At 43.6% G+C, this 72,089-nt stretch overlaps 1 protein-coding gene across 2 annotated transcripts; it reads right to left on the bottom strand.

Annotated features, from left to right (window-relative positions):
• Positions 1-19,929: 19,929 nt before the first annotated feature.
• LOC147148091 (uncharacterized) lies at positions 19,930-53,674 on the bottom strand. Of its 2 annotated transcripts, none has more exons than XM_086027499.1 (3): positions 53,476-53,674; positions 21,302-21,357; positions 19,930-21,217 (listed from the first exon to the last, which is right to left on the bottom strand). In XM_086027499.1, the coding sequence occupies exon 3, from the start codon at positions 21,164-21,166 to the stop codon at positions 20,582-20,584; it is 585 nt and encodes a 194-aa protein (XP_085883625.1). In that variant the 5' UTR covers positions 21,167-21,217; positions 21,302-21,357; positions 53,476-53,674; the 3' UTR covers positions 19,930-20,581. The 2 variants fall into 2 exon arrangements, with proteins under 2 accessions (XP_085883625.1, XP_085883624.1); XM_086027498.1 differs by lacking the exon at positions 53,476-53,674 and adding an exon at positions 23,348-23,816.
• Between the last annotated feature and the right edge of the window lie 18,415 nt (positions 53,675-72,089).

Below are 72,089 nucleotides of genomic sequence, written 5' to 3'. Positions count from 1 at the left end.
TGCTGAGCTCCAGCCCGATGTACCACAGCAAAGTGGAACGCCTGCAGCTCCTCCAGCCACCGTGCCACTTGGCCTTCTGGTTCCCTGAACGACATCAACCACTGCAGCGCAGCATGATCCGTCCTGATGGTGAACGGAACGCCACATAGGTAGTACTTGAAATGACGCGCAGCCAAAACAACTGCCAGCAGTTCACGTCTGGTGACACAGTATCGTCGTTCACTCTTATTGAAGATGCGGCTGAAGTAGGCCACCACTCGTTCACCTTCCGGCCCCACCTGTGACAACACCGCCCCCATGCCGACATTGCTAGCGTCCGTATCCAGCACAAAAGACAAGGCTGGATCAGGTGGAGTGAGAACAGGAGCATTGATGAGGGCATTTTTCAGGCTGGAAAATGCCTCCTGACAGTCCGGCGTCCACAAAAAGGGTTGGTTGCCCTGAAGAAGCCGGAACAAGGGCGCCCCGATGCAAGAAAATCCTCTCACGAACCGTCTGTAATACGAGGAAAGCCCCAAAAAACTCTTAAGCTGCTTCTGATCTTTTGGGGCTGGCCAGTCTTTGATGGCGCTGACCTTCTCCTCCAGTGTGCTGATGCCGTCTCCATTCACTCGGTGACCCAGGAACTCCACCTCTCGCCGCATAAAGTGGCACTTTTCTGGGTGCAGTTTCAGTCCAGCCGCAGCAATTCTACCCAGCACCAGCCTTAGAGACTCCAACGCAGTCTGGAAGGACTCACCGTGGACGAGGACATCGTCCAAATACACCAAGCATTCTTGCCGCGGAATGTTCGAGAGCACTGTGTCCATCAAGCGCTCGAACGTTCCTGGTGCATTGCAGAGTCCAAAACTCATTACTTTAAAATGCCAGTGTCCTCTGGGGGTGCAGAACGCTGTCTTAGGTCTGGACTCGGCGGTGAGGGGGACCTGCCAGTAGCACTGCGCAGGTCGAGCGATGAGAACCACGCAGACCCAGAGACCAGATCCAACGTCTCATCTATCCGCGGGAGCGGGTAGCAGTCCTTTCTTGTCACTTTATTGAGCGGCCTGTAGTCCACACAGAACCGCGGTCTGGTACTTTTCTTTCTGGGAACCATGACCACGCCAGACGCCCACGGGCTGTCGGAAGGCTCTATAATTCCCGCCTCGAGCATAGCACGGACCTCCTGATCCGCAGCCTCCTGCTGGGCCAAAGGCAGGCGTCGGGGCCGCACCTTAACTGGTCGCGCGTCCCCGGTGTCGATGTGGTGCTCAACCAAGTGAGTGAGGCCCACCTCATTCTCACTGAGGGCAAAAATGCTCTCAAAGTCCCACAGCACCTGCCACAGCTGCTCCCGCTGCTCGACATCCAAGCCATCACAGTTCTTTTCCCAGATGAACCGTATCGCCTCTGCCCGGTTCTCTGCTAGGCGACCCGGGGTTACATTCCCTGGCATGGCTGGGCTGGCCGACACTGCCCCCCCCCAAGGGTCGTCCGTCACGGGGCGAGCGAACTCTACCCGATCTACTGTCGGTCGCTGTGAGGTCGACTCCGGTAGCCCCAACTGGGAACAAGTCCAGGTGGGGTGAGCGAACTCTACCCGATCTACCGTCGACTGCCTAGGAGCTGGTGCTGCAGCTACCTTGGTCGGGCTGGGTAGCATCATCCCCACCTGCAGCTTGTCTGCTGCAGGGTCAGCAGTGTTGATGATTACCCCCGAAGTACCCCGTTGAGACGCCGGAACTAGCCCCACACGCTGACCATTCGGCAGGTTGAGCACCCCAGCTCCCAAATCCACCACAACTTTTGCAGCTTTCAAAAAGTCCCGACCCAGAATACATGGGTCACTCACGTCCGCCACCCAAGCTGAGTGAGTTGTCGACAAACCCCCCAAAACAAACACAAATGTCCCTCTGCCTCTCATGGGGGCCGTTTCACCGGTTACTGTCCTCAGTTTTGTAAAGGTCGATTCTAAGACGGTTCCCACTGGAACGACGTCAGGCCTCACAATCGTGGCTGAGGACCCAGTGTCCACCAGGGCTGTACAAGAAGTGTCCCCAATCTGCACGCGAACATGACTGGGGTCCCCCACGTCTGTCCATCCCACCGTTACAACGGTCTCATCCTGGACATGAGGGTCCCTGCTCATAGCGCCAGCACATGCAGGTTGCACCTCCCGGTTAACGACTGGAGGGGTCCGCGTCATCCGGGCTACACGGACCCTTTTTCGTTTCCCTGCTGATTTAGCATCTTTGGGCAGCGCCGCAGAAGGTGACCTGGCTGTCCACACCCCCAGCAGACAACAGGGCGTGCACGCCGGCCACTTCCATCCTCATGCTGTGCTGAGCGAGTATTAATGGCACACACCAGCTCCTCCACCCATGCCGGTCTGCGCTCCTCCCCTTCCGGGAACGACGTTGCCGAAACGGGACAGTTTGGTGTCTGCAGCGCCCCCTTGGCTGCAATCTCCCTCTCCGTGGCGAGAGCAAGCGCGTCTCCCAGGGCTGCTGGGTGAGCAAGCTGGACATGCAGCCGCAGCTCATCTGGTCTGAGGGCTTGGATGAACTGATCACGTATCAGTTCATTTTGTATCTCATTTGGCATTCCAGCATACGCGCGCCGACCCAGGCTCTCGATCTCATGCGCGAGATAACGGAGCGGCTCCCCCGGATGTCGATCACGGTGCTTGAACTCACAGCGCAGGGAGTCTCTCAAATTAAACTCCCCAAAGCGCCTCTGCAAAGCCCCCACCAGCGCGCTGTAATCGAGTCTCTCTTCGGGGCTCAGCAGCAGCAGACAGGATGTGGCATCCTCCGTCAGCGAAAGCGCCAACTGCACCGCTTTCGTCTTCTTCGGCCAATGCGCGGCATCAGCCACCAACTCGAACTGTGCTCTATAAGCCTCCCAACTTCCCTTTCCGGAGAATTTAAGTGCCTTCATAGCGGGCCACGCGAGGTCCAGAGCACCGCCATGCACGTTCACATCCTCGTCCGCGGCGGCAGCTGTCGCTCCGTCATAGCGTAACCCCGTTTTTGCGGGCTCACGCTCATCTTGGCGCGGAACAGCAGCGTTATGCCGGCCGCACTCGGTGCAACTTGACTCAGGCATATCAATCACGCACGGCACGGCTTCTTCTTTCACCTTTCGTCGAATAAGGGGATCGCCGAACATCCTCAAAGCCGAGCGTGCGACGAGTGAATCCGAAACTTCTGACACCAAATGTAATGCCCCTCGAAGTGGTCAAAGATGCACACAGTCGCGGATGCAGTCTGATCGTCGTTTTTAATCACAGATCGTCACGGAGAACAGTACACATTCACACAAGAGCTGCTGGTGGCCACAACTCACGCCCATGCGCTCCATCATCCACACGCTCTCTCCCTCAACTTCCCTCCTAAACTCCTTGTCCCCTCGCTATGACGTCACTCACTACCCATAGGCCCAGCCAGCACATGCACAAAACAAGGAACAGATATTACAATATATTATCACAAATTGTAACTCATTTATATTTTAACATGAGCTAATGTCTTTATTTATTGACCTTTTAAACCAAATTAAAACTATGAAATAAATATAGGAAATAAATGAGAGTTGCCTTTAACGGCAGCTACACACTTAATGTTAAGGTTATCGTGTGCAATATAAATTTATTTTTTAAATTTAAATTTACATTTATTTAATGTAAAACAAAAGGCAAACAAGGTGCTGGGATAATACTAAACTAACAAAAATGTTGAAGACCCAAATAAACAACAAGGAACAAAACAACTAAACAAACACTAGGACTAGACTGACCTTGACTTTGAACAGTGACCAGAGGGCTTAGACGAGACAGGACAGAACAGACGAACCAACCAGGGCTGAAAGAAAGCTGGCAAATACAGCCAAGTTAACGATACAACGAGGAACACCTGGACAAGACAGAGGGTAGGAGGAAGCTGGTTGGTTAACACAAGGGACTGGGATGACAAGCACACTCAATAACTTAATGAGACAAAGGGACACAAGGAAAAGCTTGAAACTAAACTCAAAACACAGACCATAACAGTACCCCCCACTCAAAGGACGGATCCTAGACGTCCCAGAAACAAAACAAAAAAACCCAAAAGACAGGGCGGGCGGACGGGGTTCAGGAGGCGGGACCACAGCCCAGGAAACAAAGACCGTCGGGGGTGTGCGTACCGCAGGCCTGAAGAGCGGAACTTGAGGACAGAACAGACGAACCAACCAAGGCTGAAAGAAAGCTGGGAACTAAATACAGACAAGTTAACGATACAACAAGGAACACCTGGACAAGACACAGAGGGTAGGAGGAAGCTGGTTGGTTAACACAAGGGACAAGATGAAGGAGCACTCGGGCGTGTCCACCTCTGCCTGGGCCGAGTGGTGGGAAAAAAATGTTTGGCAAATACAAGAATGTGGTCTTCTCTATCCTGGTTTCTATAACTGTTGTTGCAGATATTATTATGTTGTGTGGGTGTTGTTGTATTCCCTGCATTCGCGCAATGATTCTCTGACTCGTCTCGTCTGCTATTGCCTCTACAAATTCTAAAATTCATGAAATTTACCCTCTGCTCTATCGCACGATGCTGACGGTAGTGACGCTGATCGTACTGATGACGAGGAAGGTGATTATGTAACGGCCATGGGTAATCTTTTCCTTGAGCCTCCACGTGTCTACAGGAATAATTATGATTTCTAAATAGCCTTCATGTGCCTATGGGCACGTTTACGATTGCGGTTATGATTACGGTTACGGCTACGACTATGTGGTCCTGCTTTTGTTGCCATATTTAGGATTCAATAGACTAAAGCCTTTGGGAGGTTCTTTTCGATTATATTTTATGGCGCAAATGTAGGATTTTCAGGGGGGAAATGTGGGAGTAATTATTCATATAATAATTTCTATCATTTGATAATCATACATTTGCTGCTCATGATGCTTTCATAAACTAATCGCAAGGAGGTCAGGAGAAGTCAAGCTAACATTTGCTGATATGAAGGTGATTGCTGAAATTTCCTGCCACATTGTTGATTTCTCTACTCATGTCTTACCACACTTGTATTGAGTAATTTCCCAACTCCATGCAGACACATAGACAGACAAGTACAAGACGTTTCAACTGCCCTTTTGCTCACGTCATCCCTTAGAGTTGGAACGCCCATGTATGTAGGGATGTGAGAATAAAAAGAAGGGAAACGGGGAGACTTTTTTAGAACGCCTGTAAGAATTGTATTGTACAGTTCTTCACCGTTCTCCTTGCAAGCTTTAAAATTCAAAGAGAGTGTCTTCAAGTCCTTATTTTGTGTGGATTTCATAAATGTCTATCTGATGAACCTGACGGACTGCAGTCTGTCTTTTTTCGAGGATGTGACGCGGGGGCAGGCGGAGAAGAAAAAAGGCGTTTCTCCCGGAGAAGAAGCTCCTACGGGAGCGCAACATACGACAGAGGCTGGTGTATCCTGCAACGCTCATCTTTACGTGGAAAGGAGAGAGGAAAACCCTCCGAGACGGCGCAGATGCTGAAAAGTTTGTAAAAGAACTTAAGTAGAGGGTGAGTTACTTATGAAAAAAAACAGAATTAAGTGTATGTAAATGCCATTTTGTGTTGTTGTTTTGACGGATTTGTCGGGGACGGAGGGGCGTTGTTGCCTAGATAATTGCTGACGTTCTCACGGACCGAGTAAAGTTAAAAGTTTTAGTCGGGTGGGGATTGCATAGCAGCATAATGTTCTTTGTTGCTATGCTTTGGGTGTTTTTTTTTATTCTTATTTTCGGATTTGTATTTCACATTAAGACGGTATTTTTGAAAAGGCCTAATGATATTGTTACTAAGATGTAGCATTTTGTTTTTGTTGAAACCTATCACATGATGGTTAAACCACAGTTTGAATCACAATACATTTTCCGTTTTAAAAGATGTGGAAAATAAGTAGGGCGGCACGGTGGTCGACTGGTTAGCACGTCCGCCTCACAGTTCAGAGGTCGTGGGTTCGATCCTGGCTCCCGCGTCCCTCTGTGGAGTTTGCATGTTCTCCCCGTGCCTGCGTGGTTTTTTTCCGGGTACTCCTGTTTCCTCCCACATTCCAAAAACATGCATAGTAAGTTGATTGGACACTATAAATTGCCCCTAGGTGTGATTGTGAGTGCGGATGTTTGTCTCTGTGTGCCCTGCGATTGATTGGCTGGCAACCAATTCAGGGTGTACCCCGCCTACTGCCCGAAGACAGCTGGGATAGGCTCCAGCACGCCCCGCGACCCTTGTGAGGAGAAGCGGTATCGATAATGGATGGATGGATGGAAAATAAGTACATTAACATTGTATCGTGGAACATAAATGGTTGTGGGAATCAAGCCAAAAGGAGAAAGGTTTTGGCATACTTGAAATCCCAAAATGTGGACATAGCATTTATTCAGGAGTCTCATATAAAGGACAGTGTAGATGCTGAGAAGTTTAAGAGGAGCTGGGTTGGAAAAATGTTTCATAGTTCATATTCTTGTAAAAGAAATGGAGTGATGATTCTTATCAACAAAAACTTGAGCTTTGTAGCATTGAAACAACATAGTGATCAGGAAGGCAGACTGATTTGCATGGAAGCTTTGATTAATGGGATCAGAATAGTTGTATGCAATGTATGCACCAAACAAAGAGGAACCTGACTTTCACAAAATTAACCAAGTGGTGGGGAATTTAGAAGGGCAGGTGATAATGGCAGGAGACTTTAATCAGGTGATGGACGGAATAATTGATAAGAGCAAGCCTAGTGGTAGCTCAACAACCAAAGACAGGGCTGCAATTCCGATCTCTAAGGACTTGAGTCTAGTTGACATGGGGACTCGTAAACCCTCGTGAGAGGGAATACATCTTTTATTCACATAGCCATAAATCACATTTGAGGATAGATTTTTTTGGGGTATCTGATACTTTAGTGGACTTACTAGTGGACTATAAAATACGGGCCATTTCCCTCAGTGACCATGGTACGGTAGAGCTTCATATCAATTTGAATACAGAATTGATTAAGAGGGGTCGCTGGAGGCTCAATGTTATGTTATTACAAGATAAATTGTTTAGTGATATGTTGGCGGAAGATTTAAAATTATTTTTCAAAATTAATATTGGCTCTACTGAGAAAATAGCTTCAATATGGGAAGCATCGAAAGCAAGAGGGAAGATCATTGCCCACTCATCAAAATTGAAGAAGGAAAGTATACGAAAAGAAAAACATTTGGAAAGAGCGATTTGTGAACTAGAAAAAGATTTGGCTACGCAGTATTCAGATATTTTATACCTAAATATTTGTAACTTAAAATATCAGTTACATGACATATATAACAAGAGCGCTGAATATGCATTGTTTAGACTAAAAACAAATATTTATGAGGGAGGCGACCTTTATCCTTCTAACAATACAGCAAGTACAGAGGAGGTTGAGTCTTTTTTTCACATCTTATATTCCCAAATATTTCCGAAGAACAAAAAAGTCAGATGGATGCTCAGATAACGGAGGAAGAAGTCAGAGCTACAATTGTAGCTATGAAAGGTGGGCGTTCAGCAGGTTTGAATGGCTTTCCATCTGAGTATTATAGGACGTATGTTGGTATTTTGGCTCCCATCTTACACAGGGTATAGTTGGAAGCATATGAATCAGGCTCCCTCCCTGGCACATTAAATGATGCTCTGACTTACTTTAATTTTGAAAAAGGGTAAATGTAGTTCCAATCCTGCCAATTTTAGACCCATAAGTCTCCTTGGGGTTGATTTTAAAATGTTGTCAAAAATATTGGCCACACGTTTGGAGAAAATATTACCGACTATCATACACAATGATCAAGATGGATTCATCAAGAACCGGTTGGCAATGGATAACATGCAACGACCTATACATCTTGCCCATATGAATAATTCCAACCAGGTTCCTGTAGCAGCTCTTTCACTGGATGCCGAGAAGGCTTTTGATCGTGTGTGTGAAGTTGCTTAAGAATGTTCTATATATATTTTGTGCATTTCTCAGAAACATTCTTCATTATTCACTGTCTATACATCTTTTGCTGTATCAGTCTAAGGCCCTCCCACCTATGACGCGTACAGGTACTAGATAAAAGCCAGCCGCGGCTGGGAGGGGGGGGGGAGAGCAACAGTGGAGCCGAGAGCACACTCATACTGTGTTCCTCCCTTCTCTCTCCCCCCGCTGCAGCGGTATAAAATTGTACATTGTCTCTGCCTGAATTTCTTTTTACATCTGATGACCGGCCACTCGAGGTCTACCCACATCTGGACCTCACATTAATTGGTGCCGAAACCCGGGACCCACATCTGGACGGTCCGCCGACGCTGGATTGAGGACACGGAGAATCTGTCGACAGCGCTTCCCTTTGTTCGAGGCGGGTCTCCTCCTCCGGCTTCACGGCGGTTCGCCCGGACACTGGGTCCCACGAACCAGGCCGGCATCAGATAATCAGGTAGGGCAATCTACTACACGTTTTTGAATTGGAAAAAAAAAAAAAAAAGAAAAAAAAACAGCACAGTATCAGGTTGAATTACAAAGCAAGGAGGTGGGGGTTGGCGGCGCGCAACAGGGGGTTGGCCCTCGGAAAAGAAAAAGCCCAGCTGGCAACTTTATCATCCAGATAACCCAAGAAACCATAAAAAAGGAATTAGAGTTGGTTTATATTTAAGTGTAAAATAACGACTAACATTAGTTGGTGGTAATAACACTTAACGGGATCGGGTATCTGGGTAGTGGAAATTAAACGTTGGTGTCTACGTAACAGTGACACAAAGAGAAAGACCAAACCCACCTACAAATCACCGACAAATCACCTACAAATTACCTACAAATCACCTACAAATTTCTCAAAGAGTATAAAATAATGACTGAGTGCTGTAAGGAAGCGTGTTTAATCATAATTTTGTGAGTGATTATAAGTAAAATCAGAGCTCTGTTATATATAGATAAAATAAAGTGCACTCTGTCTGTGTCTGTGTGTGTGCGTGTCTGTGTGTGTGCGTGTGTGTGGGGGTGTGTGTGTATGTGTGTGTGTGTGTGTGTGTTAGATCAAAGCTTTGTTCGACTGTTTAGGGCATTGCCCAATTGTTTGGTTTGCCGAATTAAAGATGGGCAAACCCAGAGAAAAGCTTTGTTGGAAAATAGAGATGTGAAGTATATGGGAACGGTGAGTGAGGAGTATGTGAAGTATGTTGTAGGTTGGGTGAGAAAATTTGAATTTTCTCCCGTTTTGGCTGATGTTCCTAACAAAGAGGAAGTGAAAAGAAAGTTAGTGAAGAAAAGAAAGGAAAAAGCAAGTAAAGGAAAAGAGACAGCGGGAGTTGAAGCCCAACTCCGTGCCATTGATGCATGGATTGCTCAGGGAAAGAAAAGACAAGGAGAAGTAGAGCAGAAGAAGCTTAGAAAGGAAGCTTTGCGTATGAAGATAGTTGAAACAGAGGAAACAGGAGTCAGAGTCAGACAGAGGGCTTCAGGAAATCAGCAGGGGGCAGCTCCACACGTGACTGAGGACAAAGAGGATGCATATGAAGTCCCACCAGGAGAGACGGGCCAACAGAGCACAGGCTCCCCCATTGAGAGAGTCACAACTAGAGGGAAAAGTAAAGAGCCCCCTGGCAATAAATCAAAGAAGAACAAACAAGCCCCCCAGTCTGATGTAGTTGCATATCAAAGAGCTCTATATCCCCCATTGCCTGAGCTGGAGCCTATACCAACGTATCCCATGGTAGCCGTAGCTAACCCAGCATTTGGAACCATTGATGATACCACAGGCCAACCATATCAACCTACTATCTTAGTGTATAGGCCATGGACCGAAGAAGAGAAAAAAGCAGTGTGTGCTGGTATCCCCCTCATTGAAGAGAATGCTCAAAAGTGGGCTGATGCTATTATGGATGTGCAAAGATCATATCATCTTAATGGGCGTGAACTGCTGAGTGTTTTGAAAATAACATCAGGACACAGATTGGGAAGATACCAGGGCATTTTCAACCCAGACCAAGCCCCTGGCATTCCTACAAACCCTGATGCTGAACTCCTCCAAGAGTTAGACACAATGTTACAAAGAGCAGTTAACATGTACAAGAAACCACCAGACCTGGATAGAGTGAGACAGTGTAAACAAGAATCCACTGAAAATGCCCAACAATTCCTTGATCGTCTGATTGATACAATGAGACTGTCCAGTGGATTTGAAGACTCGCAGGATGTCAACAGCCCCTTTCAAACCCTCCTGAGATCCACCCTGATGGATGGCATAATGGAGGGAACAGCAAACTTCACCAAAAAACATTTCCCAAACTGGAAAACTGCCTTAGTCACCGATATGATGGGTTGGATCATCCATGCTGAAACTCTGAAAAAGAAAAAGCAAGCACAGACATTCACCGTGTATACTCAACCTCAACTATCAGCTCCAGTGTACTATCAAGACAGACCAGGCCGAGGGAGAGGCCGAGGAAGAGGCAGAGGAAGATCTGCCTCCTACGACGACGCCTGCTACAATTGTGGAAAGAAAGGACATTTTGCCAGAGACTGCAAATCCAAACCAAAACAAAAGAGACCAAAACCTATTGAAGAAGAACTGTATGAAGACTGACTAGGAGAACACTTGTTTGAGGAGGAACCTGAAAGTCAAAAAGAAGACACAGACTCCCCTCCCCAACAAGTGTTAGACCTATCAGTTTTATTTAGCAACACCTCATCAGTCACACCCCCGAAGAGAAAGTTAGATGTAGGCCCAACCAAGACCCAATTGACGTTCATTGTAGACTCAGGTGCGCAGTCGTCAGTCCTCAGGGTACTGCCACCTGGGATTAAATTGTCAAAAAGAACTCTGTTTGTTGTAGGAGTAGGTGGAGCCCCTTCATGCAGAAAATATACTGAGCCAATCACAGTGTATGACGAAGACGGTACAGAACATAAAAAGGTAACCTTCGTTTACGTCCCAAATTGCCCAGAAAATCTGTTGGGAAGAGACCTAATTAAACAAATGGGTTTCACACTAATGGTAGAAGGTCACGAAATGGTGGTCCAAAAGAAAGATGATCTAAAGCCAATGTTGGTTCTTCAAGGAACAGGAGAACCGAGAACATTCTACAGCATGGATCCCACTTCCCATGGCCCAGGTTCAATAGTCAGAGCCTTAAAGAACCTACCAGAAGAATTACTAGCCTCCAGTGAATGGGAACTTCAAGATGAATACGACCTCCATGCTACAGTCAAATTCTGCCAACACCCAGCAGACACACATTTCCTAAAAGAGTGGAGGAAAGTGAAACCAAGTAAGGGCAGAGTGAAAAATGTGTACTGGTCACAAGAAAACAATTGGATGTTTGTCACAGTAATCTTACCAGACACCATCATGAATCTACGCCCCAATGACCCAACCACAGTACCCATGCACATTTCATTAGCAAAAAATCAAGACATGAAGTGGACGGATTTTAACCAAAAGGTAAGAGACATCAGTCAGAGTGAAAGAAATTACCCAGAGGAATGGAGATCCACTACAGACTCCAATCATCATGCACAAACAAGCATGGAAAACAACTGCAAAATCAACAATCTGAGAGGAGAAGACATCTACAGGTTGCCCCTAAACTGGACAACCACCTTCACTCCGAACAAACACTTAATAGAATGACGACTAGCTGTGTGCAAATGTAAAGCACACACCAAAACCAAATACATTGTTTCACAAGGAAATGCAAAAGCAGATGAAGCAGCAAAGAAAGCAGCATGTGGAACACAAAAGAAACTGCTCCATGTGAAGGACATTGATAATCAACAAGCTAACACAATACCAACTGAAGTATTAAAAGACATGCAAGAACATGCCCCAGACAAAGAAAAACACTCCTGGACAAAGCTCCATGTCACCAAAAGCCAAGATGGACTCTACCATAGAGACAACAAACCAATTATCCCTAGAAATTTGTTTCAAGCAGTAGCTGTATTGACACATGGGAAAGCCCACGTGTCAACAGGGGGGATGATGGCTATGGCAGAGAGGGCATTCACAGTACCACTACATACCTATTTTAAAAATTTTTGTAGGTCATGTATAGTGTGTTGTGGTCATAATGTCCAGGGAAATGTCAGACCAAAAAGAGGGAAGTGCCCTGTAGGGGGTTATCCGTTTGAAGTAGTTCACATGGACTTCATTGAGCTAAGTAAGAGTGGTCAGTATCAGTACTGTTTAGTATTAGTCGATTCTCTTACCAAATGGGTTGAAGTTGTTCCAGCCAAACATGCAAATGCACTCACAGTGGCAAAGGCCATCTGCAAACACATCATTCCAGACCATGGGATCCCTAGGGTCCTGTGGAGTGACAATGGAACGTATTTTGTTAATGATGTTGTAGATCACATGGCCAGTCACCTAGGTATTGTATTAAAACATCACTGTGCATATCACCCACAAAGTGCAGGTTTGGTAGAAAGAACTAATGCGACAGTAAAGCTGAGATTAAGAAAGACTATGGAAGAAACAGGCAAACCATGGCCAGATTGTTTAGCCTTAGTAAAAACATACATGAGAATCACACCCACTTCAACTGGCATCACACCATTTGAAGCAGTACACGGTAGACCATTCCACCTCCCACTCTGGGAGGGCCAGCCATGCTCAGACACAGTAGGAGAAGCAGACCCACTCACCAAGTGGCTCTGCAACCTGTTCAGAGAAAAAGAAATTGTGAGAACAAATGATCTGCCTGTTGTGTCTGATTCTTCTGTGCAGGAGACGCTGACCCCTGGTGACCTAGTTCTGGTGAAAGTGGTGAAAAGGAAAACCTGGTCGAGCCCACGCTGGGACGGCCCCTTCACAGTCCTACTCACCACCCCTACTGCAATAAAGATCGCTGAGAGGGACACTTGGATTCACCAGAGCCATTGCAAAAAGGTCACTGAACTGAAATAGGGTTAATTGGACTCTTAGGGTCAGTTGAACGCTTGCGCCACACCTACAAACATGGCCTGGCTGTGGCTCTATGGAGCTGTCATCGTCCTTGGACTAGGAACGGTCCACCTCACAAACACTGACACTACACCCAGCATTAAAAAACAGATCTGGGGCCCAGAGACGTCACGACGCCAATGCCCAACATGGCCCAGCACAGTAATGGAAGACCAGCCATACACAGCATGCATCCCACGAGCCAAAGGGGAAGCAACGCTGGATATCCCTTTGAATGGTTTGAGATCACTGTGCACAGAATGTGAAAATATGGGAGGCAACAGATATGTACTAGGGACACGTCTTCTTTGCATTATCTGTTCAACTTGCATTATCCCATTGTCCAAGAGAACAGTCAGTAGGCTCCTTGTCGCCCAAATGTATCATTATAATTTGATAAACCTCAATGATGATGATGATGATGATATTAAGGATGATGATGATGTTCTCATGTGATCACTGAGATTTTTCTTTAACTTCATGTTTTGTCTATCACCAGACCAAGAAGGTTCTCGCCCTCACGGGAGGGGGGAGGTGGGGAATTTCCTCTACAATATACGCTACAAATAGTGGTAGGGGTTTTCGCCCCATCCTGGTGATGGACCGATTGTTGTGTTTTCATTATGATGTGTTTACCAGAAACCTTTGGATGGTATTCATTGATGTTCTTCGAAATTCACAACAGGGGGGAAATGTGAAGTTGCTTAAGAATGTTCTATATATATTTTGTGCATTTCTCAGAAACATTCTTCATTATTCACTGTCTATACATCTTTTGCTGTATCAGTCTAAGGCCCTCCCACCTATGACGCGTACAGGTACTAGATAAAAGCCAGCCGCGGCTGGGAGGGGGGGGGGAAAGAGCAACACTGGAGCCGAGAACATACGCACTCTGTGTTCCTCCCTTCTCTCTCCCCCCGCTGCAGTGGTATAAAATTGTACATTGTCTCTCCCTGAATTTCTTTTCACATCTGATGACCGGCCACACGAGGTCTATCCACATTTTGGACCTCACAGTGTGGAATGGGGGTTCCGATGTTAACTCTTGCAAAATTTGGGTTTGGTTCTGTTTTTTGGGTCAAACTGGGTCAAATTATTTTATTCAAAGCCAAGAGCAGCGATTATGACTAATGGGCTAATTTTTTAATTTTTCCATCTTTCCAGAGGAACTAGGCAGGGCTGCCCATTGTCACCTCAGCTATTCACGATATTCCTCGAGCCGTTAGCTTTAGCAATCAGAGCAAATGCAGGAATTGAAGGTGTGTATGCAGGTGGAAGAGAGCATAGACTTTTTATGTTTGCTGATGACATTCTAGCTGTGATAACGAATCCTGTTCACTCTCTTCCAGTACTGCTTAATTGTGTTGATTTGTTTTCTAAAATCTCAGGTTATAAGATAAATTGGCTCAAAACCGAGGGCATGCCTATGTCAAACACCTGCCATTTTGATCACATCACGCTCTTTAACTTTAGATGGGTACCTTGTGGTATGTAATATTTAGGCATTAAACTAGACCCAAATTTGGATGTAATAATGTCTTTAAATATGGATCCACTCCTCCAAAAGAGTAAGCTAAATTTGGATAAATGGGGAAAACTGAAACTTACACTGTGGGGGAAAATTAATGTGATCAAGATGGTAGTTGCTCCGCAGTTCAATTATGTTTCCATGATGCTACCTATTGATATACCAGCAGGATTGTTTAACCAGTTTGATTAGATTGTGAAAGACTTGTTATGGAACAAGAAGAGACCCAGAATTAACATCACAAAAATGTGGGCACCAAGGGACATTTTGGCTCTACCTGACGTTAGACTATACAACTTATTTTTTGAGATGAACAGGCTGGCTAAACACTGGAATGAGACAGCCTTTGGACAGAGTTGGACTCTAATCGAGGAAGAACTGACAACCCCTTTTGGACCTTTGGATATTCTCTCACATGGTTTGTCTTCTAATGGACACGATTCCTCATGGAATACAGTATTAGCTCATTTGAAGACAGTCTGGAGGGAGATACATAAGAGGTGTGTCTTATCACACTTATGTCAACCATATGCCTCTATTTGGCATAATCCCGTGATACGGAGTGGCAAGAAAACAGTTTTTTGGACGGATTGGTTTGCCAAAGGTATACGTAGGATTGGTGATCTGTATTCGCAAGGAGTGTTTATATCTTTTGATGATCTTACTCAGAAATATGGTCTGGGATATAGAGGTAATTATTGGCGATACTTCAAAATCAGGGATTGTATTACAAAAGGTTGCTTTACTGAAAGGGAAAATCCGGAGAGGAGATTTGTGGAGTTACCTTCTATGGAACATAAGGCTTCTCTGTGTTATAATATGTTTAACCTGTTACGAAGGGACGTATGTAAAAGTCTGAGAATCATCTGGCAAAGAGACCTAGGATGTAGTTTGGGTGAGGAGGAGTGGCTAAATATTTTATCAAATACAGGGAAGTATGTCAGAGAAGCTAGGGCAAAATTTATCCAATATAAGCTAATACATAGGTTTTATACTACCCCCTCTGAACTACGTAGGATGGCTTTTATCGAATAATGATAGATGCTGGAAATGCCGTTCGGATACAGGGACTTTTTTACATGCAATCTGGGAGTGCAAGTCTATCAAACCTTTCTGGGAAAAGGTATTATACTACATAGGGAAATGGGTGATCTTTGAAATACCTATATCACAAAGAATATGTCTTTTGGGAGATAGAACTGAACTGCCTATTATATCTAAATTAGATTTTTCTGTGATAAAGATAGGGACGGTCACGGCTGCTCGGGTGATCCTCAGATTGTGGAAAGATATATCACCACCAAACTTAAAACAGTGGATAGAATTGATGTCACAAACTGTATCATATGAGCATATGTTGGCTAGGATCAATGATGATGTTGCGAACTTCAGACGAACATGGGATTGCTTTCTCCAATTCAATACTGGGATGACACAGTGATGAATGTTGCTTGCTTTGTTGTGAACACTGATGATTATTTGTTGTTGGCCGTCATGTGTTGGGACATTTGATGTGGACATTGTCTGCTGTTTTAGAGAAAATTGCACCGTCTGTTTGTGACTTTTCCATCCATCCATCCATTATCTGTACCGCTTCTCCTCACAAGGGTCGCGGGGCGTGCTGGAGCCTATCCCAGCTGTCTTTGGGCAGTAGGCGGGGGACACCCTGAACTGGTTGCCAGCCAATCGCAGGGCACACAGAGACAAACATCCGCACTCACAATCACACCTAGGGGCAATTTAGAGAGTCCAATCAACTTACCATGCATGTTTTTGGAATGTGGGAGGAAACCGGAGTGCCCGGAGAAAACCCACGCAGGCACGGGGAGAACATGCAAACTCCACACAGGGAGGCCGGAGCCGGGATCGAACCCACGACCTCTGAACTGTGAGGCGGACGTGCTAACCAGTCGACCACCGTGCCGCCTGTGACTTTTATTTATTATTATTATTTTATTTTTGTTCATCCCTTTTTGTTGTTGTTGTTGTTGTTGTTGTTGTTTTCTCGTTCATTATTGTTCATATGGTTTTTGAAAATTGGAATAAAAACTTGAATTACAAAAAAAAAAAAAACATCTTGCAATGGAGCCCTTGGCCCTGTCGCTTAGGGCAGATTCAAAAGTCAGGAGGATCATTCGTAGCGGTACTACTCACAAAGTGTCCTTGTATGCAGATGTACCTTTTGTATCTTACAGACCCCGAGACATCTATTCCAGCAATTTTAGAGATCTTCGGGTCGTTTGGACAATACTCTGCATGCAAACGTAATCTTGGTAAGAGTATTTTGTTCCCCCTAAATCATAGCTAAGAAAGCAGATTATTCAGTATTTCCATTTACAGTTGAGCACTCGTCATTCTCCTATTTGGGCATTCACGTTTCAGCTGCTTTCAAGGATCGCTCTAGACAAAACTAAGTCAGACTTTACGTGATGGTCAATGTTGCCTATTTCTCTAGCAGGGCGGGTCAACACAGTTAAAATGGTGGTTCTACCAAGATTCATGTACCTTTTTCAAATGGTCCCACTTTTCTTAACTAAAATATTTTTCAATAAAGTAGACGAGGCTGTGTCTTCCTTCATCTGGAACAAAAAAATATCCAGAATCCGTAAATCTCTATTGCAATGCTCTAAATCTAATGGAGGGTTAGCTCTGCCGAATTTTATGTGTTATTACTGGTCCACTAATGTCGTGAAATCAGGCCTTCCTGCTTCGCCTACCGCGTCATGTGTTCTGCCTTACCAATTGGCCGTAGTGTCAAATTTGACAACCCCGTGGTCCAAAATACTTTGAATATTTGGTTTCAGTGTCGTTGACATTTTGATTTTAAGCAGCTATTCACTTGCTCTCCTATCATATTAAACCCTTTTTTTTCTGCCAGCTTTGAATGATTCAGCTTTTAAAATGTGGTTTAATAAGGGTATTGTGCAGATTTCTGACTTGTTTGCTGATGGTGCATTTCTTTCATTTGATAGTTTCACTAGAGATTTTGACATTCCCAGGGCGCACTTCTTTAGGTACTTACAGATCCGTAGTTTTGTAGTCAAACATTTTGTTGCGTATCCTGGTTTACCACCTGCTTGTCCTCTTGAAGACTGTTTGCATTTTCATCCCACCGCCAGAGGTCATATCTCTCGAATATACAACTTTTTGGATAAGATGAAACCTGAAAGCCTATCTGTTCTCAAAAAAGCATGGGAATCGGATTTGAACATGCAGCTCTCGGAGGATGTGTGGAGCATTCGTATTAATCAAACTCATTCGACATCTATTTGCATTCTCCACTGTCTAATTCAGTTCAGAATCTTTCATCGGTCTTACTTGACCAAAGCCAAACTCGCTAAGATCTACAACACCTCTGATGATGGTTGCCCGAGATGCAAACAGTCACCTGCTACTGTGGGTCATATATTTTGGTCTTGTGGTGACTTGAGTGGGTTTTGGGATTCAGTTTTTAGAGTTTTTTCCCATATCTGCGACACGGCCATTGACCCTAACCTCATTACAGCAATATTTGGTGTCATCCCAAATCAGCATGGCCTCAGCTCTTATGAAAAAAAAAACAAAAAACGCTGTTGTTTTGTCATCTCTTCTGGCCCGGAGGTTGATCCTCCTTAAATGGAAAGATGTTCGACCACCTTCCTTTATTCAATGGGTGCGAGAAGTCATGGGATGTTTACAGATAGAGAATTTAAGGTACTGCCTAAATGATTTTGAAAACAAGTACTATAAAACATCATTTATTAAATACGTGGAGATGCTGTCATTTGTTGATGTGTAACTTTTGTAGTTAGCCAACCATTTTGTATTGCTCTTCAGCCTTTTTGTTTGGTTGTTTGTTTTTCGTTTGGTTCCGTCTTTTTTTGTTGTTGTTGTTTTTTTTTTTTTGGGGGGGGGAGTATGTTTGTGTTTTAAATTGGAAAGAAATATTGTAACCAATCTTTGTGCCACGTCCGCTGATAGTGTAGTGGTACACACGCCTGAGTTGTGTGCGGGCAGCGTGGGATTGATTCCCGCTCAGTGACAGTGTCTATGTGTGCCCTGCGACTGGCTGGCGACCAGTTCGGGGTGTAGTCTGCCTTCGCCCATTGACGGCTGGGATAGGCTCCAGCAACTCCCCGCGACCCTATATAGGATAAGCGGTTTGGAAGATGACATGACATGACATGACATCTTTGTGCCACTGCGTGGCATAACTTGTTTATTTTTGACACTTGCCAATTTTAGGCACTGTTTTTTCTTCCTTTGTGTTTGTGTGTACTTAAATCGGAAAACATAAATAAAGTTCTCAAAAAAAAGATCAGCATCATGTATGTTATTTTTGTTACTCATGTTTGAATTTTGAGCTGTTTAAACATTAGAGAAATGTGTTGAAAAAGTTAATGGTGAGGTTTACAGCCTTGAAACATACAGTATAATAATTAAAAAATAAAATAAAATACATAAAAAGTTTCCTACCTCTATGTGGATTTCACCTATCACGGGTTAATTTTGTAACGTAACCCCCGCGATAAACGGGGGACCACTGTATACCTATTACACAAACTGACATTAACACACATTTGAAGCATTGCTTCTCAATTATTTTTTTGTTTTGCCTCCCCCTAGGAAGAAGAAAACATGTATCTTCCCCCCCAACTCTCCACTGCTGCACTTCATATCTCCTGCTCTGTGCTGTGTGGACATGCTCAGTTAAAATAAACCCAACACCTCAGTGCATTCCTTCCCAACTAGTGGGGCGGGCCCCTCTGTGGGGGCTATGGTGTGATGCCAGAGGATGCGCATGTGACCCGAGGGAGTATGTGTCTTTTTTACTGTGAAAGTGTAATTGCATATCCAGTTCAGTAGGTGGCGGTGACACATTCTCAGAGTGTGCACATGGAGTATGTGCTCAACGGTGTAGGGGTTTTTATTTGCACCAAGCATGCACACACACATCACACAGCAGGAGATCAAACAGTGAACAAACACTTAAGAGACACCATGGAAAAATATTGAACAAGGATGAAAACAAAGGTGAAGGCAAGACTAAAAAACAATGGTAACTTGAGCTGCGAGCAGCTATAAAGGGCCCTCGCAGCCCTGGCCATGTTGGGGTACTGGCATGCTGGGATACTCGTACATTGGAATTGGATTTTTGAAAATGAAGTACAGTATATCAGGAAAAAAAAACTGCTTTGATCAAATAAGACCTCTACAGAAAGCCAAAAATGAGGCACAATTTGAAGGACATTAAAACTGTCAGACTTCCTGTTGAGTTTAGTGTCGGGCTCCAGATACTTTTTACAGGTCTTGGGATAATACATATGCCTCAAACTTCTGGTAGACCAACGCATCTACATAATCAGCTGCAGTCCGTAATCAGTCAGTCTTTCAAAGGAGCGTTTAAGGTTTCAAAGGCGATAAACCTCATATTTTTGATGGCTGTACCAAAATTCAAGCAACGGAGTCATAAAGAAGAACAATCATCTTTATTATTAGAATTGAGCGCAGGTGGCAAGGATGAGAATCTTGCATTGACACCTCAACAACCACACAATAATCAACAATTAGGACCGAATGCATAATGACAAGTGTTCTTTTAGAATATAAACAATTCACTTTCTGTGGTTGGGGGTGACATGTCCAAGAAGCCCAGGTGGTGAACTGGATGTTGGTCCAACTGGTGGTCCAGGTGGGGTATATTGATCAGGAGTAACCGGTGTTGGCCAGGTTTTTTTTTTTCATGTCGTGGGGAAGGTTGGCAAGGTGCTGCTTCAGGTGGGTTTTTTTCATCTGGAGTAATTGGTGCTGGTGGGGGTTGTCCTGTTGGTGGTCTAGGTGGGACAAGCGGTGGGGCAGGTTGACAATTTGGTCTCCAAGTGGTTGTTTTTATCCAGGATAACAGGTGGTTGCACTGGTGTCTTGTTTTGGTCTGGGTGGCTAATTGTGATATGAAATAAAACGTGGTCCAAGTGGTGGTCCAGCTTGGAAAGATGGTGTTATAGGTGGGTCATTGTCATACACACTAAAAGGTGGTCCGGGTGGCCGTGGTTGTTAAGATGATGGATGAAAAACTGTTTCATCAGCTGGTTTTGGGAGTGGTCCAGGACAATTTAGGTCGCTCAGGTGGCCAAGATGGTGGTGGGCTGGATGGTTAATAACCTCTTACCACAAGGGTGAATTTGGGTAATAAGGTACTGGTGCCCCAGGTGGGTAAGAAGGTTGTGGCCCAGGTGGGTAATACGGTGGTGTACCAGGTCGGCAATAATGTGGTCCTGGCCCAGGAGGCCAAGATGGTAGTGACTGCCCATATGGACAAGGTAGTGGTGGCCCGGGAGGTCCAGGTGGTCCTGGTGGATTAGGTGGTCCTGGTGGCCCGGGTAGTCCTGCTGGTCCGGGTGGTCCAGGTGGCCCTGGTGGCCCATCTGCTCCAGGTTGCCCTGCTGGTCCATCTGCTCCAGGTTGCCCTTGTGGCCCATCCGCTCCAGGTTGCCCTTGTGGCCCATCCGCTCCAGGTAATCCTGCTGGACCAGTTGGCCCTGCTGGACCTTCCGGTCCAACTGGTCCTGGTGGCCCAGGTGGTCCAGGTGGACCCTCTGGTCCAGGTAATCCTGGTGGTCCTGAAGGTGGTCCTGAAGGTGGTCCTGAAGGTGGACCTGAAGGTGGACCTGAAGGTGGACCTGGAGGTGATCTAAGTCCATCCTCATTTAGAGTAACTGTCACTTGTCTTTTTATCTTAGCAGAAAGACAACTGCTTCCTGTGATAAAAAATTGACAACTTTGTTACATGGTGACCTTTCACTTACTCTTTCTTACTTGGTAGTAATCATTTGATGACTTACCAATCAGCACAACGGCAACAGTGAACACCTTGAGAATAAACATTGTGGCTGTTGTCCTGAAAGACAGTGAAAAGGAACTGTAAATTTATATTGAGAGAAAGTCAACCAGGTGAACATGATGGGGGAGCTGGCTGGTTGGACAGTGTCAGTTTGTTGGGGTCTAGGTTCCATGCCTTGCCACGAGGCACCTGGACTGTCCTTGGGAAGAGGCTGATAACACCTATTCAATCTTCATGTCATTGCCGTCGGACAGAGAACCCTTGTATCGACTGAAACCATAACTTTTTAGGGAATCAAAATTTTTGTTCAGTTGCCAATGACATTAAAAGACATTCGATATCCAAGAACTTCAGGTCATGTTGGAGGAACGGCAACTGTTTTTAAGAACAATTTTACATGTAAACACTGTATAGTCGCCACATCTTTCACAAGCTTTGAGGGCACTTTCTTTGAAGTTGCCAGTGCCATCCCTGTGCTCTGCGCTGTCATATACCGGCCTTCCAAATACCACAAGGACTTTCTGGATGACTTTTCGAATCTTCTTGCCAAAATCATGCTGCTATATGATCACATCCTGTTTATGGGGGACTTTAATATTCAAGTGTCTGTCCTGAAAAAACACAGGCAAATGACTTTTAAAGACTCAAAGACTCTTTCAATATGGTACAGTGCATGTCTGGCTCCAATCACAAGCAAGGACACACTTTGGACCTTGTCCTTACTTTTGGTATATCGGTCTCAAATTTGAAAGTGTTGGACAATGTGCTTTCTGTTCATATGACTGTGTTCTTTGATGTAACGTATTCCTGTGCTGTGAGAGCTACTGCTAGTGATCGCAGGTGCCGTGTTTTTAACCCCCGCACAGCTTGTTGTTTCTCTGATGCCTTTTTGTATTCCCTCTTCAAACACAGAGGTTCCAACACACAGGTTCCATTCACCCTGCCGTAACATTTTGGACTCTGTGGCTCAATTAAAATATATTCGGCTAAAAGTTAGACCGGAGCCATGTTTTAATGAGAGTACTCATGCAGCTAAATAGGAATGCCGCAGAGTTGAACGCAGGTGGAAAAAAGGCTGCTTTTCTCTTATCAAATCCTAAAGGATTGCTGGCATCGTTACCAAAGAAAGGTGAAGGAGTCCAAGAGGGACCACTTGTCAAATCTCATTCAGGCAAATCACCATGATCCACGTGCTCTATTTAAAACAATTGATTCTGAACTCTAGCCCGTGAGACGATGGATGGACTCGTCCCCTGAAATGTGCGATAGATTTTTGCAGTTTTTCGTTGACAAGGTTGCTACAGCTAGGGCTCTTTTTGAACGACACATTTGACTTCTCTATTCTCGTTCCGCAGTGTTCGATTCCTTTGAGGCGGTTTCCTTGGCATTATTGGAGGATGTGGTTTGCCATATTAAGCCATCTGGCTCCCCTTATGACTCCGTTCCTCCTCACTTCTTTAAAGTGGAAGTCAACCCAAACATATTTTTTTCAAGAATATCTTTTATGCAAGCCCACTAGTTGAAACCCCCATTTTCTGTGATAAATTGGTGGTGGATCAGCATTCTGTTTTAATTTTGGGGGTGTTTACAACCCACAATGCATTTCAATTTCCATTAATTATTTACAGATTTTTGCTATTCGCAGGCCGGCCAGGTCCATAGGGGTTTTTCTTCAGGCAGTGGTCTTATTCCAGTGAAGAGAAACTCTCTTACAACTCGGAGCTGTCACTGCTTCCTTGTGCCGTGTCTAAAGGCAGGTGACATTCAATGGCCTTCAACAGCGCCGGAGCGTCGCAGCATTGATCGGGTCGGGAATCCTTATTTAGGTTTCCCTGACCCGGTCAGCTGTTTTATAGACACATCCGCAAGGAAGCAGTGACAGTTCCGAGGAAGGTTGAAGTGGAATAAGAAGACCATTGTCTGAAAAAAAGACACCTTAAACCTACCTTGCATATTTTTCCCTTGATTGAATAAAGCGCAACATCAAATATGTCCAACATTAATGTTGTGTTCCCTGTAAACTCTTCAAGATGGAGAAAGTACTCACCTCGCACACTCAAGTTTGCTCTTGGAACCCCTCTTAGATCTTGCGTTGGTGTCGGTCCTGCTCCCAAGTCTCTTCTGATGCCTCAGTCGTTAACAGAGGGCTTAAATCTCTTGTCCAACCATTAAGGTGGGGCCCTTGTTAAGGTGGGGCATAATTGATTTTTCTTCTGTTTTCACATACAGTAATTGCAGCTGGTGAGTTCTATTTGATGGGCATGACAATGACAATACAACCTTCTAAATTATAGATTAATATATATATATATATATATAAATTAATTGCAAATATCAATACTTTAGCTTGAGTTTGAGGTTCGATACTTAAAATTGAGCACTCGGGGATCAGGATATTGATATTTTGGTATCAAAACCGCCCATCCCTACCAAGCAGTATTTCTTCTTCATGTTGCCATGCTGTAATTCATCAGTTAATTGAGTCACTTTGAAGTGAATTAGAGCACACAAAAGGTCACCGCCGGTGGAATCTTATCTGCTTGTACTTCCAGTCCTAACATGTTATGAAACAGCTGGGTATGTGTTATTGTTTTTGTTTGTTTGTTTTGAATCAGTCTGACAATAAGGAGCTGGGTGATTTACGTGATGAAGGTCATTGTGGCTTTGTAAAGAGGACAAACCTGTTTGTTTCCTCGAAGGCAGTAAGTACCAAACATTATAGCCTACCGTGGCACATTAGTTGAAATAATAGTGTGTTGAGGGCAAAAGTATCAAATTTCATAAAATCAAGTTATCAATTATTTACAATATTAAGCTGTACAGAAAACACAGCTTTTCACTTGAAATGATCCAGAGAGTTCTAAAGCAATATAAAGTGACAAGAAGTGCGCGAGGTAAGACTAACAACAGCGATGCAAATAACACAGCGTGAAAAAGTTACAAGAATGAATACAGTAACGTCACAACACAGAAGTGAAAATTTGGCACAAAGGATTTATAAGTAAACTGTTTCAGAAGTTCATTACAAGAGGGAAGAAGCTGTTGGATTGTGTGCTGGTTTTAGTGTGCATAGTTCCTCTGCCAGCGACACACTCAGGTCCCCTGGTGTGACTCTGCCTCTGCAGTTGGTGATGCTCTGTAGGCCCTGCCACATCTCCCGTGGTCTATTGCTGGCAAAGTGCGACTCCAGCCTTCTCTTGTGGTCCACTTAGGCTTGTTTGATACCTTTCTTCAGGTCAGCATGAGCCGCACTGTTCAGAGCACGGTTGCCTGACCTGAAGGCGGTATCACGGGCCTTGAGGAGTCAGCAGACCTGGCTGGAAATCCAGGGTTTTTGGTTTGGGAAAACCCGAATGGTCTTGTCCACAGACACAGTTCCCATCCAGAACCTGACGTAGCCCAGTACGGTTGTTGTGTATGTTTCCAGGTCTTCAAGCCCAAATATGTCCCACTCTGTTTGTTGGAGGCAGTCCAATAGTTAGGCCAGAGCATTTTCAGGCCAGGTTGGGATGGTTTTATGGTGGGCCTGGACCTGCATCTGTAGGGGGTGTAGGCAGGGGTAAGCAGCAAGGAGAGGTGGTCTGACTGGCAGCAAGGAGAAGTGGTCCGACTGGCCGAGATGGAGTAGGGATATGACTATATACATTTATTTTTTTAAAAGTAACATTAAATTAAATCAATGGCTCTGTAACCGTGCTTAATGTTCGAGTACACGTGGTCCACAGTGTGTCCTCCCCTTGTTGGGCACTTGACATGCTGGTGGAATTTTGGGAGTACAGTCTTGAAGTTGGCCTTATTGAAGTCTCCCGCCACTATATGAGCGCCATCAGGATGGGCCCGCAGCTGTTTGTTAATGGCGTTTAATAGTACAGAGAGCACGTGCTAGTGTTAACATCAGGGGGAATGTAAACAGCAGTGACGATCGCTTATGTTAGCACTCTCGGGAGAAAATAAGGACGACATTTAACAGACATCCGGGGAGCAGTGCTTCTCTATGACCAAGCTGTTGTTACATTAGTCCTCATGCACGTAGATACAGAGCCCCACACCCCTGCTTTTACCGGAGTCCACCGTACGATCTCAGCGGTGCAGCGAGCGTCTGGCTAGCTGGACGCTAGCATCGGGGATCCTCAGGGTTAGCCAGGTCTCTGTTATACCAAGCACACAACAGTCCCTGACGTAGTGGTTCCCTGACAGTTGTAATTCCAGGTCATCTATTTTGTGAGCCACAGATCTGGTGTTTGTGAGGTACAGACAGAGGTGGCTTGTGTGCGTGGTTTCATAGCTTTAGCGGGAGCCCGGATCTGCATCTTCTTCTGCTTATTCTCCCTCCGCCGTCGCCTGCGTCGCCTCCCAGGCCCGATAACGATCCACGGTGAGCCCGGCGGCCTCGCTATTTCGTCGGGGATGTTGTGGTTGGTGTGGTAGTCCTTCGAGACGGTTTGTTTGTGTCTGTAACTGATGGCCACGATGTCCTTGCGAGTTTGTTGTCGGTCAGCCAATGTGAACGTGAGCAAAAACGATGAGCCGATATAAATAAAAAGCAAAGAAGAGCACAGAAAGGGGGATTTTTCTTGTATTGAGTTGCAAAACAGTGCTTCGCCATGGCAACAGCATGCAACAAAATAAAAATTCACCAATAATATGATTCATTCAGTGGTTGCTGCTCGTGCCCTAATAAGAATTTCTATGAAAACAATAGGGACTTCGCAGCGGTCAGTGGTCGCACCCGAGAAATAGAAAAAAATTAAGTTAATTCAGTTCGTGCGGTATAGCTCAGTGGTAGAATGGTCATCTCCCAAACTTAAGGTTGTGAGTTCGATCGTCAATCCTGGTGACAATGTTAAATGTTTGCGTGACTGGGTGAATGTGAGGGTTTGTAAAGTGTTTTCGGAACCATATGGTGTAGGTAAAACACTAAAAAAGTGCATTCCATTTACCATTTACGTTTAAATGACATACCTACAGATAGTAACAATAAATCTTGCCCAGATGTGCCGCCTTTAAGTTCATCCTTGAAGTCGGTGGGTTGGGAAAAAAATTCGCTCCAAACAATGACAATAACCACAGTGCTCATTTGAGAACCACGCCCAAATGTTTACGTGCACCCCTAATTATACATAACAAAGGAAGGCTTATTTATTTAGATTATTATTGTTTTATTTATATATATATTTTTTAAAGGTAACATTGAATTAAATCAAATTAAGGAAATGGAATAAAATAAACAGCTGTGTTACGATGTACTTTTGGAGAATCATCAACATGTATGAGTGAGGGGGAACTCATGGTATGACAAAAAGACTCAAAGTTACACAAGCCAAAAAAGGTTGGGAACCTCTGCTAGGTTACTGATTCAGCCGAAATAGGTGGAACGGTGTCTGTTCTGCCCTGATGTTTTCTATGTTGCCTCGTATCTGCCAATGAAAGATGCAACTTGCTTTGCACACCACTTGGAAAAGTCACACCCTCATTAGGTGAGGCATTCAAGTGATTTTCCTTTTGTTCTCACACAGGTACAAATGGTAGTTTCTATTAGGCAGGTCTTGCTGAGCAACATTTGTTCTTCGTACTTGCGTGCTGTAATTAATCAATTACCAGAGTTGACATTTCTTCATACTTCCATGCTGTAATTAATCAATTACCAGAGTGAGTGTGAAGAGGACATAACAATCATCGGGCATCATCAAATTTTCCAAACTGCCTTCTCTGCTTGCCACACTGACTTTTTCTCAGGAGCTAGGCGGTCATGATTTGCCTCAATGAAATAAGCTTGGTAAATGTGATCAATAAAATAAAATAAATAAATTGTGATGAAGGCCAATGTTGCTCCCCTCTATGAGTCATCACCTTACCGCGGTGGAGGGGGTTGCGTGTCCCAATGATCCTAGGAGCTAAGTTGTCTGGGGCTTTATGCCCTTGGTAGAGTCACCCATGGCAAACAGGTGCTAGGTGAAGGACTAGACAAAGCACAGCTCAGAGACCCCTTATGGTGAGTAAAATTATTGGTCCAAGTTTTCCCTTGCCCGGACGTGGGTCACCTGGAGCCAGGCCCGTAGGTGGGGCTCACTGGCAAGCGCTTGGTGGCCAGGCCTGCACCCATGGGGCCCAGCTGGGCTCAGCCTGAAAAGGCAACGTAGGACTTCTTTCCCATGGGCTCACCACTTGTGGAAGTGTCCAACGGGGTCCGGTGCCCTATGAGCTGGGCAGCGGCAAAAGGCAGGGACTTTGGCGGTTTGATCCGCGGCTACAGAAGCTAGTCTTGGGACATGAATGTCACCTCTCTGGCAGGGAAGGAGCCCAAGCTGGTGTACAAGGCAGAGAAGTTCTGACTAGATATAGTCAGGCTCGCCTACACGCATGGCTTGGGCTCTGGTACCAGTCTTCTCAAGAAGGATTGGACCCTCTTGATTATTGAAATGGTCTTCTTACTGGTCTCCCGCAAAAGAGCATCAGCTCATTCAGAACGCTGCAGCTCGGGTTCTAACCAGAACAAAGAGATCGGAACATATTACTCCAGTCCTAAAGGCTTTACACTGCCTCCCAATTTTGAAATTTTGGCACTGGTCTATAAATCACTGAATGGGTTGGGTCTTGAATACATTATTAGCCCCTTTTCCACCGCAGGAACCTTTGGAGGAACCTTCACTTTACTCTGGTAAAGTGGTTCCGTCTTTTGTTTCCGCCCGAAAAATTTACCAGGATAAACGAATTGGCCCAGGGCCATTTTCAGCCCTTATAAGCCCCAGGGTCTAAATTGTCCAGCAGAAACTCTTCCCGGGGGCGGGCTGCGCCGATTGGTCGGTTGAACTTAGGGGGGGGTTGTTCACGATGCCATTAGCCTTTAGCTCCGGTAACTGCTAATTCGTGTACCGTCGCTGTGCTCGCTCGTCCAATATTTCAAAAGTTAAGGAAAAGTGAATGAATATCTAGACGGACGAATATGTGCAGGCTCTTCTGAGCATTTTTGGGGGACAAAGACATCCAACCTAAGTTTTAATCGGCGAGAAGGAGACACTAGTATGCACCAGCTTATTACTGCCGAGCAAGGAGAGTTTAAAATGTTCGCACAGCAAGTCCGTGCAAGATGTCAAGTTAAAACAAGACGAATAGAAAGCTCACGGATCACAACAGCCAGAGTGGAAATGACCGTCAAGTGAGCAAATGGCACGACTAGATGCCATGAGTCGCGTTCTTGGACACCGGAGCAATGGATTGTGTGCCGCTACTGACAAAGGTAAACACGAAATACTCAGGAATACTTGGAATATTGTCATTCACCGGTAGTTACCTGTTGTAGTAATTTCCAGCAGAAACACAAATTGTGTGAGTGCATGTGCACTGAAAATGGTTAGCTGTTCAAAGTCTCACCACTGAAGTATTTATAAAACAGGATAGTGGATTTACTCTATTTACAGAAAGTAGATTCGTTTTGTAAGCCACTGTCATATTCAGTTTAAAAATAAAACATTGCGTTTACATACAGGGAAAAAATGTACCTAAATAATGCAGCATTGCATTTTAAATAACTTCCACTTCAAATAAATGATAAAAAGACAACTGTTAAAAATCCAACGCAAACGTAAAGCTTAGATTACAGGCCCATATAATCTTATAGTGAACTCTGGCCTTTTTTGGGCATGTATTTTTGATTTACACTGCTCTGGATGGACATTTTGAGACAGTTTCAAGTGAAGAAATCATGAGCCATCATCATCGCTACACAGGAGTGCAGTGTCTCCTGCGACTCAAGCATCCGCAGTCCTGGTAAATTTCATTTTACAATAACTTGTAGGGCGCTTAAATTATTTATTGTTACTCATTTTGCTTTTGTATGTCAAAATGTAAGTGGAAAAGGAGACCAATAAACTCTTCCTGGATGTGCTGCGCTGCTGTTTCTGAGGCATGAATGTAAAATACCTGTTATACTCACAGAAATACTTTGTGGTTTTATTTAGTTTGTTGCCTGTTGCAGCAATTATCAGTAGCACTTTTTAGTTACTTATAGCAATAATAGGCTGATGCCAAAGATAAGGCTCTGCCTCCTCAACATAGCTTGCACCTTTATAAACTCAAGTACAGTACTCATGAAAAAAATAAAATATTGCACGTTAAATAAAAAACTGCACCTGAATAAAAATATTTAAAAAAAAACAACAACTGTTGAACATAAAATGCAAATGTCTGCATAAATGACTGACTTGTATCCACTACTACTAAACTATGATATGTTGCAGATAATGAAGAAGTTTCCAATGCATGGACAAGTGTGAGCTCTCCATCAGGCTACCAAGAAGCAACCCTCATCCAGCATTTGCCAGTGTCATTAAGATGTTTCACTTACAATAACTTGTAGGACAATTCCGTTATTAAATTTGCGTTTCCATCATGTCAATAGAAAAGCGCTTCTGGGATGGGACCTTGGATTCAATCACAGAAATGGAGATTGCAAGCCAGGAGTTCACTGTGGCAGAAAATGACGTATGGCAAGCCAGACACTTTTCCAAGTTGCGAACGATGCCGAGTTGGTCCGGGTGTAAGACTAGAAAATTCAGCCTGGCTTCTGGCTGTATGTATTTTGTCTTTTAATGTGCACAAATAAAAAGTCTCAATGTATAATTTTTTTTCGAAAACGTACTTCACGCTGCTATAATTAAAAACCCCACAAGAGCTGTTAATGAAGCCATGTATTTATTTCATTTATTTAACTTTTACTCATCCAGGTATGGTATTTGCAATGCTGACCAGGCTACAGACAGCAAATAAAAGCAAATACATATCCTCATATAAAAACAACATGATATACTCACAAGCTAGATAATAAGAAAAACCTTTTCATAACAAAACATAAATATGTCTATAAATCACTGCCTCAAAGACTGTTTGCAGCCTGGATGACATTGCAAATGAGAAAAGTTTTCAACTGCCTTATCGAGATAGAGTAAATAAATAGGTAAGTTTACATAAGCATTAAGCAACAATACTTTCACTCTGATTTTCATGTTGACACACTTTAATATTGAATGTATACTTCAAAGTTAACCAATATTAAACTTACATTTATTACTATTATTATTTATTAATATGCTATCTTTAAAGGTCACTTAATTATTCTCTACCTGCAATAATGATGTTGATTTAGGGTGTCAGTAATGAGTAGGGAAGTAACACAACACCTCCCTGATGTGTCCTCAGTCTCATTTGCATAATTTACCAAGGACCATTTGACGCTGTGGAGACGCAAACAACCTGGGCCACAGGAACCTTTGTTACTAGGAACTTATATTACCAGGAACAAAAAGTTCCTGGGCTTGTTGGTGGAGAAGAAGCTATTTACATGCCTTTTTGATTTTTGTTTGTTTGTTTTATTTTGCACTTCATATCGTGCTTTCTGGTGAATTTTCAGAGTAAAAATTGTTACCACATTACTCAGTGACACCAATTTTTCTGCACTTATTTTCTATTCAAATAAAAAAATAATAATACTAATAAAATAAGGCTGTCATTGGATCGTAAGAGAAAAAAATATATGGGGATAGCGAATAAACAAACATTCTGAGCCTTAAAGGGATGGTTGGGCCGGGATGTCCATGTTTTCACTAACAAGTTCAATTTATATATTTTTGGATTAGGAAAATGAAAAGAGTTGTCATTTTCCATTTTATCAATAAATTTGGGAGAAATTAGTAAATAAGTGACTCCATGAATAACGCCTCTTGTTAATGAGGAAAATCGCCGCACCCCCTATCGTTCTAGCCTTGTTCAGTCGGAGTCACTGGAGGGACCGATTACAAACTCTCCATTGGAAATCATTGTATTTTCATTGCTTATAACATCCAAAAACAGTGATCAATTGGCACCAAAATTTATGTAGACATCCCTACTAATGCCCACTTCAACATATCAAAAGGATTCACCTCTCTGTGGCTGATTTATACGAGTGTGAGGAAATGTGGAAGTGAGCAAAGCTACATAGATTTATGCTCGGACGGCATTTAACACCAGTCAGGATATTATTGCACTTGGCACCAAGACACCCTAGACTGCACAGTTCAATGATAGGCTATATCTTTGTGTCATCGGATTTGTGGCTGCATGTTTTCGTCACTCGGGTGGAGAGAGGGACGAAGCTGTCAACTGATCACCACCTGGTGGTGTGTTGGCTCCCATGGTGGGGTAAGATACTGGTCCGACCTGGCAGACCCAAACGTATTGTGAGGGTTTGCTTGGAACGTCTGGCAGATTCCCCTTTTCGAAAGAGTTTCAACTCCCACCTCCAACAGATCTTTGCCCACATCCTGGGGGAGGCAGGGGACGTTGGGGTCCGAGTGGGCGAAGTTTCATGCCTCCATTGTTGAGGAGGCCCATCAGAGCTAAGGCCGTACTGTGGCTGGTGCCTCTCGTGGCAGCAATCCCTGGACCCGCTGGTGGACACCGGCAGTAAGGCATGCTGTCCAGCTGAAGCTTGGCCTGTGGGTCTCCAGAGGCATCTGACAAGTACTGACTGGCCAAGCGGAATGCAGCTTTAGCGCTTGCTCAGGTAAAAACCCGGACATGGGAGGAGTATGGCGAGGCCATGGAAAACTACTTCTGGACGGCTTCGAGGAAATTCTGGTCCACCATCCGGCGCCTCAGGAGGGGGGAGCAGTACACTGGATATAGTGGAGATGGTGTGCTGCTGATCTTGACTCGGGATGTTGTGAATCGGTGGGAAGAATACTTCAAAGATCTTCTCAATTCCACCAGCATGTGGGACCAAAAGGTGTGTTGAACCGAGGAATCACACTCACACTCCTCACTCTCCCTCGTATTCAAGGGTGCTGGAGAAGAGAGTCCGTCAGGAGGTCACAAGACAAAAGTCTCTTCTGTTAAACGTTTGGCCCCATTTTTGGCCTTTTATAGAGGTCATATTTTAAAGAATTGGAAAGAAAAGAATAAAACTTTTGTCCAATTATCTTAGAACTGTACGTGTTTCATCTTAAATGTTCAAGAACACAAGGAAAACCAGTATTTTTAATTTCACCAAATGCTGTTGCTACATGCTTTTTGCCAAGACAAATGACACTGATTTTGCTGGTCTTACTTGGCATACACATTTTGCTTAGCAGAATAATCACTATTTTATTAGTTTAATGTATGCTTTTTAGAAAATGGCTCAGTAGCCTCCGTAGAATATTTTAATAAACCAGCCCTGGCTGTAAGTTTCAACAAGATCTACGAAATGTTGGAAATGTAACAGCCTCAGACCAACAAAATAGTGAACCTAACAGGAAGTCCACCATTTTAAGCTTTCTGTCAAATTTGGCCCCATTTTTGGCCTTTTACAGAGATCACATTTTAAAGAACTCCTCCTAGAGATTTTAACAGTTGCAGAAACTATGGGTGCTTCATATAAAGATGTTCAAGATATAAAATAAAATCAAAGTGTCCAACAGTGTCCAACACTGTTGCCATGGTAACATGCTGTTTGCCAAGAAAATTATGCTGATTTTGATGGTCTTGATAGTCATGATAATGATGATAAACCTGGCATACACATCAAGCTTGGAAAAATAATAACTATTATGTTAGTTTATTGTGCGGTTAAAAAAAAAATAGCTTGATTGCGCCATCTCTAAATTTCCAAACGAAACAGCGCCGGTTGACCATTTCACCAAGATGTACCAAAAGTTGGAGGCATATGTAACAGCCCAAGACCCTGCTCGAAACTTAACAGGAAGTCGGCCATTTTTAAATTCCTGTCAAATTTTGCCTACTTTTTGACATTTTAGAGGAGCTTTTAATCTGATGTACTGCATTTTCAAAAAATTCCAATTCCAATTTGCCAGTATCCCAAACGTGCCAGTACCTCAACTGTGCAAGGGCTGTGAGAGCCCTTTGTTGCTGCTTGCAGCTCTAGCAAGGGCCCGAGCAGTACTTATTGTTTTTGTAGAAATTCTTAATATTATTATTTTGTTATTATTGTGCGAATGAATCACATTTTTGCGCACCTAAACACGAAAAAAAACTCACAAAATTTTGCACACACGTCAGGTCTGGTGATAGGTGTGATATTTTAAAGTTGTCATAAACTTTAAAATGAAATGACTCGTGCCGCTATATTTTTTGTTGACCGCTTCGCTTAGCCACGCTTTGCTATACGCTTCCGCTTCTCTACTTCACTACGCTGCAGTTTCATTATGCTATATTGTGCCATCATCAAACCATCCAGAGTGTATCCGTGAAATTCACTGTTTTATTAAAACCAATCAAAGCGCATTCAAAACTCAAATGTGTTTCAACTGTCATCATACCAGCAGCGCGTCGGACAAGTACCGAACCCGCCCTCTTTCTTTCAGAAGCGACAAGGCTGCTTGGAGTCACTACAATTTTGTCAAGAAAAAATAGCGAAAGTCATCGATCGCAATACAAGCCACAAATGAGCCTGGACACGGCAAAGTAAGTGGGACCGTGCAACGCAGCCACACGGAGCACAGTGCCACACCCAAACGTGCAGCATCAAGAGATGTACACAGTGATGGTTGGGGCTGTTCCGTCCCTGGGACGGAATGCCCATGTCTGAAAATAAACATGTACCCAGCTGTTTCAAAACATGATCAGACAAGCGCATAAGATTCCAGCGGCAGTGACCTTTTGTGTGCTCTATTCACTTCAAAGTGACTCAATTACCTGATGAATCACAGCATGACGAAGAAATACTTCTTGGAAATACCAACCTAATGAATCCACATCCTGTAATTTTGTGAAAACAAAAAAAATCAATTAAATGCACCACCTTAACAAAGGACCCACCTTTATGGGGGCCGGACAAGTGATTTTACGCCCTGTGAGGACGACAGAATGGACATGGGAGCAGAACCGACACCAATGCAAGACCCGAGAGGGGCTCCAAGACCCAACTTGAAGTTGCAAAGCAGGGATGTGTAGTTAGGACAGGAAAGGGAGACAGAGCCTCTCTGTCCTGCATGTGAAGAGTAAAAAACAACAACAAACAAAAAAAAGTAATTATGATTCCATTAAATTATTGTTCCAATTTACTTGTCTAGTCTCTGTTTTGCAATGATTTTGTTTATTCAGTCGAATAATATTCATTATTTAATCATTAAAATAGCTGAACTTCGGTATTTCTTGTTCATATACATGGGCAAGAAGGGAAGAGCCACTGCGTGAGTCATGGCTCCCTTCGTGCCTCAAGCGACCAAGCACACATTGATTGACGCAGGCATTTCCCTCACACAAAATCAGGCAAAGCTCCAGGATTTTTTTCACAATTTTTCACCAGTACCATGGGGGGTCACATAGGACCATACATTTCCATGCCAGATGTATGACAAAAACGAGATAATAAATATGGACAAAACGTGCATACGTGCAAAATAAGTACTGTTAATATAATTCATTTTTTTCAAAATACCTTTCTTAGTGCGGGTATAAAAGATCCATCCGTCTAAAACAACGGGTTTGAACTAGGGCTGCTCGATTAGCGATAACCTAACCGAATTTTCTGGATAAAACTATGTTAAAAACGTTCAAATCAGCACGTTCAATTTTGTTATTTTTGGTGTACCTAAGCCACCGTAGTTTCCTCTGCATTTCCGATTCCTCCCACGAGCGCGCATACCGGAAAAACAACAACACCAGCCATGGCTACCGGCGATTCTGCTATTTACTCAGGCAAGGGAGCGTTTAGTTAATAAATCGGGCAAAAACCGGTCTGTAGTGTAGTGTGTGCCCCGCATGTACAATAAAACCAGTGACCAAGTAACTCAACGTCTGAAAGTCGTCCCCTTTTTTTCTCCTCTACAACGGACCTCTGGTCAGCCGGACTATGTGTAACCCAGGTTAACATAGTGTCATAAAATAAGAGCCTGTTAATAAAAACAGTCGTTAAGGAAACACATGCATTGTAAATACTAAATAGATAAACATATCTTAAAAGTATGTTACAAGGTTGAAAACTGTGCAAATTCATTAATTTATTTATGTTTTTGGAATTGTATAAAATGATTAAACTATTTATCAAAACTTTTATTTTGAAGGACACGTAGCGACGTAACGTCGTGACGCATGTGACCAGAAATGCATACTTTATATTTTTTTTTTCCCCTCGTTCTTTCTGAATACGACGAAGGTGCAGTAAGTCCTCGAAAAAAGAAAAAATAGAAGGAAACCGAGCTATCGAATGCTATTTTTGTACGGAGAAAGACTTATTTTTTGTATTTTTCACAACCTGTTCTACATTGGTGATGTACTAATTACTGAACGGGACTTGGCTACTAAGGTTTGATTCAGAAACGTCTGAACTCTTAACGGAGTTGGATTCTTTGTGCGAGACGCAAGATGGCGAGCCACCCACGAACCCCTTGAACTGTCTCTCACGCAGGAGCGGAGAGCAATTGCGGGACGTTTTAATATCCATCGGACCTGGTAGGATCTATCTGTTGTTTTCTCTGCTACACCGCAGTGGACTCTAAACTCAGGATTGACTATTCGGACATTCAGAAGAACATGAATGATTGAATCAGAGACATTTGAATATTTGGATTAGTTCAGTCTTTTGCTGAATTGTTTTGAGTTTGTACATTGTGTCATTTTTATTTTTTTGTCAACCATACATAATGATGCTGTAATGGTGTTATTGAATTGTTGATTGGTTTAAGCAACAAAGCAGAAATGGTTGAGATTTAAAGGTGGACTTAAGTGATTTGAACAAGATACCTGCCTTTACTGAACTTTATTCAAAACAAAGGTAGGGTCACATAAATAGATTTAAACGTAAAATTAGAATTTATTAAAATAACAACCCGGGTTGAGAACTGTATTTTCAAAACTAGATAATAGGTTTAAAGAAAAGGGATAAACAACCAAAATTATTACTTGAAAGCAGAGGGAATATATTTTCCTTACAGTTTTATGTAAATCGTATGTCCATTATGTGTCAATTTTGTGTGTCATTTGTATGTCAATACGTTTGAATTCAACTAAAAGAAGCCGGCAGTTTAAACTTATTCTTGGTCTGTGGTCATTCAATTGGTTTATATTAATTACTACTACTTCAAATAGTCGAACTTAGTTCTGGTCCATTGATCTATTTAACTGTAGTCACTCCAGAAGTGTTACATATGCACCCGTACTTAAGCTTGACAATGCGTTGTACAATGGTACCTCTACTTATGAACGTCTCTTCATACGAAATGTTCAAGTTACAAAACGCCTCAGCAGGGAAATATTGCCTCTAGTTACGAAAGAAATTTCAGGATCTGAAAGGTAAACGTATGGGATGGTACTCGCAGTTACTATTATTGAGTGACAGCATTGCACTAATCATTGATTTATGTTTAAGTAAGACCAGGGAGAAAGGTGAAAGGCTAGTCACTAGCTGGTTAGCAAAATTACTTGCTGACAGACTGTTTGGTATACAGACTTGACTGTCAACCTTCTCTCATGTTGATGATTTCGTTTCAGATGGTATATGCACTTTCTTCTTTCATTATTGGTTTAATAATAGATCTGAAATCTATTGTGTAAGTAAAATGCTGTTAATTCCAATGGATTGTTCTGTGTGTATTAAGTGAAATTGAATGGCATTTTGACTTAAAAGAAAGAAAAATTAAGTTTAAATAAAAGACATTCAAAATTGTTAATTATTTTTTATTTTACAAAGAAATTGTAATCGTAAAATCGGGTTTGAGAGAATATAATCTGGATTTTCTTATCAGGCAAAATCGAACAGCCCTTGTTTGAACAATGAAATATTAACCACCAGTGTAAAGGGCTCTAGTGCATAAAAATTGCCATTCAAGGACGGCGCACATCATCTGAACAGCAAACCAACATTAGGTGTAAGATTGCATTTTGTGCATTTTTTCACGAATACCAACTCACTCAAAATTTTAATATTATTGAGATACTATGCCCTGCATGTCATTCGAAATGTGCAGAAAAAAATGTTAAGGGCTGCTCACACTGTAGTATACTGTAGCGCAGTATAAGACCCGGTGCAAACGCATGTCTGCCTAATATATTTAATTAATGTGTATGACATTATTTAGTCTTTCTGATTTTTTTTTTTTTTTTTTGGTGCCACTTAGAGTACTTGTTTATCATTAAATAAATTATTTTGCTATCAAAAAACATTCTAAATGTTGATTATCTGCTTTATGGAATGGAACCACTGTTCAGATGTTAAGAGTCAAGAAGGCAAAACTAGCTTCGACATCTCCGTTCTGCTTGATGTTTGTTTACACAAAAAGCTGTTGTTCACCTGATTCTGTGAGAAGTGGGTGAATTTTGTAAAACTTAGCTATGTTCTCCTAATGATTGTTAAAGAAAGGAAAAGGGTAGGAAGGTAGAATTAAACTTTTAATTAAATGATTTTTATTCATTTAACTCGATTAGCAATTTAATTAGCAATTTACAAAACAACTATTTACTCAATGCGTGTTCATTTTATCTTTCAAGAAGGTATCCAATGTAAATAAAGACTCACACAAGTCGATTGAATGTACTTGTCTGTTTTCTTTTCCATCTCTGAAGTTCAGGAATCATAGAATGATAAGATCTGGTCAGCTTTACCATCCTTGCGAATTAAAACAAACTGTTTTTTAACTTCTTTCTAAGAAGGGAGGGGGAAAATAATTTTCCGTTGTGATCACAACAGTGGAAATATAATTCCTAATTGTAGCCTGTTGAACACACAATAGTGTGGTAATTTATTGGAGACTAGTTCTTAAATGCTACCTCTTTCTCATTCCATCCAATAGCAAAATCAGTTCCCTTCCCCCAGTAGTACAGTTAGTTGCCACGTTTGCAGAACTATGGTTACAACCAGGGTGGCACAGTGGTCGACTGGTTAGCACGTCCGCCTCACAGTTCAGAGGTTGTGGGTTCGATCCCGGCCCCGGCCTCCCTGTGCAGAGTTTGAATGTTCTCCCCGTGCCTGCGTGGGTTTTCTCCGGGTACTCTGGTTTCCTCCCACATTCCAAAAACATGCTTGGTAGGTTAATTGGACACTCTAAATTGCCCCAAGGTGTGATTGTGAGTACGGATGTTTGTTTGTCTCTGTGTGCCCTGCGATTGGCTGGCAACCAATTCAGGGTGTCCCCCGCCTACTGCCCGAAGACTGCTGGGATAGGCTCCAGCACTCCCCGCGACCCTTGTGAGGATAAGCGGTATAGATAATGGATGGATGGATGGTTGCCCTGTGGTCATGGAAATTAGAACATGCAAATTGCTGGGCTCTTCACACCTGATTTAGGATGTTAACTAATCCAGCCATTTGGCTGACGAATCAGACTCAAAAGGTAGGAAAGCCAAATGGCTGGGCTTTAGAATTTCTAGTGTTAAGGCCTAGATAGACCAATGCGACGTTGGCCAACAGTGATAGACGCTTACCCCCTGTGGCGTCTGGCCGGCTGTCGGGACGTCACGCTGGAAAAATACACTGCAACGACTGACAGCAACGCTGACCATTAAAGTACCTTCTGCACATGTGTGAGATGTAATACCCTTCCATACCATCGGCGGCGGTAGTCACTGTTTCTCATTGTTCGAAAAATCCAACCGGAAAGCTATTGGGGCGGATTATAAAAACGTAAACAATGTATTTGGCAATATTCTTCGCTCATGATAAACGCCCATGCGAAGTAAACCCTCACGTTCTTGTCACGGTATTGTGAAATACTTAAATTGTCAGCCCTCTCTTGTACTTGTAAGAAGAATAAGGCAGCGGAGGTGTGCTCACTGTTTTTCCGTATTTCTCACTTCCCATTGGTGTTCCGATTGCTGATTTGCTAGCTAACAGCCAATCAGAGTGGCCAAATGTCACGACTCGCGACGACGATTCAACATGCGTAAACGCCCACCAGACACTTCCTGACGCTACGACGTACTCACTACACCAATCAGACGGCGCATTCAGATACGAGGCTTCAGGACCTCCAACGTCAGTTTGGTCTATCTAGGCCTTTAAACATGACCTTTCAAACCTGAACCACCACCTAGGCCCCCACCAGGACCTGCTTGGCCAACAGCAGTTTGTACAGATGAAAACGACCCACCTGGACCACCAATTGGACTGACATCCAGTCTACCTACTCTGCTACCTGCGCATGTCACCCCAGACCTTAGAAAGTGAATTGTTTTTATTCCAAAAGAAAATGTGTCATCACGCATTCAGTCCTAATTGTTATGATCATCGTGTGGTTGTTGAGGTGTAAACGCAAGTTTCCCATCCATGCCACCTGTGCTCAATTCTAATAATAAAGATATTTTTTCTTCTTAACGACTTTGTTGCTTGAATATGAACTCGACTCAAACGTTTTATCCTTGGTGTTTGTTGACATTATCATGTTTCCTGTTATCAAGTGTCACATCAAAAAAGTGATGTAGCGAGAGCGCATAGGGTGTAACAGTTGTCACGACAGGTGATGTGGTTTGATTCTAATTGGTGGGTTAAGTCCCTAACAGAATGTGCCACAAATTGCAAAACCAAATTATATACAATTGTAATTCTTAACTAAGCCACCAGAGCTCGCCAAAGTACTCGAATAGGACATGAACTATTTAGTTCCATATAGTTTCACACAACCTTATACTCCAGCTATAGTCTGCGTACTTTCAATCAATAAGTCATGATGCTCAAAATATATTCAGTAACAGCTTCATATATTATTCTTTTTGAATGTGCATGAACCCATGATCATACACTCAGAATGCAATGCATGTCATTAGGATTGTAAAGATTTAGGACCTGTCTTTACATGTGAGAATGAATGTACTGACGTGAACAGACATTGCCCGGACTGGCTGCTGGTGGCAAAACATGGGTCCAGGCCTGAGAAAAACTGATAGATGGACTGATAGATGGCAGGAGCCTGGGGTGTGATGACGTGTGCTCGTGATCAGCTGTGACAGCTTTCCTTCCTCCTTGCTGATGGTGAAGAAGATCCCGGACTGTGACTCTCCCATGGTTCCCGGTCTACATCTCTAAAATTGCAAAAAGTATTTGGACAGATATGATGGGGTCACATCCCAAGGGTTATTTATAGAATTGTTTTGTTTGACACACTGTCAGTCGAAGTTAAAACTGAATTTAGGAAATACCCTGCACTCATGGCTGGGGGTGAGAGTCACTTAAATTGTCAGGTGTCTCACCATTTGGAAATTTTTGTTGACAGGAAATGGGGGAGATCAAGTGAAGCTGAACGGGCAGAGATCATTTTATCAAATCCGGGGGTAATGTCATTTGCAGCCCAGAGGGACTGCCCAGAGAGACTGACAATAGAGGGGACCCTGATGAACTGTGGACGGAAATTGTCCGTCAGATGTAACGGTGTAACATGAACTATATTTATTGGGCCTGACTTCAAACAGGAACAAAAGGCGGGAGGCGGCGTCTACTTGGTCTTCCAGTGGTGGAAACCCTGGATTGACTCTCATGCCTCTACACCCCTCTGATCGACCCCTCCATCTCACACTGTGTTATGACAGAAATGATAATCTGGTTTACAGAGAAGCATCTGAGACAGTATAGTGATACCATGCGTCACAGACTCGTCCTGTATAAGCCTTTAGTAAATAAAAATGCAAATAAATAAGATAAATTAATAAAATAAAAGTCAGAAAATTCGAGCGGCGAATTGGGGACATTGTAAATATTCTTGTTTTGAATATAATCCAGAAAACGTCAGTAGTGGCGTTGATCAGAAAATTATTGGCTACATTATTCATTTAGTGTTGCTGACCAGAAAAGAAACCAATTAGGGATAGACAGATACCAATGAATGGAAATAAGCATGTTAATACTGGTGAAAAAGGGAACGTACAGTTGTCCACAATGACTTCAAATAGCATAACTGGAGTTTTGTCTGAAAATTCTGAAATATTAATGAAAGAGGTGGAGTCACTTGAGCAACAGCAGACTCTTGGAATGGAAGTGGAGGATTATTCTTCTGAGTCTGATTGGTCACCTGCAGAGGTGAGGAATAATTTGCGTGCTTTGTCAAGACGAGAAGCTAAATGGAAGGCATATGGATTTGATTCCTTGGCATTACAAGGCACCGACATGTGGGCTGGTAGAAATATGTGGTATCAGCGATTGACGCATTCGGTTAGAGAAGCAGGATCAGTGAAGGGTCCATGTCTCATTCGGGTTCAGACACCGTGTACATTATTTTCTGTTTTTGAATCAATTCCAGTGCCTGTATCAAGTACCGGTCAATATAGTTTGCTACTGTGGTTGGTGTATGAACAATCTGAGAAAATTCCCATATGACGTGATGACAATTCGGAGCAGTAAGAAACGCGTGAATGCTTACCGTAGTGTTAAGAACAATAGAGGAAAGAGAGACATGGCACAAGTTCATAATTTGGAATCATATCATTGGAGAATTAGTTTGGGTGAGAAATGGGGAATAGGTCTTTTTCCATGGTATGGTGTTACCTTTTTGGCGTATCATAACATTACTTACACTCTCCAGGGGGTTTGCTAACGAGACTATTAAGGGGTTCAAATACTTGTCAATTCCACAAAGGAGTCATAGATTGACCTATCTTAAGCATGATATGGCGCTTGGTTGCGAGATAAATTGGGTCCTGTAGGAGCTATTATAGTCCAGCTCTTAGTGGCACTCATCTTGTTGTGATGCGTAATTGTGTTATCTTTATATAGTGCTATTAACGTTCCCGACGTTCCAAGACAGAATTCAGTTGCTTATGATAATTGTTAATAGTGAGGAGGACGCGGAGAATCTAGAAGTTGTTACTTTCGTTGACAAGTATCCCAGTGTCCTTTCTTTTTGGGATTTAGATTTATTGTTATGTTTGTTATTTTTGTTTATTTGGTGTTATTTGTCATGCAGTGTTGCCCATCTGAGTCAGTCATGTCCAGTCTATGGTTAGAGATGAAGTGCGAGTTTTTTTTTTTAGTTATTGCATTTGTTTTTTAGTTATTGCATTTGTTTTATTATGAGCAATTTAATTGACTGCTTGATGGTCATTTTGTCTTATTTTGATCTCATACCTTACTCTGACCCGCGACCCTTGTGAGGATAAGCGGTATCGATAATGGATGGATACCTTACTCTAAACATGACTGTCTTTGCCTAGTGTGATGTTGTTTGCATGAAATGTGTGTTATTCTGTGTGTGTTGTCATTACATTGTACTGGCAGATGTATATTTTTTGCAGAACATGTGGGGCTGCTCGGGGTCCCGCATGGGATTTGATGGATGATGTTGGACTAATGAGAGGACTATGAAATATGGACAGCGGGCCCTGGACAGGTTCACCCTGTTCGAAGATGCGCTGCTTTGTCAGTGTTTTGGACTCTGCATCACTCACACACCCTGAGGGCAACACTGGGGAGAAACTTGTTTACTGTATTTTGTTTTGACTAGCGTATAGCATGAATGTTTTATTTAATTTATAAGTGTGTGATTTTATGTGTTAACATTTAGGCTTTTTCGGTAATTAGTTTTAATGCTCACCTTTAGTTCTTGTTTTAAATGTTTTGATTTTTATGATGTTTTGACTTTGTGACAGTGGTCCTTTGTTCTGATTGGCTTGTGAACGAAAGGGTCACTGATGTGTTTAGGAAGAATCTCCATCCTTTTTTTCTCTTTTGATTCGCAAAAGAGTTTTTTCTCGAGGGAGGTTCGGCGAATCCTTGATTCTCACACGTGGACCACGTTATCCTCGGCTCAATTTGGGGGGTTGCTTTTGGATGGGAAACTGGTGTTGGGATTTGAATTGATTTATTTTCTGGTGGTCGCACAGGGGGGTTTCTGGGTGATGTCAGGGAGCGGTTTGGCCTTATTATATTAGGATTTTCTTAGTTAAAATAACCTTAAGTAGCATGCCTTTAGCGTTATTTAGGATTTAGTTAATTCGTTTTTCTAAATTGTAGCTTAATAGTTTGATATAAAAGATTGGAATGAAATTTCTGACTACATGGTGATGTCATGGTTGATTTATTGCTTTAGGTGTTGAGGCAATAGATGATTGCCTCGAAGGAGGGAAACGAAGTATATTTTAAAATAGATTTATACAGTCATAGCTGGAATGTCCCCATAGTTAGATGGGAGGTATCGCCATCAAACCATTGGAATGCTCCTAGCTGAGGAGGAGACATTCTGTAGACTTAGGGGGTCAATAGGTCACTGGTTCTTCAGGAGGAGAGCAAGAGGCCCTCAGGAAGTGGACGTCTGGACAAACATTCCTGGGCCTTGCCTGATGCTAACACCTCCTTGAGTGATAAATCTTAGGGTGGTGCAATTTGAAGTAGACTTTGTGGCGCCAACTTGTCATGATCGACTTATTTTTCTTGGACAAAGGATTTAGCCATTCGAGTGTAACCAATGCACATGTATATGCATATGTAAGTTTGAATATTCATCCTGCTCCCTATAAGAAGGAAGACATAAGAAGGGGCATACACGTGCGCGCGCGGCAAGTTAGGGAGCAACTCCTTTTGGCCTTAATAAAATCTTATTTCCAATCAACTGATTCATGACATGGTGTTAACCCATTTAGAGGTAAACGGGTGGGGCCCGTGCATTCGTGAAGTCCGTACGGGGGATTCAACTAAGCGGGTGCGACAGCCGCCAGGGACACATGGAATCATCCTCTGCGGTGACCCCCACCCCGGTGCACGGTGGCTCCCGGCTGAGCGCACTTCCCCCATCACAGTGCCCCCGTTCCCTCTATCCCCTGCAGGTCGTCTGTCAAAACAGTGATTGTCGATGTGGCTGCTGGAGGTCACGTGACATGAAAATGCGATAAATGTGCTTTCATTACAATTTGGCGATATACAGTACTTTTTACTTCGACACATCTGAAAAAACACCTAGATAGCGTAAGAACTTTCTTGCAATATTTGCGAGGTTTTTCTAAAGGTTTTTCTGTGTTACCCAGTTTGCGGTTGTGTAATTTGCGTTTTGCGAATGCCACAGACTGCTTTCATGCCATTTATATTCATACTCTTTTTAATGTAGTCAAGTTTTCCTCAACTAAAAGTCACAGCATTTTAGTCTTTAGTCAGAATTGTCCATGACTATTTTAGTCTACCGTATTTTCCGCACCATTATATAAGCCGCAGCCACGCTATATTTTTTTTTAGAATATTTTGGGAAAAAACTTAAATAAGCTGCACCTTTATATAAGCCGCACCTATGTATGTTGAAAACTTTTATATTTACTGCATTTACAGAACGATTATGAACTGTAAATGTACATGCATGTACCTGAGCACATTCTTTCCTAACAGTGCCTTTTAAGACTACAGCAATCTCCATCCATCCATTATCGATACCGCTTATCCTCACAAGGGTCGCGGGGCGTGCTGGAGCCTATCCCAGCTGTCTTCGGGCAGTAGACAGGGGACACCCTGAATTAGGTGCCAGCCAATCGCAGGGCACACAGAGACAAACATCCGCACTCATAATCACACCTAGGGGCAATTTAGAGAGTTAAATCAACTTACCATGCATGTTTTTGGAATGTGGGAGGAAACCGGAGTACCCGGGGAAAACCCACGCAGGCACAGGGAGAACATGCAAACTCCACACAGGGAGGCCGGGGCCGGGATCGAACTCACGACCTCTGAACTGTGAGGCGGACGTGCTAACCAGTCGACCACCGTGCCGCCTACAGCAATGTTGCTGATTTAAAACAGAAGAGAACCAAGAGAAACAGTACTTATCTTCATTTCACTGCTGACTGCTACTCCAGTTTTTCAGCTAATGTCCACCAGACTCCACCATCTATTGTTCTACTACATTCTACATATGAACCTTTCTTGTTTTATGTTAATAAAGTCAGCCAATCTAACACACGACGTGCTAAATCAACAATAGCATTTCACATCGAAACAACAGAACAGACGTAACATCAGCCAATCGCATTCATGTGCACTTCACGGACCTCTAGAAAAACATAAATCAAAGCATTACAGCACCTAATGCAATAACGTAGTGCATGGCGGCCTCTCCTGTTGAACTCCTCCACAACTCCTCCAAATGGGCCATGGCTATCAGTAACAATAATCCGGAATTGCGCTCATCCCTTTCATCTTTTCTTGCTGAAATGAAGAAAGTGTTTGACCACCCTGTTAAAAATAAAGCAGGGAGTAGACTATTGGACTTTATACGAGGGACTCAATCTGTGGCAGAATTTTCCATATCCTTCCGCATTTTGGCCGCAGAGAGTGGTTTTGACGAGCAGGCACTTTGCAGCATTTTTCGGCGGGGACTCAATCCCCGCTTGAAGGACGAAATGGCGGCACGTGATGAGACCTCCGGATTGGAGGAACTCATTGGGCTGGCAATCCGTTTGGACAACCGCCTACGAGAGCGCCAGAGGGAGCATGCAAAGGAACGAGGTGGCCAGTCTACGGGGCATCTTCCTTCATGGGTCTTGACGAGTGCGAGAGGCAGTATCGTCAACCCTCAGCTGCCGGATTCGACTGCGATGGTGGCTGCCTCCGTTTCTGAGGAGCCTATGCAGCTAGGAGGAGGTCGTCTTTCGGCTGCGGAACGCACCCGACGGATGCAGCTGAGAGTGTGCCTCTACTGTGGCCTCCCAGGCCACCGGGTTGCCAACTGTCCAAAAAACCCACGTCCGAACTCTGGCAACCCGAGAGATCATCGGACAGACACACAGCCTCGTGGTACTCCATCTACTCCGCCCTCTGGTTATTCCCAACATTCTTCAGCGGCAGTGTGTGAGTATCCCGGGGAGGAAGGAATTGCTTGCAAGAAGAGACTTGAACTCGATGGAGTTATTTCTTCAGGTGGGCTTAGCGTCAGAGCCGCAGCCCTAATTGATTCAGGAGCGGATGATATTTTTTTGGATGAGTCTGTTGTCCAGTTTCTGAAGTGTTCAGTTAGGCTTAAGCTTGACGTTCCAAAAAGGGTGAATGACCTAGACGGGCGCCTCCTGGCAGTCGTAATGCATAAAACGGAGACTCTTTTGTTAAGAGTACTTGCTAATCATCGTGAGTCTATTCAGTATTTTGTCATGCCTTCCCACTCTGCACCGATAGTTTTTGGCATGACATGGCTTAAAATGCACAATCCTAACATTAATTGGGACATACCATGAATAGAAAATTGGAGCCCATTGTGCCATTCACATTGCTTATTGTCCGCTTCTTTTTCCACACCACCATCTGCTAAGGAAATCGTGGAAAAGGTTGACTTGGCTAATGTCCCTTCCGAATATCATGACCTACATGCGGTTTTCAGTAAGGACAAAGCGCAGTCTCTTCCTCCACACCACACCATACAATTGTGCCATAGATCTTGTGCCCAATGCTACACTATCACATTCTAGGCTTTACCATGTTTCCCAACCCGAGCAGGGGGCACAAAAAATACATATCTTCTTCACTTGCTGCTGGCCGTATTCAACCCTCTTCATCCCCGGTAGGCGCTGGATTTTTTTTTACAACCAAAAAGGACAATACACTGAGGCCTCTCATTGACTACAGGGGTCTTAATGAAATATCTGTAAAAAATAAGTACCCGCTCCCGCTGATCGAGTCTGCATTCACCTCACTACAGTCTGCTAAGATTTTTTCTAAACTAGATTTGCGCAATGCATACCATTTGGTTCGAATTAGGGAGGGGGATGAGTGGAAGACAGCTTTTAACACTCCTATGGGTCATTTTGAATATCTGGTTATGCCTTTCGGACTTACCAATGCCCCTGCTGTTTTTCAGTATCTGCTCAATGATGTCTTGCGCGACATGATAAACAGGTTTTGCTTTGTGTACTTAGATGACATCCTTATTTTTTCCAGAAACCTTGTGGAACACATACAACATGTCCGGCTTATTCTTCAGAGTTTCTTAGAGAATAGATTTTATGTCAAGGCTGAGAAATGTGAATTTCATGTAACTTCTGTCCAATTTCTGGGGTTCATAGTGGAGAAGGGCCAACTCAGAGCAGATCCAGCCAAGATGCAGGCTGTGGTCGAATGGCCCACTCCTATATCAAGAAAGCACTTGCAGAGGTTCCTTGGGTTCGCCAATGTCTATAGGCGCTTCATACGCAACTACAGCAGCGTGGCGCAACCTCTGACAAGGCTAACATCAACTAAGGTACCTTTCATTTGGACTGTTGAGGCTGAAACCGCTTTTAACTCGCTTGAGTCGTTGTTTACTCGAGCTCCTGTCCTTGCTCACGCTGACCCCGACCTCGCTTTTATTGTTTAGGTTGACGCATCGGATACAGGAGTGGGGACTGTCCTGTCCCAACGGTTGCCGGTCGACCGGAAGCTGCACCCCTGTGCCTTCTTCTCGCGGCGCCTCAGTTCTACTGAAATGAACTATGATGTTGGTAACAGGGAACTGCTGGCTGTCGTCCTTGCGTTGCAGGAATGGAGGCACTGGTTGGAGGGTGCTAAGGTGCCCGCCAAGAGACTTAATCCTCGTCAGGCACGTTCGGCCTTGTTCTTCACCCGTTTTGACTTCTCCATCTCCTACCGTCTCGGCTCACAGAACGGCACTATGCAATATCCAGGATCCATTGCCCTGGTACTGAGGACCAAGAACCAGAGTCTATCTTGCCGGGGGATCGGATCGTCGGGGCTCTGCAGTGGGAGGTGAAAGGTAAAGTGGCTGATGCAGCTAGGAGGACGCAGGTTCCCGAGGACTGCCCTGCAGACAAGCTGTTTGTTCCCGTTCATCTGCGACAGAAGGTTCTTCAATGGGGACATTGTTCTAAGGTGGCTTGTCACCCGGGTGTGACCAGGACGAGATTTCTCATTTCCCAGAGGTTCTGGGGCCTGGGCTTCGGAAGGATGTTGTGGACTTTGTGGCCGCTTGCTGTGTTTGTGCCAGCAACAAATCATCCCATCGTCCCCCAGCTGGTCTTCTACATCCGCTGCCTGTTCCTTCTCGCCCATGGTCTCACATTGCCTTGGACTTCATTACCGGTCTTCCCAAGTCTGGCGGCAAATCCGTTATCCTCACCATTGTTGACCGGTTCTCAAAGATGGTCCACGCTGTTGCCCTTCCGAAGTTGCCTTCTGCCTTGGAGACTGCAGATTTACTGGTTAAGGAGGTGTTCCGCGTTCACGGCATTCCTTCTGATGTGGTCTCTGACAGGGGGACGCAGTTCACCTCCCGGGTGTGGAGGGCTTTCTGTAGAGCACTAGGAGCCTCTTCCAGCCTCTCCTCTGGATTTTACCCCCAGTCCAACGGCCAAACTGAGCGTGCGAACCAGGAGCTGGAGGCTGTGTTGCGGTGTGTCTGCCATCAGCATCCGTCTACTTGGTCCTCCCACCTCCTCTGGGTGGAATACGCCCACAACTCCCTCGTCAGCTCCGCTACTGGTTTGTCTCCGTTTAAGACTGGGTATGGGTTCCAGCCCCCGGTGTTTCCCTCGCTGGAACGGGAGGCGTCCGTTCCATCTGTCCACTCTCATCTTCGGCGGGCCCGTCGGGTCTGGCGTGACACACAGGCTGCGCTGTCTCGTACTGCTGCGCGCAATCAGCGGCTGGCTGACCGGCGTCGGACTCAGGCTCTTGTGTATCGTCCTGGTCATGAGGTGTGGATTTCGACTCGGGACTTGCATCTGGCGGGCGTCTCTCGAAAGATGAGTCCTAGGTTCATTGGTCCATTCAAGGTTGTCTCTATTGTCAATCCTGCGGCTGTCAAGCTACAGCTGCCGCCGTCCCTCAAGGTCCACCCTGTGTTCCACGTTTCTCCTCTCAAGCCGGTCTGCTCAAGCCCACTGTGTCCCCCATCGTGCCTCCTCCTCCTCCTCGTGTGGTCGATGGTCAGCCAGTTTACACGGTGAGGTCTATTTTGGACGCCAGGCGTAGGGGCAGGGGGGTGCAGTACCTGGTGGACTGGGAAGGTTATGGTCCTGAGGAGCGTTCTTGGGTCTCCTGCTCCTGGATCCTTGAGCCGTCCCTCCTTCGGGACTTCTACTCTCTCCATCCCACTGCGCCAGGTATGCCGCCAGGGGCTGTCCGTTGAAGGCGCGGGTACTGTCATGTTCTGTGGCTGATTGTTATTTTTTTCAGTCCCTGGGTCTGGTGGACCAGTGCACACCTGTTTGGCATGACAATCAGCTGGGTATATAGGTGCTGGAGAAGTGGAAGCTAGTCGCCGGGATATTGTTCTGTTGGTCTGTTCTCCCTTTGTCGATCGCGTGCTTATTTCCACAGCCACGCAATATGTCGTTTAGCTTTGTCACACGTAAGTAATTCCAGTTTTGATAATTCTAGATTAGGTTTGTTTTCTTTTGTTTCTAAACCCAATCTAGTTTAGCTTTTGTCTTGTCCTTTTGACTTGTTTATTGCACTCGTCTGTCTTTCTCCCAATTGGGCTGAGTTCCTCACGTGATCGTGACAATCAATGTTGAATTTGGTTAAGAAGGTTGATATTTGGTTAGGATTGAAGATTAATGGTCAATCAACGTTGAGTCAACAACATTTTTTCAACATTGAAGTTTGTGATTAAAAGATGCAGTTGAATCTACCTTATATTTTGGTTGAATTAAAACTTTTTAAAAGTCAATGTTTAATTAAAACTTTACTGTTCACAATTTTTTTTCATAAATTTATCCCTGTGCTAATGCCACCTTGACAAGATTCCATTTGGAACAAAGTGCAAACATTTCAATTGTGTGTCTACCGCAGGTCCAGTACTGCAAGCTGAAGAGAAAGACACCATCAAGGTGGTCTTCAAGAATAAGGCCAGTCGGCCTTACTCTATACAGCTGCATGGCGTACAGTATTGAACAAGATGGGACACTATCACTACAAATTAGAAGGTTTAATCACTGTTACTGTACGGTGGAGCTTGCATTTCATATGAATGAAAACTGACTTTTGTCCATGGCACTGTTTTTCGTCTTCTCCATTCATTTAGGCTAGGTTCACACCACAGGCAAATGCAACCCAAATCGTTTTTTTTTTGTCCATATGCGACCTGTAGCGGATTTTTTTTTATGACAGTCTGAATGGCTCAATTCAGATTCTTTCAAATCCGACCTGGGTCGCTTTCATATTTGGTCCTAAATCGGATACGTATCCAATTTTTTCCAATGTAACTGCGGTCTGAACGGCCAGGTTGCATGTATCCGACATTGACGTCATCAGGAGCTCAAAATGGAGGCAGAGGCTAAGTGCTGGCAGCAGGGATCGAATCTGCAAAATTGTTTTTAGTAACACTATTGACTTTATATTTTATTTTAATTTAATCCCACTTGAAACATACAGGATAAAGTGGACATTTATGGTCATAGTAGTAATTCAGCCACGGTTCAGATGGATTCATTTTTTACGCACGGTAATGACATGACGTCATCGTTAGTGGTGTCTCCATGAAATGAGATATTAAAGCCTCACCTCATAATTTCCCCCAAATACTGTATTTATTTCTACCTCCTACCTAATCACTTCACTGTATAAATGCCCCGACATGTTGGACCAAATTTACTTCCGAAAACACAATGTCGGGAGTGACGTGGTCTCTTCTTCTGCGCATGTGGGTCACTTTGGCGACACATGTGTTCATACAGAGGACAAGACCGAGGTCGCATTTATAATGTAATATGAACGCTTACACAAAAAAATTGGATTTTTTTTCCCAAAATCCAAATTGAGCAATAAGACCTGCGGTGTTAACCTAGCCTTAGAGTGCTACACTGCAAAAAATTAAGGGAATTAAAACATGAAATGAGTAAAGTGATGTGATCGTCCATAAACTTGACAAATGCCCTTTTGAGTTTAAAATTTGTGAGCTGTAACCAATACATTGATACTACATTTGTGTATAATTAGGGATAGCTACGCCTCCTCCAGCTGCTCTGGTTGCACCAGGGAAGACGCACACATATGAGTGCTTTGTGCCTGTGGGTGCTGGACTGGTGCAAGGGGAGGCTGACTGTCTGACCTACCTGTACTACTCAAGCATAGACCCTGTAAAAGACACTAACGCTGGACTGGTCGGACCAATGCTTGTCTGTCAACCTAGTTGACTTGAGAAGGGGATACAGGTAAAAATGGAAGCAAAGTGTAAATTTTGTTTAATTTATTACTGTTTTACAATAGGGGTACCCTGTGAAGAGTCAGTAAAGGGTTTTGTGAGAGTGAAAAGGAAAAGGTTTATACACAGTCATGAGACAAGTTACGTTGTATGGTTTGGAGACTGTAGCGATAAACAGAAGACAGGAGACAGACATGGAGGTGGTAGAGTTAAATATGCTGAGATTCTCTTTTGGAATGATGTAGATGGAGCATGGACTGTCAGCTTGACAGTGTTAAGACATGTACAGAGGAGCGACGGTCCATACAGAATCTCAGTAGAAGTATGCTGGAAATGGAGCAACCAGGTAGGAGGCAAAGAGCAAGACCAAAGAAGAGGTTCAGGAATGAGGTGAGGGAAGACTTGCAGATAGCTGGAGTTCGAGCAGAAGATGAAGAGGACACGGAGAAATGGAATAGGATTCGCTGGTGTGCACCCAGCACAGATATTGTTAGCTGAAAGAGAAATGAAGGATTTGCAAAGAACATGTTTTATAATATGGTCATCCGTCGTTTATAACATTATCATGGTACTGTTAAAGTGGCGCAAGTCACATTTATTGGTGCAGCTGATCCAAATATTGAAAATGGTAATACGTAGTTTACAAATGTTTGAGTGTTAATGTCATTACTACTCTGCTTATCAAGCATTTTGATTGATCGATGAGTAATAGAATAGAGTATTTTTTATTTTTTTTGTAGATGGAATGCCATATCTTCACCTTTCTTTCTCTTCTGTCCACTTTGTAGAACTATAAGAAAGAGTTTCACCCGCTGGCCACAGTGTTTGATGAAAACCTGAGCTGGTATCTACATGATACCATTTGTGCTTTCGCCACAGCTCCGACCACAATTACAAGGAGGATGAGGGCTTTATCGAGAGCAACATGATGCATTGTAGCCAATCATTATACTGAACTTAAACTTTCTTTTTTAACATTAGCTGCATGTGAGTGTAACACTTCTGGAGTGACTACAGTTAAATAGATCAATGGACCAGAACTAAGTTCGACTATTTGAAGTAGTAGTAATTAATATAAACCAATTGAATGACCACAGACCAAGAATAAGTTTAAACTGCCGGCTTCTTTTAGTTGAATTCAAACATATTGACATACAAATGACACACAAAATTGACACATAATGGACATACGATTTACATAAAACTGTAAGGAAAATATATTCCCTCTGCTTTCAAGTAATAATTTTGGTTGTTTATGCCTTTTCTTTAAACCTATTATCTAGTTTTGAAAATACAGTTCTCAACCCGGGTTGTTATTTTAATAAATTCTAATTTTACGTTTAAATCTATTTATGTGACCCTACCTTTGTTTTGAATAAAGTTCAGTAAAGGCAGGTATCTTGTTCAAATCACTTAAGTCCACCTTTAAATCTCAACCATTTCTGCTTTGTTGCTTAAACCAATCAACAATTCAATAACACCATTACAGCATCATTATGTATGGTTGTTAAAAAAATAAATGTGACACAATATACAAACTCAAAATAATTCAGCAAAAGACTGAACTAATCCAAGTATTCAATTGTCTCTGGTTCAATCATTCATGTTCTTCTGAATGTCCGAATAGTCAATCCTGAGTTTAGAGTCCACTGCGGTGTAGCAGAGAAAACAACAGATAGATCCTACCAGGTCCGATGGATATTAAAACGTCCCGCAATTGCTCTCCGCTCCTGCGTGAGAGACAGTTCAAGGGGTTCGTGGGTGGCTCGCCATCTTGCGTCTCACGCACAAAGAATCCAACTCCGTTAAGAGTTCAGACGTTTCTGAATCAAACCTTAGTAGCCTATCATAACAACAAAATAATATGCATAAATAACCCAATTAGTACATCGGGTAACTTCAATAACAAGTTAAAGTCCGTTTACTGTCGAATGAAACGAATACAAATAAAATGACGCAGTTTCAATAATGGCGGTGGCAGGTGGAAAAAAAACATCGCAGAGACATTGTATCACGACCCGCATTCTATTAGGCCCCAATTCACCGTTTACAGCCATCATTTTAACATAAAACAACATAAATTCGACATCTTAGCTTCTTTTTTTCATCAATTGACCAACACAATATTATAAAATGTTCGTTGCATAAAAGAAAATACAAGTCTTAAACTCACCAAGTCCCGTTCAGTAATTAGTACATCACCAACGGTTGTGAAAAATACAAAAAATAAGTCATTCTCCGTACAAAAATAGCATTCGATAGCTCGGTTTCCTTCTATTTTTTCTTTTTTCGTTTAGCAGCAGCTCTGCGAGGACTTACTGCACCTTCGTTGTATTCAGAAAGCACGAGGGAAAAAAGAAAATATAAAGTGCGCATTTCTGGTCACATGCGTCACGACGTTACGTCGCTACGTGTCCTTCAAAATAAAAGTTTTGATAAATAGTTTAATCATTTTATACAAATACAAAAACATTAATAAATTAATGAATTTGCACAGTTTTCAACCTTGTAACATACTTTTAAGATATGTTTATCTATTTAGTATTTACAATGCATGTATTTCCTTAACGGCTGTTTTTATTAACAGGCTCTTATTTTATGACACTATGTTAACCTGGTTTACATGAGTTATTAACATAAATGAACCAAATGTCTTAGCCTTCAGCAGCTAAAAAACACACTAAAATGTTAACCTTTTCATTATTATTTTATCAATTTGAGTCACACATACATGTCTTTAACCTTTGTGGAATTCTATGTTTCTCAGCCATCAATGGGTATGTGTATGGGACCCACCAAGGTCTGACTATGTGTAAGGGGGATAAAGTCACATGGCACATGTCAGGACTGGGTTCAGAGACGGATATCAACAGTCTTCATTTCCAGAGAAATCGCTTCATCTTTCACCAGAACAGACTGGATGCCATTTCTGTTTTTCCACACATCTCACGCACCGTGACAATGCAGCCTGACAGTATGGGTGTGTGTCTCATCATTGTACCAAGAAAATTTGTGAGAACTAACATTTCTGTTAGTCCATGTGTGGTACAGTACATGTTGAAACACTGTGGCGGTTCATCAATAGAGGGCACTAGGGGACGCCCACCCGCCTAGCTGAGTTACATTGAAAGCGACAAAAATTACATAATCAAAACAAAATATAATGAATCTAGATTTACTGTACGGTATACAGTAAGTATTCTCTAGTAAGGAATCACATTTGCATTGTCCAATCTTTCCTTATAACGGAATTTCCTTATCAATCAATCACATTTTATTTATATAGCACTTTTCATACATAAAAATGCAACTCAAAGTGCTGTAAAACATCTAAAGCAAAACATTAAAAAAAAAAAAAATCCGTTCATGCCCTCCCTCCCAACAAACCCAAGACAGATTTCCATTAGTACATCAGCACTCATTCACACACTCCCACACAAAGTGCACAACCTGATAAAATGTGTTAAAAAGACATGACAAGGCACAGAGAAACCATATGAGGAAAGGGTACCCAAGGGGAGCTCTCCGCGCCGAGGGGAATGACAGCCCACGGCCACAGGGGCGCCACCACCATAGAGACCCTCAGCCCGGATTAGACAGGCGGACCCCACACAAAGTGTGGAGGCCGCCGGCCACCCAGACCCAAGGAGTCCCTGCGATGACAGCAGGGCAGCCACCCCTCTCTCAAAGTGGAGCCCCCCCCCCCCCCCCCCCCCCCCCCATGAGGAAACACTGGAGCTAAAAGCTGACAACGGCAGAGAGCAACAAAACTAAAAGACAGAACAGTAGTATAGTCTAAGAACTAAAATCAGTAAGATAAGATAAAAAATAATCTTCAATCAAAAGAAAAGATCAATTATTCAAAAGTTGTTAAAAGCCAAACTAAAAAGGTGTGTCTTGAGCTTCCTCTTAAAAATATCAACAGTCTCTGCAGACCTGACGTCCTCTGGCAGGCTATTCCAAAGGTGAGGACCAAAATGGCTGAATGCAGCCTCGCCATGCATTTTGGTGCTCACCCTTGGAATAAATAAAAGGCCGGTGCCAGAGGACCTCAGGATCCGCGAGGGTTGGTATGATAAAAGCAAATCAGATATATAAGATAGCCCAAGACCATTAACACATTTATAAACTAATAAAAGTACCTTAAAATCGATCCTGAAACACACGGGGAGCCAATGCGGCAATTTCAAAATTTGCGTAATGTGCTCCCGCCCTCTGGTTCTCGTCAGCACCCGAGCGGCTGAATTCTGCAGTAGTTGCAATGGTGAAATACTCTTTTTCGGGAGGCCAGAGAGCAGGGCATTACTGTAATCTAAACGACAGGAAATAAAAGCATGCATCAGCACTTCCGTGTTAGCCTGAGAGAGAAACGGGCGGACTCTGGCGATATTCTTAAGGTGATAAAAACCAATCTTGGTTACATTTTCAATATGAGGAATAAAACTGAGCTCAGAGTCAAAAATGACCCAAGGTTCTTCACACAATGTGAGGGATTAAAAACTTAGTAGTTTTGGTAAAAGCTTCTCTCTCTGACCTTCGGGACCGATAACTAAAACCTCAGTTTTGTCCTGATTGAGCTGTAGGAAATTATCTGCCATCCATGACTTGATATCTATAATGCAATTTAAAAGGGTATCAATGGGTCCTGTGTCATCAGGAGACACGGCAATATACAGCTGTGTGTCATCAGCATAGCTGTGAAAGCTGATGCCGTGTCCCCTGGTGACATCCCCAAGGGGAAGCATATAAAGATTTAAAAGTAGTGGGCCTAAAATCGAACCTTGGGGAACCCCACATGTAATTTCATGGGTTTTGGAGGAACAAGTATCCATACTTACAAAGAAATATCGGTCTGTGAGATAGGAATAAAACCAGTAAAAAACAGTACTGGAGATGCCCACTAGATTTTTAAGTCTATTTGATAAAATTTGGTGATCTACTGTATAAAAAGCAGCGCTTAGATCCAGTAGCACCAAGACTGTGAGTTTTCTCACGTCTGCAGTGCACCTAATATCATTTAAAATCCTTAAAAGAGCAGTCTCCGTACTGTGGTTCATTCTAAAACCAGAGTGATATTTCTCCAAAATATGATTTGTATTTAAAAAATGATTCAACTGGATGAAAACCAGTTTTTCTAAAATCTTACTTAAAAACGGTAAATTTGGATACAGGTCTGTAATTATTAAAAATGCTCGGGTCAGAAGTGCTCTTCTTCAGAAGGGGCTTCACCACCGCCGTTTTAAAGGCAGCGGGGAAGACGCCCGTCAGAAGAGAGCAATTGACTACATTTAAAATGTGTTCCTCAAAAAATCCATAAAATGTCTTAAAAACAAATGTGGGAATTGGCAGGTTGTTGGGTTTACCTGGGAGAAAACTCGACCAAGTGTCCTTGCATCAACCAGGGCAAAATGTTCCAGTGTTTCCTCATGCAAAGTCCTCACAGAGAGCGTCTGTTGGTCTCTGTGGGGACTTATTAAAATCAGAACTGGTTAAAAGTTCAAAGGTGAAGAAGAGAACTCTGGGGTTGTTTTTATTGACTGTAATGAGGTTTGAGAAATAGGAAGATCTTGCCAGTGTGACTGTTTTATTGTAGGATTTCAGTTGTTCGCATAATATTTCCTAGTGTACTGAAAGTTGACTTTTTCTCCACCTCCTCTCTACACTCCTGCATTTTCTCTTTGATGTTTTGATTGCATTGTTTATCCACGGGGGTACAGTCTTTGTTTTTGTTGTTTTAATTAACAGTGGAGCTACTGAATCTAATGATGATTTAAGATTTAGGTTAAAATTGTCAACAGTAAGATCACAGGGTGCAGGTAAAATGTCAGCAGGAGTGCTTTTTAAGATCTCGATACAATTTGCAGCCACCTCAGAAGATAGGTAGCGTTTCTTCACTGTTCTCATCGGGGCTGCTAGATAGTTAAAACTGGCGATGTTAAAATAGACACAGTAGTGGTCTGACACTGCCAAGTCAACAACAGAGGACACATCAGCAGACAAGCCATGTTATAACCAAATCCAGGGTGTGTCCTCTGTTTTTAGTTGGCTGCAAGACGTGCTGTTTAAAATCCAAGCAGTTTAAGAGGTTTAAAAAATCTCTGGATAGTGGGTCCGAGATGTTGTCCATGTGTATATTAAAATCGCCAGTTATTAAAATCCTTTTATAACTGGAATATAAAATGGATAAGAATTGTGAAAATTCTGTCATAAAAGAAGTGGAATGATGGGGAGGTCTATAAACGGTAATGCAGAGAATAGGGGGACTGCTAAAAACAAAGGCATGGTGTTCAAACGATAAATAGCTGCTAAAAATGATCTCCGTTGATAAGAGTATTAATAAAAATTGATGCAGTCCCGCCTCCTCTTTTCCCATCCCTTGTAGAAAATAAAAAGTTAAAATTCGGCGGGCAAGCCTCGGTGAGAGCAACTGCAGCATCTGTACCAAGCCATGTCTCAGATAAAAGTATACCATGTAAATTATTGTCTAAAATCAGGTCGTTTATGATAAAAGTTTTGTTTAAAAGGGAGCGCACGTTCAGCACATAATGAGGGCCTGCAGGGGGAGCTGGTGAGGGTGGTGGTACTGTGAGCAGCTGGTATTGGCCTGGTGGTGATGGTAGTGACATTGTCATTGCAGTGTTTATGAGTAGAAGAAGAAATATGACTGGTAAACAAGAGTCAGCTGGGAGTGGAATTGGTAACGACATGGTGGATGTTAGTGGCTAAAATCTTGCTACCAAGAGAGTTCGGATGAACATCATCCGGCTGGTAAAAAGACGGGCAATTCCAGAATAGGTTAAAATTTTCAATAAAAGCAAAGTCAAGGTGGCCACAAGTGCGTAGGAGCCACGTGTTCAAGCTTAAAAGGCGGCTGAAGCGCTCGACTCCGCGAGACAATGCCGGCAAAATGCCACTCACCCAGACCGACAGCCCGCAGGTTCTTAACAAGGCAAAGAGGGCGTGAAAGTCTCTCTTCGTCTGCTCAGACTGTCGGCGTATTGTCTCGTTCGTCCCCACGTGAACGATGAGCCGGGTTATGGATGATGGCAGAGAGTCAAGAACACCCGGCAGGATGTTAACTATGTCCATGACTTTTGCTCCGGGAAAACAGCGGGTGACGGTGCCAGGATAGTGAGTACGTCTAATGGTGCTGTCGCCAATTATAACGGTGGTTGGTCGGTGACGTGAGGAGGGAACGCCAAGGGACTCACCGCCGGCAGGAGATTCACGACCCCACTGTCCAGGATGGCTCCGCCGAGGCCGAGTGATGGCGGTGGATGACACCGGTGAGTGTCGCCGATGATACTCGTGTACCGGGTCACCACGTCCCGGAGCAGCCCGACGCGTGAGTGGACGGCCGGGCCACCGGCGGACCCGCCCAACATGGGGTTCCCGGCCGAGGTCATCGCCGTGGGTGGCGGGGAATCCGAAGGAGCCCCTGGGAGCACAGCCCCAGCGTCGGACGCAGCAGTCGGTGTCTCCGACTGCTGTAGTGCAGTGATGGGAACAGGAGACTCACTCGTCAGGGCGGCGAACAGATTCCCCAGGACCAGTTGGGGGCGGTGGGGTGCTTCCCCGGCCCTCCGACCGCGGGATACCACCTCGACCCAGGTGTCACTCTGCAGCGGTGTCGAGCAGGATAGCCCTGGGCAGGCAATCGGATCCCACCTCGCTGTGTCCGAGAGGCCAGCCGCCTCAGCCGTCATTGTCGCCGACAGGATCTCACGAGGGTGCCTCCTCATGACCACCGCGGAGAGTTCGGGGAAACGGGTCGCGAAGCAAGAGATGACCGATTCCTTCTCATGGAGCTCCTCTGAGAGACGACAAATATCCCTTCTTAGGTAAGAGATTCTTTTATTTGCCTTCTCCAGCAGGCTATTGTGTTCGTCGCTGTCGTCTGAAGGCATTTTAATACACTAGCACCAAGCTAGCCCCAAGCTAGCCTGTTTCCGTCGTAAGCTAACTGTATGCTAGTCCGTGAGATCAAGCGATTCACTGATTCACAAAAATGTAAAAAATTAAAAATAAGATAATAGTCTCCCAAAAAGTAAAAACGCAATGCGCTGGTGAGGTAGACTCAAGGAAAAAGTGCAGAAGTGCAATCGTTACCATCCACACGTCCAAGCTCTGACGTGACCACTCCTCCCTCGTGATTTGAACTTGACATGCTCGCGTCATCCACGAACACGTTACTGTCACTGTAATGTGGGAAACGACTATGGTACATGTCCTGTATGAACGTGCAAGTATGTTAACAAAATACATTTGTAACAACACAAGCAATATAATGCAAAATAATACATATTTTCCCCCAAACTTTTACTAAACAAAAACTGCACTATAAAGTACAGGTATATGAACAAAATACAGTACAGTATAACAAACATGGTCAACAAACTGTTGAAAAAAATACAGTAACACTAATGCAGTACAGTACTGTACTTAACTACAGTTGATTGTTGATTTTTCTCAGACTTAGGAAAAAAAAAGAGTCTGTATTGAGTTGTTGTGTTGGCTTCATTCTTTGCTGTATGAAAATGTTTGCGTATCATACAGTTTTGTTGCTAATTGCAAGTAACTGTCCCGTTGATCATCACTGATGTCTGGTGATTCTTGTGCATGCAAAAGGACACCTTCATTTACGCCACTTGTACTTCGTCCGTCGAGCCGCAAGCAATTTCCTTTGAGCAGGCAAACTGCCGGAATCGTACTGAGCCAGAATCAATTCCTTGTTTTTCAAAGTCTCGTAGATTTGTGTTTTTCCGACGCCACGTGTGTCCTGGATGTTTTTTACTTTGTGTCCAACTTCACTTAATCGGATGTATCTCACTCTCTCTTTCACGGTCATTACCATTCTTCTTCGTTTTGATGCCATGATCTTCAGACGACAATGTAAATTAATACATTTGAAATCTTTCGCAATTTCAGTAAAACCAGAGCTGGGCACTTGACCCTTTTTTGCTGGTCCAGCCGCGACCCTCCACCCTTGACCTGGGAACCCTTCCGGCCTCGACAGCCCGCCCTTATTCATAAAAATGATCACCCCGCACCCAAAAAAAAAAAAAAAAACGGCATGATGCCGCCGCGGGAGAAATGCTAACGGCAGAGGTTTATTTAAAGCTCATTAGCCTGCTAATTTACTATTCAAACCCGCTGTGGGCACACTTCAAACGCGCCACTAGTACGTACCAAACTGCACGTGCTTACTTCCATTGCAGCGCCGGGGTTGGTTTTGGCGTATTGTATAATTATTTGGGTCCAACAGACAGCATGAAGTCGCAGTCAACAAGTTACTTACCGTACTTTTTCCGGTCTATAAGTCACGTTTTTTTTCATAGCTGACCGGCGGGTTGACTTATACTCTGGAGCGACTTACGTGTGAAATTATTAACCCATTGTATCGTATCCCTTTCCTTTTCAAGGTCAGCAAACAATACACCAAAGAACCGCAGGAGGGCATTCTAAGGCTGCATATAAACTTGCATTACATATCGACTTTACAACAGGCAGAATAACCTGTAGTGTATATCATTTCACATGTTATTGTAACCCACATAAAGAAACATAGAAATAAATCCTAAAAGCTATTAAAATGCATGAATAATTGAAACGGTTAAAATCTAATATTGTGTTAAATAAGTAATTAAAATAGTATGATAAAAAGACAATTTGACTGTCTATCAGTCCATCTATACAAAATAGTGTACTGTTCCTTTCAAAGGTGCCGTGCCTGGCAGTGTATGGTCTTGCATCATCAGCCAGCCACATATAATATATATGTTTTTTTTCTTCTGTATTATGCATTTTATGGCTGGTGCGACTTGTACTCCGGAGCGACGTATGGTCGATGCATTTAATTTTAGATGCATTTAATTTTATTGCGAAAATGATCTGGAAACGGGAAAATGGGTGAGTAGCGTCTTTACACACACATATGTGACATAACACTCATGTCGCTGCCAAACTAGTTTGCTTCGCAGCAGCAACGAGCTGCGTGGTGCATCCTCTTCGTGTGGGAAACTTTGTCATCGCAACATGTGACATAATGGACCGATCAGAGCAGCAACAATTCCTGATGTGTGTGTGGCATGTGTTGCAGACCTGTCCCCAACAGCACAATGTGTCGGTCTTGTGAATCAATGTGGCAGTTATCGCTGGCGCCGACACCAGGAGTATAAAGAAGCCTAAAAATAAGCCTTTCACCGAGTAGGCTGAGATTAAATTTGGCCGCCTCGCGACCACGTCACGCGCATTAGGCCGATTAGTGGGCCGGACTAAAATCCACTTCCGGCCATGCTTAGTCGAGCCCTTTTTTAAAATTTGTCAGCCCCCGCCCCAAAAATAGGCATCCGGCCGGGCCGGAGGGTCCGACCGGTCCAGCCCCGGGACGGACTGCCCAGCTCTGAGTAAAACGCATGCCAAAGAAGTAACTTACATGTCGCTGTTTTGGATCCGATGATGGCGGAGCGGTCAAAGTTTTTCCGCAGTATCGATCGGGTACTGCTTGAGTTTGCGCTACAGCGGGCTTCGCTATGGGTTCCGGATACAGCACTGGAACTTCCGTTGTAAGGAATCGATCGTTAATGTAATACAGTATAGCAGTAGAAAATTTCATGCATACTTTTTTTTCTGAGTGAGGGAATTTCTGTTTGATCCGATGATGGCGGAGCGGTCAAAGTTTTTCCGTAGTATCGAGCGGGAACTGCTTGAGTTTGCTCTACTGCGGGCTTTGCTATAGGTTCTGGATACCGGAATTTCCGTTGTAAGGAATTGATCGTTAATGTAATTTGGTAGAAGAAAATTTAATTGCATACGTTTTTTTTCCACTTGAGGGAATTTCCGTTTGACAGAGGTCCGTAGGTGAGAATACTTACTGTATGTTTTTAGATGAGCAGCATAAATAGCAGACCTGGGCATGTTACTAAAAATTTGTTGTCCGTTTATCGCCTTCCACCTACAGCCTGGGGTACCCTTCCGCCATCCATTTATCCGCCATTTTGTCCGGCCGGACCAATTAGTAATTGCCTATAGGCCAGTCCGACTATCATTTTAAACGGGCTTCCATTTGCGTTTCCGACTACAAACTTCGACAAACTAAGAAATAAAAATAATTGGAAGTTCTTTTGTCGTCTTTAATTTTGCTGCTTTAGCAGATTTTACATTTTTTCCGAGGTACTGTTTTGGTACCAGAATCGAGGTATTTTAATGCAGGTATAGAATTGAAGTCAAGTAATTGATCTAATTAATAATCAAATGATACGAGATATTTTTAAACTACTTAATTGATCTGACTAATCGAATTAATAGATTAATTAATCAGATTGTTTAATTATCTCAATCCAATTGTTTACGTGATGTATCAGTATCCCTGCAGTTGCTATGGTCCTTTTATGGTTTGTCCTTTCTGATGTCATATAGGCCTGAAGTCTTACAGTTTAAATCTTTGAGTTACACACTGACACATTGTCAGTATGTCAAACCTTCTTTGAGTGAGGATGCAAACTCTCTTCCAGTCCTGATCTCTGTTGTTACTTTGTATTTTTGTTGATAAAGTCTTTTTCCTCTTCAACTTTCGTGTCATATCTGCGTATGGGTCCAAATCCCGATCCTCACATGACACAAATGTATATCATGTGTCTGTGTGTGCATAGGTGTGGTGTGTGTATGCTATGTGCTCAAAGCTATCATAGCACATAGGTAAAGTCCTGTCATAGTCTTTAGTCAAGAGGAAGATACTTTGACGTTCTGCAACATTTTCAGAGGTTTAAGTTGGCATTATTGGAGGTGTCCTCATAAAAATGTTAGTCATGATTGATTGCAGTTTTGATTAATGCACACTTTGAACTTTTCCTCTGTAGTGTGTCGATGAGATTGGTCCAGCCAAATGAGTCATCTGCTCTATAGACCTGAGCTGTTCAAATTTTTTCAATAGAAGGGCTCCATACAGAAAATAGAAGGACGCCACTTCAAAATTCTTTGACTTTAATTTATTAAACACGCGAAAATAAATCAAGTAAGCAATTGTTTCATCCATCCAATTATTATCCAAACTGCTTATCCTCACAAGGGTAAGAAATTGTTTGTATTTTCAAATTAATTTGATAACAGCCGTCTGTTGAAAGTGATTAGATAAATAGTTAATGATTTTTCAAGGTTTTTGGGGTGGCCAATGGCCCTGTATCCCACCTGACTAGATCCACCCCTGCATTGAACAGCAGGCGAATCCTATCTCCACATTCAGAAAAACAAAACGAAAAAAACAGCAAACTGTATTAAGATAACCATTTTTGAAAAAAGTTGCTTTAGGATCATGAATGTGATATCTTCATAAATCAGACCTTGACACAGAGCAGAAAGTGGAAGAAACTGTTGTTGCTTCTAAAACTATCCATCCATCCATTATCTACACCGCTTATCCTCACAAGGGTCGCGGGGCGTGCTGGAGCCTAACCCAGCTGTCTTCGGACAGTAGGCGGGGGACACCTTGAATTGGTTGCCAGCCAATCGCAGGGCACACGGAGACAAACATCCGCACTCACAATCACACCTAAGGGCAATTTAGAGAGTCCAATCAACTTACCATGCATGTTTTTGGAATGTGGGAGGAAACCGGAGTACCCGGAGTACCCGGAGAAAACCCACGCAGGCACGGGGAGAACATGCAAACTCCACACAGGGATGGCCGGGGCCGGGATCGAACCCACGACCTCTGAACTGTGAGGCGGACGTGCTAACCAGTCGAGCACCGTGCCGCCGCTTCTAAGACTAATTTATCTTTATTCATCACATGCAGTACTTTGATGAGTGTTATTTTAGTCATAAACAGTTCATTTATATTGGTGGATATTTAGAAAACTCATTTTTAGTATATGCCAATGGCCCCGGAAAAATAGATGGCAGGCCACTAATGGCCCCCACGCTGTAGTTTGGACACCTCTGCCTTAGACCAATGCGCTGCTATTAAGGGTGGGCGTTTTCCTCATCAAGTGCTTGTCGTGTCTTTGTTTAGTTATTTATTGTTCATCCATCCACTTATCATGTTATATTGTTTTTGGATGATAAAAAACTGGGGACAAAAACAGCTCTCTAAAGAAGAGTAGGGTATTTGTCCGATCTGTGCGCCCAGAAATTTGCCCATGTCCACACGTTAAATGCCTTTGCAGATAGCAGTTTTGCCTTGAATTTGTGGTCATTTGAACATGACAGTAAATTATAAGGCTTCGGTCATTCTGAAGAGTCAGTTTCATAATCTGATAATAAATGACGGATCCACATTTTACCATTTTGCTTAGGATGGATTTCCTATATTTTTATATTAGTGTAATAATAATAATGTATACAATGATTCATGAGTTAGATTTTTCGTCTTTTGTAACAACAGCGAAGCCCATCCATGTTTTCCCAAAAACATCCTTTTTAGATGAACCATCAATAGTGTGAGTCTCCAATGGCAAATCCTTAAAGTCAATTCTACATGTTGTTGATTTTTCAGCCAGTTCCTGACAATCGTGTCAGACACCCTCATCAGGAAGTGGCAAAAGTGTGGCCGGGTTCAAAGTTGTGCACCGTTCCAAGGTGAGGTGTGGTTGGGGCAACAGTATGGCCATACATGATAAGTGTCTGGCCGGCGATAAGAACACCATGCTCGTCTGCGGGAGCAAGGGCGCCACCGCGTGCGGAATTTTCAGTGTAAGCGGATGAAAGAAAACAATAACAGAAGTGTATTCCAATGCCATAGAGGCCGCAACCACAGCTCCAACACAAGCAGTGCTTACAATACCAAGATGCCATCTTTCTTCAAATGAAATTTATCAAATGAAAGTTACTACCTTTTTTTTTTTTAATTCTCATTTTTTACGACAGTTCATACAGTTTCGAATGGTGACTGGTTCTTCGAAATTGTTTCTGACAGTGGTTCTCAAATGGGGGTGCTTGAAGGCACTTATGGTGGTATGAGAGATTTTAAAATACATTTATGAAGTAGCATCAATACAGTAATAACTTGATCACAGCAGCTGTCTCCCTGCCAGCAAGAATGCCTAAAATCCTCAGTTAACGTATTCACTGACAAAGAGATATTTATTTGTCTGTTCAAAGTCCAGCCATTCAATCGAAGGAACTTATTTACATTTTTTTTTCAATTTTTAGGGTAAAAGAGAGTAGGTTTACCAATGTGTTCACCTACTCACATATTCCTTGATTCAACTTGTCTTATTCATAAGTAGAAGCAAAAGCCATGCTGCTAAAGAAAAACAGTGTGCAAAAATTGCGAAAGCAGGTGGTGATTTTTTTCTCCACATTTTTCAAATTTACCCCATAAATGAAACATTCTAAAGCATGCATGGGCAAACTACGGCCTTTAATCCGGCCGCCAAACGTGTCCAACTAAAGAAAAAAAAATCTGACTCAATCAATGATTTCATCTTGTCCCTGCAGTGCCCGCTTTTCCCCATTAGATGGCGCAAAGACCATTAGTGTACGTTTATGCCTTTGTGGAGTGCAGTGTCTGGCAAGCCACACCCACTGTCTTTCTGCACAAAAGTACAGTAATTCGGTCATACAGTCACGCAGGGCACAGGCCATTGCACACGCTAAAAATACATTTTGTAGTTCTGGAAGCAAGCGAGATTTGCCCGCCGCCGCGCTTCGCTTGAGCGTGGAGGGGAAGACTTTTCGCTTCCACCCGGCGCGGACACTGAGAGGTCAGCCTTCCCCCCACCGAGTCAATCATGCTTGAAGGTGCGCGGCGTTGTCATAGTTACAATATATATATATATACATTGAGTTTTCAAACAATTCTTAGCCATGACCACAGTCAGAGTTTCAAATGTGTCACAATAGCAAAGCTTTTTGCCAAAATGTCCCAATTATTACTTTTGTTTTCGTTCACATCCTCCGCTCATTTCCTCGATTTTTAAAAATGAAATATTTCTTTCTAGCTCGGGTTGAACTCATCGCGCGGACTGCGGAAGGCCTTGCGTTTTTGAAAATCTACTGCTCAAGGAACGAAGATATAACGTCCATCCATTATCTATACTGTTTCTCCTCCAATACAATTATTTATCTTTGTTCCTTACTGTTTAAGTTCGTTCCTTGTGTTGTTCATTGCAAAGAACTTTGCTTCACACTAGTTTGTAAGATTAATTTATAGTTTGCATATTACTAGTAATATGCTACAGCTTTATTTTTACTCCATCCTCTGGCTCATTTGGTTTAAATTATTTTTTGTTGTTTTTTATTAGTCACATTTTGGAATGCCCTTCCATTAAATGTTAGGCAAGCCCCAACACATTTATGTTCTTTGGCTTTTGATTTGACGTGAGACTGTCAGTTTTCTGCTGTTTTCCGGTGTCTATTGTATATAGTATTTTGTGTTAACACGTTGGAGCAATTTAAACATTATGAATCTTTAGCCTCTCGTGCAATTTACAAACGGGTAGGTGCAGGACCTCCAGATGATGAAGGCTGCGAACAATAACAACACCGTCATTCGGACTAAGGTACATGCTGTGTGTTTGCTTGTGAACCGTCCAATTGAGCTGCACAAACGAACGTACGTATTTCCATTTTAGCAGTGTATGTGATCGTTGATCATTCCTTCTGTCCCTTTACCTCACTCACTGAGTGCATGCATGCACGCATGTGAATAAAATAGATTGACAAACGCAACTAGGTGTTGCGTGTTGCAGAATATTTTTTCCACCTAAATTCTTTCCACACGGACACATTTCACTAACAAATGAATACAATTAGTGTGGGAGGAGCCAGGAGCACGACAGAGCAGAGTTTTCTGGACAAGTAGTGGCAGCTTGCAATGTCTGGTAGGTTTTCCATGATAACATTAACTTGGTCAGTTCTTGTGTCGATTTGCTGTGGTTGACAACAAATTGATTGATTTCAGACACAGACATCCTGTAGTCTCCCTGTGGTAGTAAAATAGCAAAGAGAAGCGCCAGACTCCACTTTTTCTTAGACTTAATCACGTGTGTGTGATCCGTCACCATGATTTTAAAAATGAGCCATCAAGTACATGAATACAATTAGAGATCCATTTTGTTATAGATGACAACGTTATGTTAATATTCTATTATTTCTGTCTGTGCATATGTGCGCTTGCCCGGTTGGTCACTTTTTCCTCTTTGCTTAACCACAAACTACTGAAAAGATAACTGATGGAATAATTGTTCATAGGTTATATCATATTACTCTTATAATTATTGTAAGGTTTTTTTTCAGCATTATATTCTTGTTTTAATCATGTAAGTCGAAGTTGCTTGTGAAGAAAGTGGAATGTGAGTAGGACACAGCCGCAAAATAGGAACGATGCTCTTATCGAAGAGCATCCCGTGGTAACACACTGAGTCCTTGGGACGGAATAAAACAATACCAATGGACTGTGCAAATGTAAGAAACACATAGGGGAATGTAAGAATAATAATGTATATAATGATTCATGTGGGCGGCATGATGGTCGACTGGTTAGCTAGTCCGCCTCACAGCTCAGAGGTCGTGGGTTCGATCCCGGCTCCGGCCTCCCTGTGTGGAGTTTGCATGTTCTCCCCGTGCCTGCGTGGGTTTCCTCCGGGTACTCCGGTTTCCTCCCACATTCCAAAAACATGCATGGTAAGTTGATTGGACACTCTAAATTGCCCCTAGGTGTGATTGTGAGTGCGGATGTTTGTCTCTGTGTGCCCTGCGATTGGCTGGCAACCAATTCAGGGTGTCCCCCGCCTACTGCCCGAAGACAGCTGGGATAGGCTCTACCACGCCCGCGACCCTTGTGAGGATAAGCGGCATGGATAATGAATGAATGAATGAATGATTCATGTGTTAGATTTTTCATGATTAGGCTTGTTAGCTTTATTGGCTTTGTAGGTTTAGCTTTATATTATATAAAAACATGGGGGAATGTAAGAATAATAATGTATATCATGAATCATGTGTTAGATTTTTATTATTAGGCTTGTTAGCTTTATTAGCTGGTGGGTTTAGCTTTAGCTTTTTCCATATCTCGGCCCAACTTGCTTGGTGTGCTTTGCGTCCATGTATGTATGTTAATGGCTCACACACACATGCACACACACGCGCACACACCCCCACACACACGCACACACACCTCCACACACACACACACCCACCCACACACAGGCACACACACATACGCACACCCCCACACCCCCCCCCCCCCCACACACACACGCACACACAAAGACAAAACAAGTTCAGATTGTTCCAGCTGCTTTCGCTCCCCTTTCCCTTAGAGCTGGAACGCCTTTGTAATCAGGGATTCCGAAGAAAATAAAAAGAGAGGAGGCGCAGGAGCTGGGCAGAGGGTTTTAGGAACTGTAATATTACACTTCCCTGTGCTCTCTTTGCAAGCAAAAAGACAATATTGTGATGAGTAGTAATAATAATAATAATAATACATTTTATATGTATAGCGCTTTTCATATCACTAGAAGACGCTTCACAGCAAAAATAAGTGGGTAAAATAAAACCTGCTGTTAAAACAAAAACAATTAAAACCAACAGAAGAAGAAAAAAATAGCAAAGATTAAGTGATGTTAAAAAGCAAGGCTGAATAGGTGAGTCTTGAGGAGTGTTTTGAAGGATATGAGGTCTGTGCAGTTACGAATGTGTTGTGGAAGGCAGTTCCAGAGGGTGGGGCCGGCAACAGAGAAAGCTCGGTCCCCCCAGGTTTTGTACTTGGTCGGGGGGATGGCAAGAAGGTTCGCATTTGAGGAGTGGAGAGTGCGGGAAGGAGATTATGAGTGGAGAAGATCGGAGAGGTAGAAGGGGGCCTGGTTGTGAAGGGCTTTGTAGGTGAGTAGGAGGAGTTTAAATTGGATGCCGTGGGGAATGGGGAGCCAGTGGAGGTTTTTAAGGATGGGAGTGATATGATATATCACGGGAACGGGTATGAGTGAGGAGGCGGGCGGCAGCATTCTGGATGTATTGTAATTTATTGAGGAGTTTGGATCTTGTGCCGTAGAGGATGCTATTACAGTAGTCAAGGCGGGAGGTGATGAAGACATGGATGAGGGTCTGAGCAGCAGTGAAGGAAAGTGAGGGTCGGAGGCGAGAAATGTTCCAGAGGTGAAAGAAAGCGGTTTTGGTGATTTGGGTAATGTGTTGATCAAAAGAAAGATTATTGTCAAAGAGGACACCAAGGTTCCGGCAGTGAGAGGTGGCGGACAGGGTGGAGTTGTCAAGAGTAAGGTTGAAGTTGGAGGCAGTCTGTGTGAGAGAGTTAGGGCCAATTATCAGCAGGTGGGATTTGGAGCAGTTGAGGAAAAGAAAGTTTGTTTGCATCCAGGATTTAATATCAGAAAGACAGTTGGACAGAGTGGAGTGGGTAGTAGAGGTGATGGATTTAGTGGAGATGTACAATTGGACGTCATCGGCGTAGCAGTGAAAGTGGAGACCGTGGTGACGGATAATTTGACCGAGGGGGAGAAGGTAGAGGATGAAGAGAAGAGGACCAAGCACAGAATCCTGAGGGACACCATGGGACAAGGGGACAGTGGATGAGGAGCAGTTGTTGATGTGGATGAATTGTTTCCAGTGTGTGAGGTAGGAGTGAAGCCAGGTGAGGACTTTGTCTGTGATATTAACAGATTGCAGGCGAGAGAGTAGGATGGAGTGGTTGATGGTGTCAAAGGCGGCGGTGAGGTCGAGGAGGATGAGAATGGAGAGATGACCGGAGTCATGGGAGAGGAGGAGGTCGTTGGTGATTTTGAAGAGGGCGGTTTCAGTGCTGTGTTGTGTGCGGAATCCAGATTGAAATTGTTCAAAGAGTTGGTTATTGTCGAGGTGGGCTTTGATTTGGGATGCGACAAAACGTTCTATAATTTTGGACAGGAAGGGGAGATTGGAGATTGGTCGGAAGTTGCTCAAGATGTCAGGGCTGAGTCCGGGTTTTTTATCATGGGGGTAACAGCAGCAAGTTTGAGTGAGGAGGGAACAGCGGAAGAGTTGAGGGAGGAGTCAACTATGGTGGTGATGAGGTGAGAGATGGTGGGAAAGCAGTGCTTGACGAGGGCTGATGGAATGGGATCCAGTATGCAGGTTGACGATTTCATTGTAGAGATGATTGTAGTGAGCTCGGCAGAGGAGATGGGTGTGAATTTAGAGAGGGGCAGAGTGGTAGGAGGGATGGAGGCAGGTAGGAAGAGAGGGGAGGAGGGAGTGGTGGTTAATGAGGAGTGGAGGATATCGACTTAAGTTTGACAGAAGGATAGGAATGAATTGCATTTTTCAGTGTTGAAAGAGGTACAAATGTTATCACAGGGTTTGAGGAGTTTGTTGACGGTGGAGAAGAGTGCCTTTTTTTTATTGGAATCGGCGCGAATGAGGTTGGAGTAGTACGTGGAACACATGGAGTTGAGGGCTGTCTTGTAAAGCTTAAGGTGATCGGTGTAGGCAATGTGATGGACCATTAAAACTGTTTTGTTTCAAGCTGGCGCTTGCGGGTTTTTGGAATGCGGAGTTCCGGAGTGAACCAGGGGGCTGAGTGAGTGAAGGAGACAAATTTGGTTTTGACAGGGGCGATTTGATTCAGACAGGTGGAGTGAGTGCTGTTGTAGTAGTTAGTAAGGACAGTGGGGTCGTGGGGTAGAGGAGGAGGTGAGGTTGACAGGTGGGTAAGGATGGAGGTAGTGAAGTCAAGTGGGGGGATGGATTTAAGGTTTCTGAATAATATAGTGCGCTTTTGAGTGAGGAACGGGGGAGTCGACGAAGATTTGGGTTTGGTGTTTCACAATGTTTTCTCTCATTAGTTTAGGGTCGGAATGATCTGGCTGTGATGATGGGTTGAATGGGGTAGATGGTAGCAGGAGGGGACAGTGACAGCGTGCGGGGGCGGGGGGGGCACTGGCAGGGGGAAGTACTGTGAGGAGATGGAGTCGAGGGGGAAGTTACAGGTGTGTTATTTGAAGATAGTCATGTGGCGTGATGAACAACGTGCTGGATGTTTGCTGCCAGTATGCTGCTGCCCAGTTTGTTGGGGTGAAAACCGTCTGCCCTTAAGAGGGATGGATGGCCCCAAAATAAATAAAAATTGTCAATGAATCCCACATTGTGCATCCTGCAGGCTGTTTGGAGCCAGGTGTGCAGGCTGAGGGTGTGGCAAAAAATGCCCATGCTTCGGTGTGGAGAGAGCGGGCCACTGATGAAGCTGGAATTTTCGGTGGAGTTAAGAAGTTGAAAAAGCTTGATAAAGTGAGTTTTGGTAATTTCTGAGTGTCGATGCATCAACGGAGCCGATATGGACAATAATTCTGTGGACAGATGGTGGGAGTGAGTGAAGCAGATGAGGAAGTTTTGTAAGGATGTCGGGGACATTGGCTCCGGGGAGACAGTGTATTGTTGCATTAAAAAATCTAAGATTTTGGGTGGTGGAGTCGCCAATGATCAGGGTGGTCAGGGGAAAAAGGGGGCAGGATAGGAAGACGGGGTTGGGTGACGGGAGAGTGGATCTTGGAGTAGGTTTCGGTGACAGTGAGGTGGAGGGCGGAATGTTGGAGGAGAGACCAAGGAGAGTGCACTGTGTAGCCGGAGTGTGCTGAGGTAGGGAGCGACCATGATCAATGGAGGAAAAGGAGTCTATATGATTTTCAGGAGGGAGCCGAGGAGAAGCTTTAGATTTGGACTCTGTGGAGGAATGGACCTGGGCTTAACACCCAGCCGCTTCCAGGTGTCGTCCGGATCGGCGAGCGGCGAGTAGACTGCAGCAGCCGGGTCCGGAGCGGTGACCTCATCAGCCGACGGAGAAGCAAGCTGAGCAGC

The sequence above is a fragment of the Filicampus tigris genome, chromosome 4, assembly GCF_054856515.1.
Source record: "Filicampus tigris isolate MCC_2025a chromosome 4, RoL_Ftig_1.0, whole genome shotgun sequence".
In the NCBI taxonomy this organism is placed as follows: domain Eukaryota; kingdom Metazoa; phylum Chordata; class Actinopteri; order Syngnathiformes; family Syngnathidae; genus Filicampus; species Filicampus tigris.
The sequence above is the reverse complement of the archived record's forward strand: the minus strand, read 5'-3'. Positions and strand labels throughout refer to the sequence as shown.

Coding starts and splice junctions, on each gene's coding strand:
- LOC147148091 (XM_086027499.1), bottom strand. CDS start 21,166: ATGAGGATGGACTTAGATCACCTCCAGGTCCACCTTCAGGTCCACCTT.